The sequence below is a fragment of the Spinacia oleracea genome, chromosome 4, assembly GCF_020520425.1.
Source record: "Spinacia oleracea cultivar Varoflay chromosome 4, BTI_SOV_V1, whole genome shotgun sequence".
Classification (NCBI taxonomy): domain Eukaryota; kingdom Viridiplantae; phylum Streptophyta; class Magnoliopsida; order Caryophyllales; family Amaranthaceae; genus Spinacia; species Spinacia oleracea.
The window spans coordinates 156,374,313-156,446,401 of NC_079490.1; the positions used below are offsets into that span (position 1 = coordinate 156,374,313).

General features: G+C 36.1%; 1 protein-coding gene and 3 long non-coding RNA genes across 4 annotated transcripts; 1 reads left to right on the plus strand and 3 right to left on the minus strand.

Annotated features, from left to right (window-relative positions):
- Window positions 1-25,412: 25,412 nt before the first annotated feature.
- On the minus strand, window positions 25,413-27,478 carry LOC130459247 (uncharacterized). The gene is made up of 3 exons (XM_056826479.1): window positions 26,962-27,478; window positions 26,283-26,515; window positions 25,413-25,949 (listed from the first exon to the last, which is right to left on the minus strand). The coding sequence occupies exons 1-3, from the start codon at window positions 27,080-27,082 to the stop codon at window positions 25,536-25,538; spliced, it is 768 nt and encodes a 255-aa protein (XP_056682457.1). The 5' UTR covers window positions 27,083-27,478; the 3' UTR covers window positions 25,413-25,535.
- Window positions 27,479-31,735: 4,257 nt separating this feature from the next.
- Window positions 31,736-33,936, plus strand: LOC130459529 (uncharacterized). The gene is made up of 3 exons (XR_008918960.1): window positions 31,736-32,354; window positions 32,680-32,747; window positions 33,453-33,936. It is a non-coding gene; the product is annotated as an uncharacterized lncRNA (long non-coding RNA).
- A 3,704-nt stretch (window positions 33,937-37,640) lies between these two features.
- LOC130460109 (uncharacterized) lies at window positions 37,641-40,275 on the minus strand. The gene is made up of 2 exons (XR_008920032.1): window positions 39,576-40,275; window positions 37,641-39,075 (listed from the first exon to the last, which is right to left on the minus strand). It is a non-coding gene; the product is annotated as an uncharacterized lncRNA (long non-coding RNA).
- Window positions 40,276-56,857: 16,582 nt separating this feature from the next.
- Window positions 56,858-59,480, minus strand: LOC110788459 (uncharacterized). The gene is made up of 2 exons (XR_008920031.1): window positions 58,281-59,480; window positions 56,858-57,148 (listed from the first exon to the last, which is right to left on the minus strand). It is a non-coding gene; the product is annotated as an uncharacterized lncRNA (long non-coding RNA).
- Between the last annotated feature and the right edge of the window lie 12,609 nt (window positions 59,481-72,089).

The following is a 72,089-nucleotide window of genomic DNA, read 5'->3' on the forward strand; positions in this document are numbered from 1 at the left end:
GGGTACGATCAGAAAAATAAGAAGGCATGGGACGCATTTTCAACGCCCAAGACCAGGCGCCAGAAATACCGAAGCCCAGCCCTGGGCGCTGAATATCAGCTCCAGGCAGAGGCAAACAAAGGAAAAAATAATTATATGCGCGCAAATAAACGATCAATTACCTGCAGCAATAGGGGGCTCCCTTTGAAATTTTCAGACTTGGCATCCTTCTTTAACTCATCCGCACCCAACAAGGTCTCGGCAACAATCAACAGCATAATAGAATAGCAACTCTCCATCTGACTGATCAGGGGAATCAACCTTATGTCACCAAACTCACCATTGTTATTCGACAGTAAATAGTGGTTCAACAAGCAGAATACAAGAGTGCCCGGATATTCAATTTCTGTTCAGTCATATTTTTACTAGGCCTAAAGTGATGTTTTGCAAGCTTCGCCAAATTAACCTTATCACCCACAATGATCTCAGCAAGCGTGTCATCATCTAGTCCTAGGAAAGCCCCTATAGTTGTTTTACCCTCTTCAACAGTGCCAGGGGTAGCAGGAGTAGCATTTGGTAGGATAACCCAGGATTGCGGCAAATTCATCTGGTAAAGGGCATACCTCATTGCCCCGAAAAACAAAAACATGGTGATCAGGATTCCAAAAGTTTTTTTCAGCGCCCGAGGCTGGGCGCCAAAATATCTAACGCCTGGCCCGGGGCGATGAAAATGCAGCCAAAGGCCCAACTCTTCCAAAACGCGAACCAGGAAAATGCCTAAAACCGTGTTTGTAGACACGGGGCCCTGTTGTAATCAAGATCAAGCCCAAAGCACTTTTAGAGCCCAAATAGTGAAAGCAAATGTCGAAACTTAGACTCGTCTCAAAAAATATGTGTACATTTTTCAAAGAAATAAAAAAAAACATATAATAATCAAGGTCATTCTTCGGAACAAAAAAAAATCTTTACGTCGTTGGTTTCTCAAATTAAAAGCGTTTATTTGTCAAAAAGATCAATCCGGGCCGAAGTAAGCTCGATGTATTAATCACTGAAAAATGAAGCAAACTTTGTTGCCCAGAAAATGAAGTCACACTCCACGATTTCATCAAAGTAGCATACCACTACCAAGGTCGCTCGCACTTACGAGCACGATCCCAAACACGATCAAGGACGTTATAAAATACGCACTTTTCTTGGCAAAGAGCGACCACCAAGTACGAATGCTAGGGGGCTCGAAAGAAAGAAAATACACGATGCAAGTTGAAACAACACTTTCAGGCTGCGTCCCGTGCTTGGACAAATTCAAAAAGACGGACTCGACCTCAAGGCAAAGGTCTCTGTTAATATTCGCATATGGTCCCACCAGTCATTCCGCAAGGACCCAAGTAATGGCAGAACTAGGCCAGTTCTAAATGGTGACATACATCCTATGGGCCGCAAAGACTTGTTCAAAACCATGAAAGGTAGACGGCCACGAAACGATGGTCCGTTTAGACACGTTGCCAACCCACAGTCAGGTTACAATTAAACCCGAGCATGAATTTTGAGGGAAACATCCGGTTTCATGCAACGGAGTTTCTGCTTGATGGGCTTTGAATCTGGAATGAGGGAAATTGTATGATGACCGATGCTTGGATCAACCCCTGGCATATCATGATAGGACCATGCGAAGACGTCTGCATACTCTGAAAGTAGCTTGATAAGATCATCCCGCTCTGCTTGAGAAAGAGTTAAACCAATCTGAACTAGTTTTGGATCACTACTGTTAGAAAGGTTGGTTTTTTCTGTTTCCTCAATTATGGGCGTCCTGTTTTCATGATTTTCAATAGCTTTTAGAATTTCAAAGTCAGTTTCTTGTGAAGAAAAGTTGTTTAGATTAGGATTGTGTTTTGAATTAGAACTCGAAGAGTAAGCAGAAATTGAAGTGTTATTGAAATCAGCAATCATTACATCGACTGTTTTGACTTGAAGCTCGGCCTTTAAAGGCTCTTGATTGATGCAAAACTCTAGTTTTAGACACTTAGACTCATTGTTAGACTCGAAAATTGAAAGACATACTCTGGACTTGGACAAAGACACTAATCGTAAAGATAGTTCTCAGGGTATTCCCAAATATCTGCATCATTGTCATAATCATCGAAAATGGGGCTGCATGCACATATCTTCAAGACTTGATCCCATACCTGGTTCCATGTACTGTAAGGAAATGCGGCGAAGCTTCCCTTGCATGAAGTGTTGAGCCCTAAGAGGAACATTCTCACCATCTTTCCCTCTGGCAGCTCGGGCTGGATTACTCGGGCGGAGATTGCCCACATGTGATAGTATTCTTTAATGCACTCATCCTTTTCCTGGCGTACAGCCGGCTTTTGCTTGATGAGAGTGTCTCGGAAGCTTGAACCTTTGAGGGTGAGGCAGGCAGGGCCATCCAATATTTCCTCGAACCAAGGTTCTCCGAATAGGAGGTCGAAATTGACAGGCACATCAATGACTAGGAACTCGGCACTGTTGCAATAGGTGTCAAAGGAGATAACCAGTTCTAGGACTCCCAAGACTTTGTATGAGGCACCCTGGAGTTTGACAGTCTGTTGGGCACTTATCATGAGATCGTACTCAGAGAACCCTAAAGCCTTCAAGGTGGCGAGGGGGCAGATGTTTTCTTGAATATCGGTGGTTACCCTAGGCTCGGGGATCACCTAATTTTGAGCATTTGGGAGTAGATGGAAAAAGCTTGGAACCATCAGCTCGTAACCTGGCTTGTATATTGTAGAGATCAAATTGCATGGAAATCCATCTTCTTCATCTTCACAGTCATAGGAGATGGCTTGGACCGAGGGAGGTTGCTTGGCCCCGGGTGGTAAGGTTAAGGTCTTATTGTCGACCATGTTCTGGATCAAGTGCTTAAGCTTGTAGCAGTCCTCGATGTCATGACCCTTTCCTTGATGGTACTTGCAATGGGCTGCCGGATCTCAACTCTTGGATCTTTTGTCGACCGGAGGATCTGGTGTTGGACCGATTGGTGCTATGACTTGCTTCTCAACCAGCCGATCGAATGCCTCACTGTAAGACATTCCAAGGTTTGTAAACACCCTCTGTGGTCTGCCTTGGTAGCTGCGCTGGTTAGCGTTGTTCTTGAAGTTGCTTGACTTTGGACCTTGAGGAGCCTCTAGGGCGTTGACCTCATGAACTTTGGACGTTGCTTCAGGTCTCTTTCCCTTCCACTTCTCAGCTTGTGGAGCTGGGCCTGCTGGTGCTTTCATCAGGTCATCCTCTATTTCGACCTCGATGTCGTAGGTTCTTTTGAAGCTCTCTAGACCGAGGTACTTCATATGAGAGTTGTATTTCGGGAGAAGACCGGCAATGAAGATTTTGACTAACTCTCTCTCGGAGAGCCGAGTTACCATTTGGGATGCCATTTCCCTCCACCGTTTGAGGTAAGTAGTGAAGCTTTCCTGCGGTCCCTGCCTGAGAACCTCTAGCTCCCTTAGAGTAGTTTGGAGTTGAAGGTTCGGTTGATATTGCTCCATGAATGCTCGGGCGACTGCTTCCCACGTGCATGTTTGATGCTCCTTGAGTGAATAATACCATTTCTGGCAGACAGGTTCCAGAGACATGAAGAATACAACAGGGTATAGTTCCAGTTCAACCCCCTTGATGGCCATTGTAGCTCTGAAGTTCTTGAGGTGGTATTTGGGATTGTCAGTTGATTTGAACTTTGGAATGTCATTGGCGGAGAACTTGTCCGGCAGATTCGCCTTCCCCTTGAGGTTGTCTTTTATTGAGGTGTCAAAGTAGTTTTCTTGATTGGTAACTTTACTGACCAGGCTTTCATTTTTCTTGGTTAGGTCATCAGTAGGGGCACCCTGTTCCACGGCACCCAATCGGTTGCTTATCTTCTCCACATTGGCACTGAGGCTGGCGAAAGCCGCTAGGAGTTGAGCGAGTTGATCAGAGGCAGACATTTGGACTGTTCCTTGAATGGGACTAGGAGTTTGATTTGCTGGAGACGATCTGGCTGCTTGTTCGATACCGGTTATGCGGGAGGCTAGGGCTGATGGAGTTCTTTTCAACCTCTCCCCTCTTCGGCGAACCCACAGGATCCTTGGACTTCTAGTTAAAACATACCACGCGATTTTAGAACTTGGACTTCCCGACACATGATATGATATGCATGCAATGAATGAGACCTAGACTTGACTCTAAGTGCCACTCCGAAGATACGGGATTTTGGATTTTTGTACTTGTATCCGGGATTTGCAACCCGTTAGAAGTGTTTGAGAGGAGCCTTCAGTCTTTTGTAGAAGCCGACTCTTTGTACTAGAATTTGGGAAATCGAAAAAGAACATTTCGACCTATTGGAATTTGAACTGCTTTGGGCCGGGGAATTTCAACCCGCTCGAGAATTTGGAAATCGGACTCGTACTAGGAAATTGAATTTTGTATTATTTCAAGGGAATTTCAACCTGTCGATATTTTAGGGGAATTTCAACCCGATTGGACTTGGAATATTTGAAGGGAATTTCAACCCGAAGAGAGATTTATTTTGTATTGTTTCAAGGGAATTTCAACCCGAAGATAGAACTTGAACTTCAATTTGTATTATTTTAGGGGATTTTCAACCCGTTGGAAGTAGAATATTTTAGGGGAGTTTCAACCCATTGAAAGTAGAATATTTTAGGGGAGTTTCAACCCGTTGAATTTCGAAATATTTTAGGGGAATTTCAACCCGTCGGAAAATTGAATTTGTATTATTTTAGGGGATTTTCAACCCGTCGGAAAATTGAATTTGTATTATTTTAGAGGATTTTCAACCCGTCGGAAAATTGAATTTGTATTATTTCAGGGGATTTTCAACCCGTTGGAAGTATTTTGACTTTTGTATTTGGAAGACAAGGAATTTTTTTCGTAGCTTGAAGTTTGAATTTGATTTGAAGTTTGAATTTTGAAATGGAAAGAGACAGACTTTTGTATATAGAATATGAGGCCTTGAATTTGGAAAATCCGGCATTATGCCGCCATGGATTTGAGACATTGAATTTGGAACTTGGAAAGTCCGGCATTATGCCGCCGTGGACTTGGAATTTTGAAGTGTTTGAGAATGAGATCGAATGAGGAAGATCATGCCATCATGGATTTGGGATTTGAAAGCTTCGAATATAGGACTTGAGATTTGAAAGATTGGATATAGGAATTTTGAACTTGAGGTTTGGAATATGGAATGGAAAAGTCGACATTACGACGGCGTGAATTTGGGAGTTGAAACTTTGAGTATGGGACTTGAAATTCGAAAGGTTGAACATGGAATTTGAGGCTTGAGTTGAAAAGTTGGCATTACGCCGGTGATGAGTTTGGATATTTGGACTTGAGGTTTTGAGGTTGGAATGGGCAACTTGAGTTTGAGGTTTGAAGACTTGAATGTTTGAAATAGGAAATCCGGCATGATGCCGTTGGATTTGAGTTTTGAACTTGGAAATTGGACTAGAAAATCCGGCATTATGGCGCCGTTGGGTTGGGTTTTGAATTTCAAAATGGAAATTTTGACTAGAAAATCCGGCATTATGACGCCGTTGGATTTGGGTTGTGAATTTTGAACTTGAAATTTTGACAAGAAAATCCGGCATTATGACGCCGTTGGATTTGAGTTTTGAATTATGAATTTGAAATTCGAAATTTGACCTAGAAAATCCGGCATTATGACGCCGTTGGGTTTTGAGTTTTGACTTGAAACTTGAAACTCGAAATTTGAACTAGAAAATCTGGCATTTGACACCGTTGGATTTGGACTTGAAACTTGAAACTCGAAATTTGAACTAGAAAATCCGGCATTATGACGCCGTTGGATTTGGACTTGAAACTTGAAACTCGAAATTTGAACTAGAAAATCCGGCATTATGACGCCGTTGGATTTGGACTTGAAAATTGAGGTTTTGGACTAGAAAATTGGATTTTGAATGGGAAACTTGAAATTTGGATTTGAAGATCCGGCATTATGACGCCGTTGGACTGAATTTTGAACTCGAAATTTGGAATTATGACTTGAAAATCCGGCATTATGACGCCGTTGGATTGAATTTGAAGTTTGGAATTTGGAATTTGGACTCGAAAATCCGGCATTATGACGCCGTTGGATTGAATATTGATTTTGCCATTTGTGCGTGAGGCGTGTTTGAGGGTTTTGAATAAAATGGAGTGACACTCCTAAAGACCCGAAAATCGGCGATTTAGATGCATGAGGTTGAATGATGCTCCTAGGGGTTCGGTTTCCTAGTTGGAGGCTAATGGGTTTTGGCAAGCTAGAACTCGAGGTTAGCCATTCACGCATGCAAAGACGCCCACACAATGCACAAGTAGCACGTTGTCACACTAGTCATGAATATGAATGCGACATGCAAAGTTCTCAACCTAAGGTCGGTCTAAGTTTTGTATGATGCAAGTGGTCGGCTTAGGGTGTCAAAAGGTACTCGGCTAAGAGACGGATCCGGCGACAAGCTTGCACATCCGCCTAAGGGATGTGTGTGTCGGCAGACGGCCTCCATACTTGACATCGGGAATGTCAAGCAAATACCAAGTTTCGGTAGGCGCGGAAATGGTCACACACTTTGGTCAAGAACCGTATGGAAAGTCACCATTTTGTTGCCCCCGGGGCTAGCCCGAATGTAGAACACATCCGTTTGGGCAAAGGTAGAAATTCATTTTGCACAAATATGGTTTTCGAAAAATGCATGAAATGCTTAGAAATTGAAAATTGAAATCGTACTTGAATTTGTATTTGTAAAGCTCGTTTTTCGGCACTCGTTCACGAGGTTTGGGAGCGTCCTTCGAAGTTCAAAAACAGACTAACTCCCAACACGAAAAGTTGAGCAAAAGAGGGCGACAAGCCACTGTGAGCCACTGTCCTGGATGCAGGCAGGGGCGTTGGGCGCAGGGGCTGCGCCTGGCGCCAATGCTAGCACCCAGTACTTAAGCAGATCAGTGGCTTATTGCTCGAAATCTGCTCCCTTTTTTGAAATTGAAGTTAGAGAGTCCCCAGTGGAGTCTCCAGAATTGTAGAGGGGGTTTTTTCCCTTCCACAAAGGGGGCGCGCGGCGGTTCGTTTTAGAGAACCGTTGGATTTTTTGCACCTCGAAGGAGTCGCCACCAAACATTATTTAAAGTCTCGTTTGGATAGACCGCATGTGACTCTATTTTGGATAAGGCTTTGAATCCTCGAAACGGATGGGTGAGATCCGGGCACGGGAACGAAATGGTTATTCGGCGAGCTTAAGAAATATTCAAGTACGTTGGCACAACATTTTCGAAAATATACCCTAGATTAGACTATGTGGGTTTGAATTTAGAGCAAATAGAATCTCTACTTTGTATGGTGGTCACTTTGCTTTAAAGATTAATTTAAGGAACCTAAGGCCGGTTTGTCCAAGAAATTATCTTTGTTAAGCGTGATGTAACCTTGTATTTTGTTGTATTTAGCATGTGTGGTGATGAAAGCAATAAAGCAATTAAAGAAACATCACAATAGAAAATAAAGTGCGGAATTAGTAAAAGCAAGACCCCCTAGAAATGGACTAGGGAGTAGGTCCACGTTGCCTAGAAATGGACTAGGCAAGTAAAGATGCGGAATTGAAAGTGCGGAATTGAAATTTCGGAATTGAAAGTGCGGAATTGAAATTGCGGAATTGAAAGTGCGAATTGAAAGTGCGGAATTGAAAGTGCGATATTGAAATTGCGGTATTGAAAGTGCGATATTGTAATTGCGGTATTGAAATTGCGGAATTGTAAGGTGCATAATTGAAATTTGTACTTGGGCACATGAGATTCGAACGCCAAGCGGCTCTTTAAAAATAAGTGCGCCCGACACGAATTTAAAGCCGAAAATCTCGGCTTGGGAGAGGTTGCTCAACCCAAGTGTCCTAGACTTTGCATATTGAACTTGAAATTGAAAGCTTGAACTTGAAATATTTGAACTTGAACTTGAAATATTGAACTTGTATTTGAAATATTGAACTTGTATTTGAAATATTGAAACTTAAGAGACTTGAATCTACAAGATCGGGCCTTTTAATGTTGAAAAAGTTAGATCTTTCATATGCTCTTACTTGAAAGGATCCTAGTTTAGGGAAGTAGTCATGAACAACCCGAAACATCATGGGATTTTGAAACTTGAAAACTTGAAATTGTATTTTGAAAAGATGGAGGTTTGAATCTCAAAAGATTAAACCTTTAGAAGTTAAAAAGGTGTCATCTTTGATTACTCCATGTTTGAAGGTGATTCTAGTTCAAATAGGTGATTGCACACAACTTGAACATCCTCGAATCTTGAAATTTGTATATTGCATTTTGAAAAGTTTAGGTTTTGAAAAGTTTGGATTTTGGAAAAAGTTGTATGATTGTTGCAAGTGACATTTTTAATAACAAAAATGCCAACTTGCTAATCATTTTGAAATTAAAAAAGCATGATTGAATATGGTAGGATTCGGAATTACCTACTTAGGTTTAGGCTAGAATTCCTTTTAGAGCTCCCAATTGCTTAGAATTTTTGGAGTTTGTATGTGTTTTTGAGGAGTTTTTGATTTGTATTTTGAGGCGTAATGTCAAAATTACGACGTTGTATCTGTTGTTGCCTCCCTTTGATGCTGAAAATGAGGTGGATTTATAGGAAAAATGGGTGCAAGACGCCAGCACACGCCAGCGCAACACGCTGAACCAGCGCAGTGCGCTGCTTATGTGGCCTGAATGCCGCCAAAAAGGACGAAAAGATGCCGTCCTTGATTTTGTCTTGAGGTGTTGTACCTTTGTACGAATAGTACTAGGCTTGGCGTTTTGTGATTGCTTGGAGGTTAAGGCATTATTTTTTCGTCTAAAAACAAGCCTTTCTCGGGTTTTGAAATCTGGTTTTACGGGACGGGGCCCGGCTTGCTCGGTTTTGTGGGTCGGCGCCCGAATTTGACTTGCCTTATATGATTTTGAGTGGAAAAGGCCTAGTAAAACCAATGGGATATTCTACTAGATGAGATTGTACTTGGATTTTGAATTTGATTTTTTGAGAGTTGTATTTTGTACCGAGTTCCGGGAGGGGAACGGTCTCGGGGTTGGACTTTGGACTTTGAATTTTGGAGATGTTCTTAGCAATTGGGATTTCCGCCTGGAGTTATTCTTACCGCCTAGTAAGGATAATGGTATCGTTATCATCTGGATCCCAGAGGGGAGACACAAATTTAGTGTCTACAAGTAGGAACACTTGACAAGAGGGGGGGTGAATTCTTTCTTGGGAACTTGGGTAAGTTTCTTGCGGAATTTAAACAATAAAGAGACTGAGAACAACGAGCGAAGAAAGATATAAAACTGAGGAACCTTCTTGATCTTAATCAAGAAGAACGTCACAACTCTTTTGTATTAATGCAATAACTCTATTACAAATACACTCTTAACTCGAGTTCCTCTCGAACACGAGTTCCCCACAGCAATCCCCGTCGATTATTGTGCTCCTTTTTCTCTCTCAGACTTAACTCTAAGTCGCTCCTTTTCTTTGACTTAACTCTAAGTCGCTCTTTTTATCTTTGAGTTAACTCTAAGTTGCTCTTTTTCTCTTTGACTTAACTCTAAGTCACTCAAGGATCACTCAACCCTTAAACCCAACATACAATATGATAGATAAACTCTAGTACATAATAAAGCTTATACCAATAAGGAACTCAAGGAACACTCAATTTTGCAAACTGATTCTTTTAAAACGTTTAAGCCCTTTAAGATATATTTTGTAGAAATCAGTTGTGTTTTGAAAAGCAAAAAATCTTTTCCTTTTATAGAGGAGTTTTACCTAAGGTTGGATACCCATGTTCTCATCAACTACCCACTAACTGTTACTACTCAGTAACATGGGCATAGTTGGAAAGAAACAGGGGAGACCAAATCAAAACACTAATTGCACGTTTAAACAGAAATACGTGGGAGAGTTTTAAGGATCATGGAAAATCTTTTACTTGAGAAACAAGGAGAATGAAAACAGAATCCTATGTTTACATTTATTAATTAAATTCATTTTATTTATTAAAAAAGATTTTCTAATTTAAAACTCTTTTATAATTACAGTTAATATATTTCAATTAAAACGTACCACAATATTTATGTTCCTTTCTTTCCAAACTACGTATAAACATTATTAAATACTTACATAAATCCTAAACATAATCTCATATGTTATAGTCTTCATGTTACACCTTTAGGAAGCTTCACTCGAAGTCTTCATAGTTTCTTCCTTCTCTGAAACATCGAGGATCCACATAATATATGAGGATCTCACCTTAGGAACTCGCCTAAGGATCTCGCCTTGTAAACTTGCCAAATGATTAATTCTTCAACGTAGTGTCTGACATGGATCAAGTGACTTGCATGTATTCCACTTTGCTTAGTTTATCCAACTTAGGATCTCCCTAACTTAGGATTATCCCTCTAAGGATCTCGGAACCTATTATGCAACATAACTTAAACAATAGTCAGGAGTTTGTTTTGTCATCATCAAAACTTTAGGGTCAACAATATTCCCCCTTTTTGGTGATGACAACAAAAGAAAACTTTCACTAAATATAATTATAATCAATTAGAATAAATATAAAACAAAACAATAAAGTAGATTTATTAAAATTAATTTAATCTACCGAAAGTGAAATTAAGGAAAAGAAAAATTAATTTTAATAAACGAAATAAAAATGAAAGCGAAAAACAAAATTTAACAAAAAAATTAGCTTACATCGAGAAGAGAGTAGTGAGACGGACTCAAGTGATCAATTTAAGTTAAGTTTGCATTCATTTCCCCCTGTTGGCATTAACAAAAAGTAGAAAAACACAATACTAATATATACCGATTAGAGCACCCTCCGATCAACGGTTGGCAAACTAAGTTAGCCTCAAAGTTAAGTTCCAACGTACTAAATTTGAATATAAAACATAATACCTAACGAGCCAAGTTTTTAGAGATACGATCACTTATGAGTTCCACAGAAATAAAAGAATAAAAATCGTTATGTTTCCCAACAGAGGGTTACATACCAAAAATAATATAAAAAAAAATGTTCCAAAAAAAAAATCAAAAGTGTAATGTAACACAAATAGAAAGGATCAAGGAAGATGGCTTGGGTATGTAGCAAGTTTAGGTTGTTTCTTTCTCAACTGCATATCGATTCATATCCTTTCTCAAGTTCCACATTCTCATCATTATCCTCATTCTCACAAGATATATCAACAAACAACAGAGGACTGTTCACTTTAGGAACCACCTTTTTAACCCTTTCATATATATATATATATATATATATATATATATATATATATATATATATATATATATATATATATATATATATATATATATATATATATATATATATATATATATATATTCTTTTCAACGTTTTCCCTTTCATATATAAATCATAACCCATAAGTTCCTCAATATTAATTGCAAACCTCTTCACCAAATTTGCATCCTCAACCGAAAGAACAGGGGATGAGGTAATTTCCCCCTGAGAACGAGCTGCCCTTTTTTTTTTTTTTTTCGAGCTCCTCCTTGGTGGCTTGCGTCGAACCGCACAGAGAGGGTGAGTTTAGGGTGGTTGACGAGTTTGGGTCGTGGGTTACCGCCGCCGTGGTGTGTTCGCCGGCGAGTCTGCGTCGCCATAGGGTCACCAACGACCTTAGATTCAGTGACCGGCAGCCTTAGATTCAGCGACAGCCACCAACGAGGGACGTGGGTCGCCGTCGCTGGTGGCCCGCGTTTCGTCGTGGCATTTGTTTGGGTTGCCGGCGAATGGACAGGTGGAACGACCGGATAGGACTTGGGTGTTTGTATGTGGCGGTGTCGGGGCAGAACGGGACGAGGAGTGGTGGTGGCTGGCCGGCAACGGTCGGCGGGTTGTGGGTCACTGGCGAGGGAGGCCGAAGTAGGGAGGTTAATGTGTTTCGCGGCTGGGCTAGACGCACGCGGCTAGGCTCGACGCACGCCGCTGGGCTCGGACGGTTGGCCGGGTCGAGTCCGGTCGCTGAGCCGAGCTTGCCGTTGGTCGTGGCGTACTATGTCCGGCCGCCGGTGGTGGTGGTTAGGATTTTAATTTGGGGGTCTTTGATTTTTAGGGTTTGTGGTGTTTGAATTTGGGGGTTTTTTTATCTTTAGGCTTTGTGGCGGTGGAATTGGGGAGATGGTGGTCTTGGGTATGAGAGATCCATAGGTGTGATCCATTAGCTTTTAATTTTGGAAAAAACGAAATTTGATGGACATAAAAAAAGTTTATGGATATATTTATAAAAGAAAAAATAAAAATAATTTGTGGAAAAATAAAATAAATAAAAGATGAGAAAAAAAATTGCAATATAAAAGAATATATCCATGATCCTCCTATTTTAGTAGAACTATTTAAATCACGTATCTCATATTATTGACTAATTAAATACATATTTTAATTCTAAATTTTTGGTTGTTCCTTAACAATGGTAAACTTCAGTTATGCTTTACGCACATGTATTTATCATGGTATACAGTAGTTATGCATAAATCTATAAAAGTAATACCTCGAGAGGAACTGTCCAGCTTACTTATCTTAGCTTGATCATCCCGAGTTCCAATCTCATTTTCTCGTGCTTCTCTCTGCTTACTTACTTTGCAAGTTCCTTGCACAAACTTTCATTAGTTGTACCAAACAGTATATTATTATCAACGTAAAATTGTACAACTAGTGAGTCAGATCCTTTTGATTTTAAAAATAGAGTTTTATCAATTCTTCCTCGTTTAAAATCATTTTGTAAAAGAAACTTGGATAATCTCTCGTACCACGATCTAGGAGCCTGCTTTAACCCATAAAGAGCTTTGTCAAGCTTATAGATGTGGTTCGGAAATTCGGGATTCTCAAAACCGGGGGGTTGTTCCACATAGACGTCTTCTTCAAGAAAACCATTTAAGAAAGCACATTTGACATCCATATGATACAACTTAAATCCCATGCATAAAGGGTGCAAAAACAATTAAGATACGAATAGCTTCTAATCTAGCAACAGGAGCAAAAGGTTCTTCGAAATCAATACCTTCCTATTGATTGTAGCCTTTGACTACTAACCTTGCCTTGTTCTTGATGATTGTTTCATGTTCTTCGAGCTTGTTCCTGGACACCCACTTATGACCTTCTGATTCTTTGATTTGGGTTCCAGATGCCACACCTTGTTCCTTTGCAACTCATTTAACTTATCTTGCATGGCAGTGATCCAATCAGCATCTTCCCATGTTTCAGTGTGGTTCCTTGGTTCGATTGTGGAGAGAAACACATGGAAAGCACAGAAGTTCCTTAGTTGAGGCCTTGTCTGAGTTCCTTTCCTAATGTCACTGATGATCAGTTCCATTGGGTGAGAACTTTGATGTTTCCAGGACTTAGGTTGAAATTGTGCCACTAAAACATCTAAGGTCTCCTCAGTTCCTTCTGTTTCCTGAGATCCTTGTTCTTGTACGTGAACTGGAACTTCTATTAGATCCTCTGCATTAGAGGTTTCTTGATCTTCTTCAGGTTCCTCAGGATCAGCAGTTACTGGTTCCTCAGGAGCAGGAACTCTTGGATTTCTTCGTACATGGACTTCTTGGTTAGTAGCAGTTTCTTGTGTTTGTGGATCTGCTATTCTATTTTGATGTCTTCTAGGAGAGATTTCCTCATCATTATCTGTAAAACGAATTAAACTAATTTTGAAATCTTCCTGTTCCGGAATTTCATCAACATTGTTAGCTTCATCAAGCATAATATATACATTTTTAACTCTTTCAAAAGAGTCTTTAAGAGAGGTGTTCCTGTCAGGCAACTGAAAGAACCTACCATGTACGTCAGATTTAGCATTATCGAGGTAGGTTATGTGTTTTTTGCTAAGTTCCATTGCCTTGTCACTTTGAGCCTTTATTGCGATAAGCTTTTTAAAATTGTCTAGAGTTTCTATCAATAATTCCACTAATTTAATTTTAGACAGACATTGAAGAGTTGAGGAACTTACTTCACTTGATGATCTTGGGTTGATTCATCGATCTTTGCCATAAGACAAAGGTTTGATATTTCTCCTTGTTGATCCTCATCTTCTTCCGAGTCAGTGGCTTCTCCCCGAGCTTCGATTATTGCCTTCTTGAAGTTGGGTTTGGAAAAGGTAGATTTGTTGAATCTTTCCTTGTATTGATCATTTCCCTTGCCATTCCCTTTTTCATTTTCCCACTGAGGGCAGTCTTTGATTTGATGGTCAGAATCACCGCACTGGAAACATCCACTTCTACAAAATAGGCTTATAGCAACGGCAATAAACAGTTACCATAGATCAATTAACCGTTGCAATAGGCCTATAGCAACGGTTTGAAAAACGTTACCAATAGGGGGCGTTGCTATAAGTTTATGGCAACAATTTCCCGGATTTAGGCAACAGTTATAATAAACTGTTGTCATAATTAACTATGGCAACGCTTTTTGTAGGCAACACTTTTAACTTAAGGCAACAGTTATTTAACAACTTTAGCCAACATTTACACGTTTAAGGCAACAATTTTTGCCAACTTAAGGCAACACTTATTAGTTGGTGGTTGGTTGAAGTTTAAAACTAATGCAACACTTTCTTACACTTATGGTAACACGTCTAATTGTATAAATAGCAACATTTTCTATTGAGTTATAGCAACACTTTTACTTTTAGTTATAACAACGCTTTGAATCGAGCTTATGGTAACGCTTTCAATGGAACTTATGGCAACACTTTCAATTGAGCTTACGGCAACGGTTTCAATTGAGCTTATGGCAACGGTTTCAATTGAGTTTATGGCAACGCTTTAAATTGAGCTTATATACGGCAATGCTTTAAATTGAGCTTATGACAATGCTTTCAATTGATCTATAGCTACATTCTCAAATGGATTTAGCTATCCATACACCTGTAATACAAAGCTTTCAATTGATCTATAACTACATTCTCAAATGGATATTGTTTTGGGCAAATTCGACTTAGAGGCGAACTTGCCTTGATGAGGGTGCTAACAATCGATCGAGCTAGATAATTGAAAATGGTGAGAGCAAGTTGTAATAGCATAAGATAATCGTAGGTTTATTGCTTGGAAATCATGTATGTAAGATAGACAAGACTAAGCCATTTTATAGGCATTTACAACAAGAATGTAACGTTTATGAAATAATTGCTCATAATTAGATAATAAATACGTAATGAAGGCCGGCTTCATCAAAGGTTTGTAACGTCCGTTTTGAGCCCAGCAGTTGGGAATGCCGTTCGAATAATGCCACCTTGCGCCTTGTTGGCAGCCACGTAAGCAATGCTTGCCACGTATGCCCATGTCATCAAGAGGGTATTTTTACCCCTAACAATTGTCCCCAAACCCATTTTGAATTTATTCCGGGAAGTTCAAAAAAGGAGAAATGGGTTTCACAGAAGGAAAAAACGGAAACCGCCTCTTAACCTCCCCAACACTGACGGCGTCAAGATCATGATGACTTTTGCCTTGGAGACGCCAACCATCCATCTGCGCTAATAAATAGGACTGCGCTTCCAGCCATCTGCAATCACTTCTGCAATCTCTCTCTTCTCTTTCCCAGAAAAAACGATCGGCGCTCTTTCTCTCTCCTTTTTCCAGGTAACTGCTCGGCTTCCATCTTCTTCTTTTCTTCTTTCTTTCTTCGATTCCTTCTATGTCGCAACGAATGGGGACGAAATCCACCCGTGCGAAGAACAAGAGAGTGGTGGTGGAGTGCGATCTGACTGAGGGGCCGATTTTCAGCCCTACCCACATTCTGGACAGAAAGAATGCTCGGCCGGCCACTTGGGGGAAGCAGGATGTGGAGGCGCTCAGGGAGGAGTGTGGTTTTCCTCCGTCGGCGGTAATTTGTTTGCCGCAGCCCGACGAACGGGCCGATTGGGTATCGGACGGCTGGGTGTGCTTCTATGAGTATCCCTTCAAAATTGGGTATACTTATCCCTTCTCGCCACTGGTGCGAGGAGTTCTAAGGGCGCTGGCTGTGCCGCAGGTCTGGAGGGTGATGCACTTGGTCGACCACCTGGCTGGCGAACTGGATATGGAGTTCCGGGTTGAGGACCTTGTGTACACCTACAAGGTCCAAAATTATGGGGTTGGTAGGTACTTGCTGCATGTCAAGGATGACAGGGAGGCTCTTCTTGGTGCGGACAAGTCGAACGACCGCGGGTGGATGGGTCGGTTCTTTTTTGTGGAGTTGGCTAGTTTAGGGCCCGACTCCGACTTCTTGACGGGGGAGTGGATGGCTAGAGGTATTTTGTTTGTTTTTGGTGTTTTTTGGGCTTGTTGATTTGACTTTGTCTCACTTTTGTGTTTTTGTAGGTGCATCTTTCGACACAGTTGGTGTTGGTGCCGAAGCCATAGAAAAGACTGCTGTGCTGTTGGGGGTCCCTCTAAAGGACAGAGCTTTCATCAGCCTCAAGTTCGAACGCGAAGAGCCTTCTCAAGAAGAAGAAGTTTTCTAACCTGTGAACATGTCGACATCAATAGGTAAACATGGATTAGGGTTAGTTTACATTTTGTCTAGGTTTGTCGCCCTTTTCAATACTAAATACAATTTACTGTTAGGTTATGATACATATGACAATTCATAAATCATGCGGAAAAACCATAAAGCCAGGAAAGCATATTATTTACACATAATCATTTAGCATAGAATAGATGCATACATGTTGTAGCGTGCCTTCCCTAGCTGCGCCCGAACCGAACAAGAACAAGTCTTTAGGACTCCAAATGTCGTCCCTCCGTAGATAGTCCACAGTACGTCCGGATCCGTCACAAGTTAGACCAACTAGAATCGCCCTTAAGGTGCTTAGGAATTTCGGCTAGTGTTTGCAAGTGTATGGCTGATTTTATTTCAAAAACTTACCCTTTGAATACTTCAATCGTACCCATAAATTGTGACCCTAGGCACTTATTTATAGGAGTATGGAAAAGGAATTGTAATCCTACTAGGATGTGGATTTGCTAGTTAGAACTTTATTAGGACTCTAAATAACAAAACAAATCTAATAGGATTAGGATTTTAATCTTTGCACAAATCCTAATAGGATTAGGATTTCCCGCACAAGCATTGCACAAGCCGTGCACCCGCGCAGGCCTTGCGGCCCACGTCAGGCGCACAGCGCACGCTGCTGTGCTGTCGCGCGCGCGCGCGCCCTTGGCTGGGCCTGGCCTTGCGCTGGGCCTGGTCGAGGCGTGCGTTGGTGCGTGCGGCTCGCTAGGCGATGGCCCGACTTCGTGCTGGGCCTTCGTCCGGCAGGCCTCGTCCGATGCTATTTCGAACGATACGATTCCGATTAAATTCCCGGTTCCGGAATTCATTTCCGATACGAACAATATTTAATATTTCCGATTCCGGAATCAATTTCCGTTTCGAACAAATATTTAATATTTCCGTTTCCGGAATTATTTTCCGATTCCGATAATATTTCCGATTCTGACAATATTTCCGTTTCCGGCAATATTTCCGATTCTGGTAATATTTCCATTTCCGATAATATTTTCCGATACGTACCATGTTTCCGTTTCCGGCAACATCTACGACTTGGATAATATTTATATTTCCGATACGATCCATATTTCCGTTTCCGGCAATATCATCGTTTCCGGAGTATTCATTTCTTGTCTGTGACGATCTCAGCTCCCACTGAAACCAAGATCCGTCGATTCCGAATATCCATAGATGGAGTATTTAATGCCATTAAATACTTGATCCGTTTACGTACTATTTGTGTGACCCTACGGGTTCAGTCAAGAGTAAGCTGTGGATTAATATCATTAATTCCACTTGAACTGAAGCGGCCCCTAGCTAGGCATTCAGTTCACTTGATCTCACTGAATTATTAACTTGTTAATTAATACTGAACCGCATTTATTAGACTTAACATAGAATGCATACTTGGACCAAGGGCATTATTTCCTTCAGTGATCTGGAGCAGCGTCAAGATCCAAGCTGCGGTTTAACCCGGAGGTATCTCGTCGGTACTGGAACCTGGATCCGGTGGCGATGGAGGCGGTGGACCTCACTTGAGAGTGCAACGCTTCGTTCTCCTTTTGGAGGATGTTGATGCGTTGCTCCATGGCTTCGAAGCGACGAGTGATATCATCGGATGAGCTAGCATTTCCGGCCATGGTGATTGGAATGGTATTATCGAGCTGCTTTTGATTGTCAGCTCCACGGTGGGCGCCAAATTGTTTTGGGCAAATTCGACTTAGAGGCGAACTTGCCTTGATGAGGGTGCTAACAATCGATCGAGCTAGATAATTGAAAATGGTGAGAGCAAGTTGTAATAGCATAAGATAATCGTAGGTTTATTGCTTGGAAATCATGTATGTAAGATAGACAAGACTAAGCCATTTTATAGGCATTTACAACAAGAATGTAACGTTTATGAAATAATTGCTCATAATTAGATAATAAATACGTAATGAAGGTCGGCTTCATCAAAGGTTTGTAACGTCCGTTTTGAGCCCAGCAGTTGGGAATGCTGTTCGAATAATGCCACCTTGCGCCTTGTTGGCGGCCACGTAAGCAATGCTTGCCACGTATGCCCATGTCACCAAGAGGGTAACTTTCCCCCTAACAGATATAGTTATCCATATACATGTAATACAAAGCTTTCAATTATCTATAGCTATATTCTCAAACGGATTTAGTTATCCATATACCTGTAATAAATATGAACTACATATAATAAGATTTTCATAACAAATAAGTTAAAAATTTGTAAATTCATAAGAATAATATATATCTATTATAATTGTCCGAACAGTTCAAAAAAGTATTGCTTCTAAAACTACCTCCATTATTTAAAAATCCTGCAATAATCACTATGCGATAGCTTTATTTCTTAAAACCTGTCTAATATTTATGTGCCCTATAAATATCCACATATTTAAAGTAGTTCGTACTTCTTGACTATATGCACCATCCTGCACAACAAACAAATCAAGCATAACATTTTAATAAGGACTCAATATTAATGAATAAAATCCAAATATTTAAGAAAAAAGAAGCTCAACATGAATGACAAAAGATAAACCTTAAAAAAATAACTTTCCATATCTATTGGTTATATTTGGTTCCAAGTTTTCATTTAAATTGCTTCCCCCTCTTCGAGTTGATGTGACTACTCCAATAAATTTTTTATCAAGGATCCTAACCCCAAAGGGATTTCAAAACAATTATACCGAGGAATATTACAGCAAATAAGAAAAAGAAGAACAAGAACAAGAAGTATGCTAGAAGTTAAACGTCGTGTCCCCTGATTTGTAAACTTCAGAGCTTTTCTTACTGTAGTTCACGTTTTAATTTAACAGTTGCTAACAAAATGTTTCTGAAGTGAAAGTTTTTAGTAGAACTTTTAAGACCACCTTTAGATTTTATACAACCAGTTTTAATTTAAATTTTCTTACTGAAAGTTCATATTTTATTCAACCAGTGATATAGCTAATGTATCTAATATTCCAATACCAGAAATTCCCAACTATAAAACTATGTGTCCACATTTATTAGCTTCGCATAAGATTTCACAGGAATAAATTAAAATCATACACTAATAAATCAATTGAAGTATAAATGTAAGAATAAAGTCAGTGCCTCTGGGCTTAGAGTTATAGCAATGAACATGTATTCTCAACAAATTAAGGCAGGCAACTTGACGAATTCGAACATCCAGACCTTCCAGTTTGGGTTGTATGAATATAGCCAGTGCCTCAGGGCTTAGAATTATAGCAATGGACAACTTTATGGTGACCAGACTGACAACAATTGAGTATCATTTTTATTTCTAGAATCAGGAATGAGGACTTATTAAAAAAACATTTCTTTCTTAAATCAGGAGTTTCAGATGCCATTCGAAAATCTGCCTCTATAAATTTCTTATGCTAAGGCTGCATATACCTAGGACTAGGAAGTCCTGCATCAGAAGTTTGGAGCGAGTTACTATTAGAAAAAAAAATGCAAAAGCTACTACTTAGCAACAACCAGCAGTCATCATTTCACAGCCAACATATAGAAAGTAAACAAAATTGATTCGAAGCTAGACTATGTTGATGTTACTGTCATTTCCTAAGGGATGTTATTTTACTGTTGTGATTTGTGACTACATTTTGTCAAATTCACAATTTTGTGCTGTAGTGTGCAATTGTATTGAGGGTTATGTTTCTTCATGTTTTTGAACCATAGAATCTTAGAAGTTTCGTAAGCATTGATTGGGTTTGAAAGTGTACTTGTTGAACCATAGAATCTCAGATTGCTGTAATGAATATTATGTGGGTTTGTTATTCATGTGTTCCCTATTTCCTTGACATATACGAAGTACGAACACTAGAATTGACTGAGAAACTTGTAAAATATTGACAATTAAGCAAAACAGCAAATCCTGACTACTTGTGTTTCAGTGACTTGAACAGGGGTAATGTAGGCTTGTTAAGTATATTGGTGATGATGGTGCTGATCTAATAAAGATAGCAGTAGCCTAAATAGTTTTACAAGGATATCATAGTTTATGCAAGTAGTATGAATTAGAATGGAGGTATGTGTATAAAGAAAAATAAGGAGAATAGTATGAATTAGAAAACATACCGGTAGGTAAGAAACCTATATGCTATGGACCATTTGAAGCGGCTGACACTATAGCTTTTGCAATCATTTCAGGGGTCAAGCTAGGATCTTTTTGGCGTAGTTGTGCAAGTGACAAAGCTATCACATCAAGAGTAATATTCTCTTGTTGACTTTCAAATTCCCTATGCATCTGTTGTAGTTTTAAGCCTCCAATTCAAGTTCCTTTGCCTTTCTTTGCATTTCAGCAGCTTCTGCAACAACTTGTGCAGCATGGGCTTCCTTTTCTTTGGCTAACTCTTCTTTTTCAGCGCTTATATCCTTCTGCACATCAGCAATTACAGCACCTTTAATGTTCTCCATGATTTCATCCGGTAAAATCAAAGAAGTACTAGTCCCCTTCTCCTTCAGCTTCATACGAGCGACACCACGTCCGACTAATAGTTTTGAACCTCGACGTGTGTTCCCCATTACTTCAAGAAATGAATCCTTACGAGAATCACTACTTTTTCCATCTTGCAAAGCTTCCAACTTCCTCATTGCTTGCTATATCAAAGAAAATTAGTTGGTTAGTTCAAATGTTTATGATACAATAGCTAATTCAGTAGGTATATTAAAATACAAGAATTGTAGAATAATTACTATCTTCAGTTCAGTATCATCATATGGTCGATCATATGTTTTTCCTTCCTTTCGGCGTCGAGTCTCTTCAAACATCTTTCTTTTTTATGGTGCAACACCATCTTTTTGTAACTAAGAAATGAATTGTAAGAAAAACAAAATATATCAGTTTTTCATTACATAACCAATATGGTTAAGCTCAATATGAAATGCATATCGCACCATCTCTTCATGCTTCATGGCGAAAGAAACAGGGCCAACTGTGTGCATGTTGTCTAGTTCTCGACGATTTTCAGAATTCTGCAAACTTGTTTTCTAACAAAAGAAAAAACAAATAATGAGCATGAATGTAGTGCAAATCATAAGTATTAAGTGTGTTCCTCAAATACCTATGCTGCGGACGTCTCCCAATAAGCCAGGAGCGTCTTGTAATGTTCTTCAGGCACTCTTTCTGGAAGATCATTCAATCTATCTTCAAGATTGTCATACTTATAATAATGTTTTTTTTTCAGCGCACATTTGAATCCTCTCCAAGATTGATCAAGAGTCTCCATTACCCAATCTTGAGATTCGGGTGGAAGGATGTACTTGCTCTAAAATAATGGTTTCTCTGGGTTATAAATCAAAATATAACAAGCAACACAAAAAGGAAAGAATTAAAGTGGAAGGATCGAGCTAGTAAAGTAAGACAATAAAGCTTACATTCACGAATTCCCATATTTTATCCTTATTTGGAACTGATTGCCAATTTGTATAAGTCAAGGGAACCCAATTGTAATCATGAGCAATGGTTCCTAGGAATCTAGTTAGCTCTTTCCTCGCCTTTTCCGGTCCCACAGGCTGTCCTTTCTCATTACAATAAAGAGGAATACGGTCTTCCCATTTGCGAGATTGGACATCAAACAAATTTGTCGGGCCTCGGCCTTTCTTTTTGGACCTGCCATTAGTATATAAAACAAAGAAAATTCGCAAGAGACATGAGTAAATGAAGGGGGGAAATTCGCAAGAAACATGAATAAATGAACTGAAATGACAGTATGCCCAACACTAGCTTAATGTTGGAAAACAAAACTGCAATTATAGAAAACAAAACTGAAAACATCATTTTGCCTTGCACTTAATGTTGGGAATTTTTACTGGGAAATTTAGCCAGGTTGAATATTTGAATAAGCAGTATGCCCAACACTAGCTTCCTTGCACTTATTAAATCGAATGACAAGCTTCACAATTCATCTCATTACATGAATAAAACGACAAGGCTAATCGACTTACCAAACTGTGATTGAACCAGCTAGCTCATTGTAACTAAGATCTAATCCTTAAAAGTTAGTTGTTCCTGCTTGTGATGACTATGCCTTGCTGTTAACATCCCGTAATTATCTCAAGTGCCTCATTTTTTGTATGCATACATTCTTCTATGTGGAGGTTCAGATGTTACCCCCCCTCCCTCTCACTGTTTCACATTGTTGATCTCAAGGATTGAGATATTATTTGTACTCTGGATTCTTAGTGTACTTTCCTGTTTATTCGTGAAATCTCAGATAGTTGATCCTTAAAACCAAATGATCTACCATTCTATGCTAGTGTATATGTCTGTATATGTCGATATGTAATGAGCTACCGTACTTGCCTGTATATGTCGATGAAATCTCAGATAGTTGATCCTTAAAACCAAATGAGCTACCATTCTCCACACAAAGAAAATTCCTACTGTCTCTGCTACTGTCAGACTCATTCACAAAAGTGTAGTAGATAGATTGAAATGTATAGGAGCAAAGCAAACTAGTACTACTTTGTGTGACACTGCTTCTCTAATTTGCATGCATGAACCGACAGATGCATTTGATTTGGCTGCAAACATAGACAACTCTTCCTACTCTAAAATTCATGCAAGAAAGTTTTGATTTGTCCAGACATTTTATTTTTCTATTATTGGATGATGACTCGGAATCTAAGTTATTAGCCCCTGTTTGGTTGAAATAATTAAAACCTAACTATATAAAACAACATGAACTCTAATAAAAACCAACTGTAATTCACCCTACAGAACATTCGAATCGAACATTAATGATGACCCACAGGATAATTTCTGAATGATATTCAAGGCATGATACTCCAAAGTAGCAAACACACACTAAAGAATCCCAGTAACCCTTCATTCATTCTGCACCAAGGGAAAATTTGAGTACCCCCTCCCTGGAATGTACTAAGTTGTTTGCTTGACAAACATGGAAGGAACTCCCTAGACTGCCTACTTTGATGTCATCTGTTTTATCAAAAAGTAAAAGATAGAGACTGCTGGACCATTCCATTCATTACCTTCATCTCAACTTCTCCCCTACTTGGTAGCTCTAAACCACAAAGCCAATATCCAGTTTAAGAAAAGGACTGCCACGGCCCTAAGATCATCTATGCCAGGCTGAATCACCCAACAAACTCTATATACACTAAATTAGATAACATATTGAACCAAAATTCTACCAGCAACAACTACATAGGTGAGACTCACATTTAGTTTAAATGCATAAATCAAAAACCATTTAAGGAAATACATATAACAGGTTACTTTTCGTCATCTCATTAGACTGTGGTGATATCACAAATTGTTCTCGAGAACTAATGAAAACAATAATTTTAAAGCTAGGTTAGCCATCTGTTAAAGCTAGAAAAATCTGGTGATATCACAGAAAATGAGTGTGAGTCTGACAACTAATCTATTTTTCTCATTAGTTTACACATTTTCTAACTATTATGTATTCGCAATATAAACTATTATATTACGTTGACTGTTCATTTAAGGAAATACATCCAAATTTGGAGTTCCATCTCATAATTAAGTAATTAACTAATTGAGCAAAAATCAAAAACCATGATTACCCAACATGCCTAAACAAAAATCAGTAGCTTAGTAGCACTACAGCAACCCGTGTTCAGCAGAATTAACCATCAAACAAAGCATATGTTATCATACATCGCAAAAAACGTATAAACTTTTTCAAAAGATAAAAACTCCAGAAGCATGATGGAAAGCTTCATCCAACTGCTAGTTCACAAACATAAGGATTCAATAGACCAAATTGTAACAGAGTAAGAGCTCTTAACATTCAAAAATCAGAACTCTAGCCTAGACCCTAACATTAGCTAGGAGGGATCCTAAGTGTGAGGTCCAGAATAATCTGAAATTAGAAATGAAGGAGAATAAGACCCTCGCATAAACCTTGGATTTGCATTTCTGAAATAATAATAATACTAATAATACAATGATTCTCATATGGTCTGAAATGGAACTTGTAATTCCCTCGAACTAAAAGAAAAGTGTTAAATAGCTAAACTGACAAAGATCATACAAAAACAAGAACAGACCCCAGCAAATTAAAATCTTAAATACTCTTAACAGCAAACTAAAAGATTGCAGTATAAATTTTCACTAACTAATCACGAAAACAAAATGATGAAACAATAATCATAATCAGATAAAACAAAAGCTTAAAACATAAATTAAATCACATCAAAAATTTAGTTTAAACTTTTAGCTATAGAATCTTGAAAAGTAATTTGGTTTATGAACCTGCAGTTAACCCCTGAGGTAGAGCAACAATTGATTCGTTGGATACAAATTGATAAATATAACAATAAAAGTTGAAATCCTACTCTTGTTGGACCAATCACATTTCTGACTCTACTACATAGAATTCCCGAATTAATAAATGGACTCAAAACCACACAAAAAAATTCCAATTTTAACCAGTTAATTAAGCAGCATAATTCTGAAATTTAAGACAAAATTCGATGAAATATATACAAACTTACCTTGTATGTCCTTCTAGCCAATTCAGAAAAGCAATTTGCGGGTTTCTACTTTTCTCCAATGCAAAGGACCCAATTCTTAATTCAGAAACGCCAATATCCAATTCGCCTTACTTCGGGAAACGATGATGGAGAGGTTCGACAAGAACGAATCAGGTGGAAGAGAACAGAGAAGAAGAACAAAGCAATGAAAGAGACGAAGGCTTTGGGTGAAACAAAAGGGTTTGGGACTTTGGGGTGAAACAGAAGGGTTTGGGAAACCAAAAATAATTACCGCTTAACAAAAAATAATTACCAAATAATTACCGCTTAACAAAAAATTCCAATAACTTTTCAGCCTTTTTAATTTTTGATTTTTAATTTTCAATTTTGTTTAGATATTTGACAAAAAAAACCGTTACAATATTTCATCAAAATATTATATAAATAAAATCTGTTGCAATAAATAATTAAATTATACAACTGTTGCAATAGATTTTCTATAGTAACACTTTTCTAAAGTTAAAGTCTACTCAAATTAATAATTATTTAACTGTTGCAATAAGTATGATATAGCAACGCCATTGAAACTGTTGCATAAAAGGGCGTTGCTATAAGCCTATTTTGTAGTAGTGATCCTTGGTCAAACTTGTAACCGCTTGGTTTTCTCACTGAGTTCCTTCCTCTTAGATTTCCAGGTTTAGAGTTCCTGTAAAATCTTTTCATTCTTCTGACCAACGTAGCAACCTCTTCTTCATCGGGTTCTGAGTCCTCCTGTTCCTCAGCCTTGAGAGCAAGGCCTCGGTTCTCAAGAACAGCTGCTCCTAGATGTAATTCATGAGTCATCAAGGATCCCGCCAATTGTTCAATGTTGAATTTGGTGAAGTCCTTTGTTTCAAACAATGCAGTGACCTTGGTCCTCCATCTATCATCCCGTGGCATGCTCCTTAGGATCTTCCTAACCTATTCATCAGAGGGAATAATTCTTCCAAGAGAAACTAGCTCATTCGTAATGCTAGTGAAACGAGTAAACATTTCCTGGATTGTTTCTCTTGGTTGCATTTTGAAACGTTCATATTTAGACATTAGTAAATCAATTTTAGAACGTTTAACCTCATTAGTTCCTTCATGAGTTATTTGAAGGAGATCCCAAATTTGCTTTGCACTCTTGCACCCCATAACTCTGTTATGTTCGTGAGGTCCAAGGCCGCAATGCAAGATTTTTACAGCTATTGCATTGATTTCATATTTTTCAAAATCTTCCTTAGCAAATTCAGACATAGGTTTAGGAACTACCTCATTTTGAGCATTGGTCGTTGTTACCTCGAAATCGCCAGCTTCTATGACTCGCCAGACTTGATAATTCTCTGCCTTGATATAGATCTTCATCTTGTTCTTCCAGTAGGTGTTGAATTTTCCGTTGAACATTGGAGGTCTTTGAGTGGAATAACCTTCCTCGAGTTTCTCGTAAGCGTTCATACTTTCCAGGAACTTTTTCTCAACAAGGTTTCCTGTATTTTTGTGAGATCCTGCTTTGATACCAACTGATAGTTCAGTAGGAGCACTTGATAAGAGGGGGGGGCTGAAATGTTTCTTGGGAACTTGGGTAAGTTTCTTGCGGAATTTAAACAATAAAGAGACTGAGAACAATGAGCGAAGAAAGATATAAAACTGAGGAACCTTCTTGATCCTAATCAAGAAGAACCTCACAACTCTTTACCATCTTTGTACTTCAAAGAAAAATGAAAGGATTGCAAGAACTCAACCCATTTAGCATGCCTTGGTCTCAATTTTTGTTGCCCATTAATATACTTCAAAGATTCATGATCAGAATGCAAAACAAAGTGGCTAGAACGCAAATAATGACTCCAATGATCTAAAGCTCTAACAATAGCATAGAACTCTTTATCATAAGTGCAATAATTCAAACGAGCACTCCCTAACTTTTCCGAAAAATAAGTTATGGGACGCTTACCTTTGATCAAAACAGCACCAATTCCCACACCACTAGCATCACACTCGACCTCGAAAGGTTGAGAAAAATCTGACAGCGCCAAAATAGAAGCAGCACACAAACGCTCTTTAATCAACTGCATGCCTTGGGCTCACGATAATTGAATAGAGGATGAGGGTCCAAAAGATGAACGGCCACCATTAAACGAATGAAATAAATGTCCTTTGATACGTACAGCTAATAGCGTAACAGTACAAATGTAGAATGACATTCAAGATGCACGCACAATAAAGTCTCTGCGACCCTGCCTTGATGAGTTGATGCCTTCTTTTCATCGTTTTGTTAAATTCTACTTTCTGTACTTTTATTACTTCATTTAGTACTCCCTTACCTTATTCTATTCATGTTGTTGTGCTTCTACTTTGAAGTTTCATTTTCTCAAGTCATCACCAATTCATTTCAGGTCAATTCAGCTTTAATATTTGACAATATTTTCTGCTTTACTACTCCAGTAAATTATTACTGTTTGCACACTTTCGTTTTTTGTACTCCCTTCGTCCCGGAATACTCGACCCGGTTTGACCGGCACAGAATTTAAGGGACTTGAATTGACTTATTTAATTTAATAGGTAGTAGTTGATAGTGGGGTATTATTTTAATGTAGTTAGTGGGAGGTGGGTTAAGAGGTGGGGTTGGGGGAGAGTAGGGGTTGAATTTTTAATTATTTTTTGTATGAAGTAGGGGGTAGGTGGGTTAATAGGGGTGGAGTGAGAAATAATATAATATTGTTAGAATATTTCAATTTTTAGAAACAGGTCAAGTATTAAGGGACGGCCCGATAAGGGAAACAGGTCAAGTATTCCGGGACGGAGGGAGTATACAATAAGCACAAGTATCCTAATGAACCGAATTGAATCTCTCATGAATGCATAAATTAATTGTAGTCTAGATTTCGTGAGGACCGATATTCGGAATTATAATGTGTCGTACCGTTAATACTCTGGTCCATGAAAATGGCACGTGTGAGGGGAAGTGTCGAGAAACACGCTCCGACCCCATGAAACATCACACTTGATCGAAGTAAAAAGGGACTTTACATGTGAGGGGAAGTGTTGAAGTGTACATCCCAAACAACACGTGTGAGTGTCTAAACAGACAAATATTAAAGAGTTGATCACTTAATAAGGCTAAGAGATTATCCTGCTTATTGTCCTACTATCTCCGTATTTAAATAGAAGATATACTTGATCGGGCACGAGTATTAAGGAAAAATAATTGAATGAACTAAAATACTAAAGCAAGTAGGGTTGGGGTAAATATTTTAATCAAGTAAAATAAGTCGAGGACGTTAAATTTTGGAAGGATGTGTGGTGGGGGTTTATGAAATTAATTGTTTAATGTGGTAGTGGAGTTAGAGTATTATTTAATTAGATGGTGGGGTTGAAAAGTTACTAAAAATGACAAGTGTGTCTCCTATTTAAATACAGCCGAAAATGGTAAGTGCATTTCCTATTTAAATACGAAGGGAGTATGACTTTAAGGTGGAACCTCCTACAAGCTACAGGCTTATTACATAGACTCTCTCTTGATGATGGGTACGGCCCATGCCCGCATTTAACAACCGATAAGCAATAGAACAACATATTTCCTCAATTTGCAATTCATACTCCGGACTAATAACTTACCAATTACTTCAATTCGTAACCTATATAATCTTGCAATTTTGTTTAAGTAAAATACTAGATCAAAGAAATTCAGTTAAGTTAAGAAAAACTAAAATCACATTACAATTTACAAATAACAAATTGGACCAAAGAAAATTATACTCTTAACCCATACGAGCTAAATGAGACAAATCTAACATTTTTTTTTATTTTTTATGTAGTGTTATTTTTGTTGTACACAGTCCATGAGTTGTTTGTCAATTTCCACACAAATCGACAACAATGAAAAAGGGATTACAAAGAGGAATTCTCAGAGGTGAAGAAGAGAGAATTCTATGTATGCTTAGATTTAGGGTTTCAACCTCACTTGTGTTTCTCTCTCTTAATTCTGAAAATTTTATTACATTTGGTATTTATAGTGTTAGACATCAAACCAATCTAAGGGACAAGAAAAGGCCACGTCGATTGAACCTTGCGGAGAAGAAAACAGTTCACCCGCAGGGTTTGGTCGAACCTTTAAAGGGTTCGGCCGAATCAAGGTCAGGTTCGGCCGAACTTACCCAAATTTTGGGCGAACCTCTAAAATCTCAAAGTTCCTGACTCTCTTCAGGTTCGGCCGAACCATCTAAGAGTTCAGCCGAACTTCCAGCAGGTTCGGCCGAACCTCCAGCAGGTTCGGCCGAAGTTCCCCTGCTTCATGACAGCTTCACAATTAATGGAATTCAAGCGTTTATGTCGTTTGGTGGTTGGTGACAAGTGCATCAACGAGATTTTCGAAAGATAAACATTTTGGAGTACAAGATTTTTCAAGATTAAGGGGGAGTGTTAAAATATTAATCTAGAAAAATCTAGATAATATGTTTGTAAAAATCTAGTAGTGAAATGTATTGGGTAGAAAAATCTACAAATATGATTGTAAATTATAATCTAGAATTATCTTAGGAAATGTCTAGAATTATCCCAAGAAAAATCTAGTAAGAAAAATCTAGATGATGAGGGGAGTAAAAGAATCTAGAAACCATAATACAACTATAAATAGGTTGTATTTGCATAAGTTTAGGAATGAGTCAATCAAGAGGACTCCCACAAAATATGAGGGGTAGAAACAAGTGTTCTACCAAAGTAAATAATATTGTAAAATTCTTATTAATGTAATCCCCCAGTAAGTGATGAGCACTTGACTTCTATGGGAATGGCTATGTTTAGTGACTACTCATAAGCAGCCACTTTTTCCTGTAAATGCATGTGCATTAGTGTGTCAAAAGTTAGAACTTTGAATTGGACCCAAATAGCCAAAATGCATTTACATATAATAAAAGTCAAGTTCTATCACGGTTTAATATGCATTACTTCTTGTCACATATCTATTACTATATACTAAAAGAGACACCAGGAATGACACGTATCAATCCCTAGTGCGATTTTTTCCCGCCAAAAACCACTTTCCCAAATAAATTTATCTGTTTTATTTTATTTTATTCTCTTTTTTTATATATAAACTATTTATGTATGGAAATAAAATTTATTTTATAAATTATGGTTATAATGGATGCGACGTAATAATAATTTTTCTAAATTGTTAATATTTTAGTCGAATCGCCATATTAATAATGAAAATATACCACTCAATATTTTGGTAAATATAACCATATTATCATTTTAAATATGCACATTAGATGATAAATTTAAACGAGTATGTTAAAAATGTTATAACTATGAAGTAGTTTGGGAGATAATCCGTTAAATATTTTGTGAAAAAAATGATCAAAATCCGTGCATGCACGGGATCTAAGCTAGTTGACATTTAAAATGCACATCTATGCTGAGCATCCGTAAATATCAAAAAAGGTAATTTTCATGTGCATGTCATGTTATCTTTTTTTTTGGAGGGAGGAGGGAGGGGGTGGGGGTGTTTCTCTATTTTATTCTATCCCAAATTGTTTTTTGTTCTCTCCTTCCTAACCAAAATATGTGAGTTAAAATCCATTTTTTATGCTAAAACTTCCACAACTTTATACTGTTAAAATGTGGAGATATGATGTACTGAGAAAGATACAAGGGTTGAATGTGTAATAAGAGGAGAAGGAGAAAATTAGAGGAAAAGGAAGCTCAAGAAAGAAGAAAACTAAAGAAAGCTATGTCAGTTTAGATATTGAATAGAAAATGAGTCGGGTGCTCAAAATTACCCCCATATGATATTTTGAGTGAATGTGAGTATGAAAGTGTAATTTGAAATATGAAAATATCAATTGAGGTGTTTGTAAATACTCTCCTGTTGACAGATTAGTTTAGATACCAGACCAGTGTGGATAAGGCATACGTTAATAATATCATGTTACTACGATAAATCATATAAGCCATTGTAAAGTTGTAAACCCTGTTTTATACCATTGTATATTTGTATGTGTAATTGATGGCAATGCTTGTGATATCTAATGCCAGTCTATTGTTCAACTATATTAAAGTCCCATTCGCTTGGATTTCTGTTTTGTTACTGAGTTGGTATGGTATTGTCAATAACCACTGAACGAAACAATATGCTCAGTGTATGTTTTCTTTAGGCAAATTTGTAAAAAACTACCTTATAAATTTGGATTTTTGCGAAAAACTACCTTATAAAAATTTTACGTTGCAGGATACTACCTTTCGTCGGATTATAAGCATCGATTACACATTTCGGGGTCGACTTTACTAGGTGCATCTCATGTGGCATGTCATGGAAAATGAGTAATTAAATAACTCATGAGATACATATGATAAAGTCAATCCCGAAATTATGATTCAACGTTCAAAATTCGGAAAAAGGTAGTATCTTAAAACATAATTATTTTATAAGGTAGTTAATTACAACATTTTTTTTATAAGGTAGTTTTTCACAAATAATCAAATTTATAAGGTAGTTTTTGACAAATTTGCCTCTTTATACAGGCCTTGCTACTTGTGGGATTAAAATTAAAGTGGAAGAGGTTGAAAAGGTATTTGTAATTCTACTATACATGACTACATGGTGTGAGATTTGCAGCTGCTTTCCCCCCTTTCTTTTGATTAGAAACTAAAGAAATAAATTAATAACTTACATAATTCCATACGAATTTGGTATTCCAAGAACCAGCTAAAATTAGGTTGCCAGTTTGCGTTGGGATGCTAACAATATAGTTGCTGAAAACCTAATATTTTTAATTTTATTATTAATATATCAATGAAACAAAGACCATCAGCAATTTAGGGAGAAGGGTTTAACAATTTGGGGAACTTGTAGATTCTATGATTAGAGATGGTCATCGACTTGATCATAAAGTATAAAGTGGTGATATATATGGAGACGACAACTCAAGACAATATGTATAATTTCTAGAATTCAATCAAAACAATGTTAGGCCTCACTATTATCAAGGCTACTAGCAAATAGCAATAGAAGGTAAAAACTAAATGTGGCCGTTATTTAAGTCTATAGCCTTTCTAAATTTTACCTTTACTTGAATAATATGGCATAAATTCTCCTTGTAGGAATTTATTTTTCTCTATTTGAGAGTATTGGCCTAATATGAACTCGTTTCCCCAAAAAAACGAAGACATCCAGTGCCTAAACTCATTGCCTGAGTTGGAATGAGTTTTTTTCTATGTGAGTTTACCAGATACACAAAGGCATTGCAGGTCATCAAGAAGCTCCATAAGGAGCAGGCCCAAGAAATCAGGACATACAAGTTGAAATTAGAGCATCTGCAAACGTTCAAAGATTCTGCTAATAAGGTTTTCCTGTTTGTTCTCTTGGAGTCTTAGAGTCTTTCAGTTTGTTGATACGGGGTTTTCTTCTCGGGTTTTGGGTCTTTTTGGTTTCATTTTTCGGTGTTGGTGGATTTGAGGGTATCGAGTTTGGCCTGAAATGGATGGTTGTGTACGGCAATTCCCGGTCAGTTTTTGTTTACTTAGAAATTGAGTTACTTAAAGTAGCATTTACTTGGTTGTAGATGGTTATGTAAAATCAAATTAATTTTCTGAGTTGAGTACGGCCTGACTTACTTGAGTACTCTTATGTTATATTCATCTCTTATTGGGGCTGTGTTATTTTTTCCAGATGGAAGAAATATTCCAAGGTAGTGTATGGGACTCAAGGGAACACCAATGCACTCTCCCCAATCTGTGGTAACCATTATTATCATTTTGATCTATTAAACATTTTTAATGTGAATGATGTCACTAATTTTAACACTATTCATTTCCCCTTTTTTCCTTCACAAGAAAGTTGGAAACCCCATACAAGTTTATGCTAATGCTACTGAGATAGCAACTTCTAGTAGGATAAACTGAAAGTTGCAGCTTTTGTATCCAAGAAACAATTCATTAGGTTTAATGCTATGAGTTATCATTAAGATGGGTACTAAAAAGTATTCTTGTTGTTGTACCTGTTTATTTAAATTACGAAAATGATAAAGGTCGCAACATGCGACCTTTAAGCCGTGTCACAATTATGACATGGCATGCTTATGTGTCATGATTTAAATTGGAAACTAAAATATTTAACTTTTTTAACCTATTATACATGTTTCAAAAAAAAGTAGGGAAATCTTAATATTCTAATTTGTTTCCTTTTTTATCTCGAATACCTTATTTACATTTTTTCATAGTAAAAATATTGTATTGATAGTAAAAATAATCTGATGACGCATACCCTACGTGGCGTCTATGTGTACCAATTAAATTCCGACACTTAAGATTGCGACAACTAAATGTTGTCGCAACTTGCGACCTTTATCATCACCCTTTAAATTATTACTCATTTTCTGTAAAATTTATTTGAAATTCTATTGTGTATGTCTAATTTTTACTTTGGGACAAATTTGTTTGCAGATAACCCTTACGGTTGCAGAACATCATAGTGTTTTTTTTGTTCCTTGGCACTTTGTAGCTTAGAAGACTGGCGCCGTTTAAAATTTGTGAGTTTGTGTGAAGAAGAAGTTCTGGATTCCATGAAATTGAGTTTTGTCGAGAAAGACAAAGCGGTGTGTTTGTTCATCGTCGGTCTCGAATGTGCTAAGCTGATTTTTGAGTGGCAATAGTGTTGTACATTATAATTTATAAGGAAATTGTAGGTGTCTTGTTATGCTTCTTTTAGATAACAACCAGTGTGTGGCCCGGGCGACGCCCCGATAGCTACATTGAATAGTCAAAATTTAAGATTTTTCTTGAGCATAATATTTGACCAAATTATTCGTATTCCATCGAGTGAAAAACAATCCATTAGGTTTGTCAACAATACAGACACACTACGTCACTTATCATGCCAAGTAATTTTTCAATTGGATTATTTTATAATTTGTATGATTTGTTGTCCCGTGTAACTAAGTGCTTCAAATTAATAAATACCAAATTATAGTTGATGCTTATGAGACTTATGGCATCATGTTTCTTCATGATTGTCCTAAATCCTAATGTTTTATTTTTATTATTATTATTATTATTATTATTATTATTATTATTATTATATTTTCGTTTAATTCATATAAATTAAAAAGTCACATAAATAATTAGTTCTTTTAGATTTCATGGTAACATTTACTTATAAATTAATGTGAAAAGATAAACCATAATTGGTGGTTGGTTAAGATGGTAGAGGGAGTTATCATCCATATCTGAGGTCTAGGGTTCGAACCTCATTGTATTGATTTTTGGTTATCCATCGAACCTCATTGTATTGATTTTTGGTTATCCATGTCATAGAATGACATGCACTTGTTGAGTAGATGATGTGGCGTAATGGAGAGTACTACGTGGCATATAGACGTTTTTCACAACGCCTTTTAATATATTAGTATAGATGACGTAGGCACATCGAAAATATTATTATATTTTAATTTTGTAGTAGTAGATTTTCAAGCATATATTGATTTTGGTAGTTTCAAAACGGCATTTGAACAGATAAAAATGAAAAGTGATTTTCCGGCATGCTTATGTGGACTTCACTAAAATTGCCTAAAGAGGTGGAACTATTAAAAATGCTACTCCGTATTATTCTTTTGTTGCCAAATGTGTCTGGTACAGCTCTCACATGTTATACCTGAAATCAATAAAATGGATATGGTGCTAATTCTTGTTAAAGAAGGTATTTTTGCATGTTGTCAACGAAGCTTTTTTTTGGTGAAATACTTTCTAAGTAGTCCTGCTCTGAAATAGCTCATTAAAAATGTCGTAGTAGGAAAATCGTCTGCTACAGCTGGACTGCTATCTGATGAAATGCATGTTAATAACTACAAGAGGGAATTGTTTTGAATCTAAGACTCCAAGGGACTCATCACATTGTCAAGTCGAATGCAACGTTTACTTATATGTTAAAGTTTTAAGCTTTGGTCGAGAAGAAACAGTTCAAGGAGTCAATCCCCAGGTAGATCATTTAGTTTCTTAACAAGTATCGAGTATTCCTATATGTTTTGGTAATCTCGTAGGAGCGAAGAAATTACCAGTTTAAATAATTTATTACTATGATCTCTTTTTCTTCAGAGTATAAGTACCACGATTTTTATATTTAAAAGTATTATGTACTCTTATGTATTGATATTTCAATTGTTTCTTTATACATTTTTTATGCATCATGCCTTTAACATATTGCTACAAGCAAGGGAATGATATGACATGGTTACCCTTGATTGAGTTTACTTATTAACCATGGTCTATATATCAATCTCTGTGCAGCTAAGAGATGAACATTTTATGCCCTATTACGTAAGAGCACAATCTGGTGCATTTATATTTAACCTATCATAAACTCCGGATTTCATGCTTGGATAATTTATTGAATACATATTTGGTTGTTGTAAATACATTTTTATTTAGTTTTTTTTAATTACAATCTCATCTTCAAAAGGTAATACATTTTCACTTTTACATAATCCCCTACATTATGTACTATAAGGACGAGCTTACTCCGTCTGTTAGTCATATATCTTGTTGGCACTCTGTTCTCCATAAAAAATATTCATTATTTTTTTCGGAGGACATCCGCGCGCGATAGCGCGCGGTTCGATTCCTAGTTATACTCAAAGAGAAAAAATCAATATGGTGATGACAAATGTCACTCATTGATTGGCCTCTCTTTTATATATATTTTTTTAAAATCATCTCTGTTATATTCGTATAATATTGCCAAAATCTTAATTATAGAAAATAGTTCATACTACGTATTATAGTAAATTTCTCAATACATGAGTGTTTATATCTTAAATCTTGCCCCTGGAAATTTTCTACTTTATTCGTTTTGTTTTTTCGGCTATTTTTTATGGATCACCAAATCATATACATTACATTGGTTCCCGAAGTGCAATTAGGGGTGTGCAAAAATTGGTCCGGGCCGAAAAATGGCCCGACCGGATCAACCCAGACCGGACCGGACCGAAGGCTATCTGTCCGGTCTTCGGGTCGAGAAATTTCAACTTCCGGTCTTCGGGTCGAGAAATTTCAACTTCCGGTCTTCGGTCCGGTCCGGTCCGGTCCGGTCCAAAATCCGATTTTGGACCGGACCGATTTTTCCTTAATAATATATAATCGAACCTATTTAAAAATTTATTCTCGCCTTTAATATAGTGTAAATATTACTATATTGTGATATATTTTATTTTATCTTCCAAAAAAGGCCTTAAAAAATTTATTTATTTTTTATATATTTTTTCTTTTTTACCGTAATTTTTATACAAAATAAAAAATATATAGAAATAGGTCTACAACTGGTCCAAATCGGTCCGGCCCGGTTTTTGACCGATTTTTCCGGTCCAGTCCTGGTTCGGTCCAAGCAAAATCGGTATGGTCTTCGGGTCTTGAACTATCAAAATTTCGGTATTCGGTCCGGCTCGGGTCGATCCGGTCCGATCCGGGTTTGGAACGATGAACACCCTTAAGTGCAATATGTCTATTGACTTATCGTAATACTCAATTGATATTTAGTGCGTTCTTGACAATTGACATCAAATATGGTTACAAGTTTCTTTGACTTAAAATTACCCAAAAATTCAAATAATGCTTGATCCGGAACAAAATTACACCCATCTTAATTTACTAATGAAACCTAACATCAATCAACAATTTATCAGAATTCAAGAGCACAAAAGAACAGTTGTAGTGCCTAATTAACAAAAACCAAACAAAAAAATTAGTAAATCAAAGCTACTATTTGGAAAGTTGGTTTCTTTACGATTTACGAAATGAACAATAAGAAAAGCATGATTTTGCATATTGAATTAGTTGGCAGCTAACAGATTGATAGGAAAGAGCATAGAGTCGGAAAATTGAGAAAAATGCAAATGAAATGGTGGGCGACCATCATTACTTGCAACAATCATTTCTAGATAAAATATTATGGAATGCAATACAGAATATTGCAACAATCATTTCTGTATAAAATATTATGGAATGCAATACATAATATTTTTTACGAATATAATATAAGGATTTTATTTTTTAAAAAAAACATATTTTATAGACTTACATAAAAAATTGAAATATTACTGATAGGGGGTACATACAAAGGAATATCTATATGAATTGCAACAAACTTTCAGAAAATAAATATCAACAACCTTTGACATAAAATATTATTTGTTCAAAAAACAATTCTCTTATACAATATTATAGAAAACATGTATATTATCTTATATAAAAAAATTGAACCATATGTGTACTTTGACGTATATTAATACTGAAATATTATAGTGACTATTATTGCAAGGATAGCGAAATATGTTTTTATATATTTTTTATTACACCACATAGAAATAGATTAGATGAACAATATAACTCAATATGACAAGATCCAATTCAAATATATAATACTCCGTATCTATCAACCAAACAAAGCCCTAATTTAAAAAGGAAATAATATGTAAGAGACACTACAAGATATTGTACCATTAACGACGAGAAATCCCGTCGCTAAAGGCCAATAATCGGTTATTAACGACGGAATTTCCTGTCGCGAACCCGTCATAAAAGGGGCCGTCGTAAATGGAAAATGTAACACCCCCAACTCTAAACCTATTTTAAAGACACTAATTAACTATTAACTTATCAAATTATTAAAAATTTCGGCAGCATTTCCCCTAAATATGGACAATCTAAAATATTATTTAGGGAATTACGTCATAATTTCTTCAACCTGCTTCAATTACATCATTCCAACAAATAAAATTTCCCAACACACCATCAGGGTGTTACTGCTACACCTACTTATAAAGTAGATGCAAAGCTAAGTACTATTAATACTACATTACTAAAATAATTTAAATAACTTAAATAACTTATACACAATTATTAAACTCTTCCACAAAAGTACACTATAACTAAGTTCCCAACTTTACTTCACGTGAACCCAAAATCATTCATCTTTACCTGTATTTCCTGCATTTTTTTCTCACCATAATTAAATGGGTCGTTGCAGGTTCAATCCCAAAGGGGAGAACAATAAAACAAACACCAAACAAAGAAAAACAATCAGCAAAGCTGGTAACCACCACTCCACTCCGTAAAATGATTATTAAAGAAATCATATAAGCATAAACAAATTAAGAAGTTCACATGAAATTCAAAAGAACGTTCTGAAATACCTTTGAATAACAAAAAGTAAAACAAACCGACTATTTGAGGATTTTTAATGGTTTTCTATTTGACCTCTTCTCTAAACGTATAAACATATTCTCATATATATATATACCTAATTCCCAAAATTCTCAATTCTAAGTAGATCCGGGAGCCGCTGACAATCTACTGAACAATAGATAGACCCGGGAGCCCCTGACAGTACATTCATTCTTCGTTGGCCAACTATTTAAATAACCTCTAATGTGCACACCCCCCAACTCTATCTTTTACGTGACCCGGGAGCCCCTGAACAGTCACACCAGAGATGAGGACGGTTTACCATCTTGCCACATACGGCGATAATTAATTCCGAATTGCCACATACGGCGAAAATCATTAAATCCCACAATCACCTTAAACTCAAGTCTCCAACACTCAAAAAGTTTCTTCTATTGTAATTGAAACTAATTAGCTCACATTCAATCTTCCAATTTCCATAACTTGATCACTAATACAAAACATGATATTCGCCATTAATCCAACCCATAAAGTATCATCATTCTCTAATTCATTTACTCATATCAAACATCCACACTATAGTAAATAAAACAAACAAGGCAATAGTCACATTTTCACATCACAAATACGATGGTTCTATTATAGAAATCTTTTAAGAGTAATTCGTAAAACATCTTTGATAATTCAATATGTATATTGAAAAAATTAGAAAAATCAAAGTTTAAAGCTTTTATAAGAGAGGTTGTTTAATATCGAAAATGAATATTCATAGATTTGCATTTAATTTGTTAGCACATAGATTCAAAAGATATAAATGAAGGAGGTGTCCTTGGGGTTACCTTGAGTGAATTCTTAGCGAAAATTTGGATGTTCTATTCTCCAATAAATTCACCTCAACAAATAAAAATATCAGTCAATAGAATATTCACTTAAATCGAATCAGAACTAAACTCAATTCTCTTAGAAATATTTCCAACAAAGCATTCTTGTTTCACTCTAAGCTAACCATAAACTTAATTGAATTCCTTCTAGAAATCTCTTTACTTAGTTTTAGAAATTCATTTTCAAATCAACATGGAACACATTGTTTTAGAAAAGCTAAATAGGATTTGCTAAGCAAGAATTCATATTGTATAATACGATAACAATTTATTTATAAGCTTTATAAATATCATCGAATCAATTTATATCAAACTATGATCTTAAAGTATACTCTTATTTAGGAAATCTTTTAAAAATGAGAAAAAATAACATTGAATTGCTTAATCACAAAGTTAAAATTTCTAAAATAATTTCTACGTTATAAAAGTAATATTCAAAGTTTTATAAACTATTACAATTAAATGATTATATTAAAAAATAGATAAACCATAATTTGGGATAAAATAATACCCTCATGTTAAATAGGAAAGTGAGAAGGGAATCAACAACATCAACAATAACAAGATCGACCCCAACAACATGACCAACTCCATTAGTCACAAAGGGCGGTGCTCCGGCGAGGAGGAGAGGAGGCAGAGCAGAGGAACGAAAAGAGGAGAGAGAAAAACACAATCAGCCCGACAACCAATGACAACAACAACCGCAACGAGCAGGACAAACGGCGGCGACGATGGAACATCGTCACGCCGGCAACCAGAAGGGGTGGCGCACCCACGAGGAGAAAGAAAATGAATAAGTTAGGGTTTCAGGTTCTTAAATCAAGAACTAATCAATCGATTAACAAAAGAACTCAAGTAATTACCAATTGATGAGGGAGCATTACTGATTGAAATTCAACGGCCGCCATCGGCGGCGGTAGCATGGAGCAAGACCGAGAGGAGAGGGGAAGAGTAGCACGATTATCAACAACAATCACAACACCCGCAGCAACCAACGAAGAAGGGAGGTGAGGGAGCAGCAGCGCGATGCTAGGCGGCGCGACGGGGCGTGGCGGTGGAGTGAGGAAGGGAGGGAGGTTGAGGTGAAGAGATGGAGTCGGGTGAGAGAAAGAGAGTGAGAAGCGTGAGTGAGTGGAAAAGAAGGAGATTTCTCCAGAACTTATTTCTTTCCATAATATATATACTTTTTGATAACTTGTTTTACTTTATAATTCATAAATTATTTAGTAAAGTAAAACAAGTTATCAAAAAGTATATATATATATATATATATATATATATATATATATATATATATATATATATACATATATTATTACTATCTTGACTTAAAATAGAACTTCAATTTCATATTAAATATTTGGGTTTTAAATAATTTATTTTAACATTAAAAAATAAAATTTCTAAGATCTGTAAATGAATTAACATCTTAAATTTATCTCTAGAATGAATTCAAATACTAGCTTAGAAATAATAATAATATTTTATAAAGTAATTTACTATGTTTAAAGCACCAAGCCTTAATTATGAATTGATTTAAGAAGAAAAGGTATTCCTAACACGAGATTAAGAACTTGCTTAATTTTTCTAGGTATCACATTATACCACCCTTAAAAATAAGTTTCGTCCTCAAAACTTCAAAGCTTTAAATTTTTACATCATTTGGGGAAAATTAGCGTTTTGAATTTATATCTCGAAATCATAGTACAGTAATCAAAGAAAAAGTAACTCAATTTCAAAATAACAAAATTTACAAATGCAATAAATCAAATTTCAAACGTAGAGTTACGTGAAAGGGGAATTCAATTTCCTGAGATAGGTTTGAGCCGAACATGAGTATTTAGTTGGTATAAAATAGATGGAATCGAAGATAACAATAATCAACCCATTTAAGAACGATAAAAGATATTCCGCAATCACTAAGTTGATAAACAAGGGAAAAGTTCAATAAACATGTATCTCTCAAGGTCATTTTGGAAAGAGTACGAGCACACCATCAATCTTAAGGTCATCTTTTTCTATAAGTAAAATAAAATAAACTCACTGAAAAGTATGAACATAAAACTAGTGCAACTCAATCTAAATTTCAACTTACACTATCCAATCATAACAATATTATTTTCTTCTTCCTCAAACCTTATAATCAGTCAAACTGAAAAAGAATCCTTCAAGACCAAAACATAGTTCATTACCCTCCGTTTCATAATAAATTACCTTTAAATAAAATGGAAACATAATCCCTTTATATTTTGTATACTCCTAAACAACAATAACCTAAATCATCATCAATACACAATCATGAACATCATTGCTACATCTTTATGCCTTTCTATTCCCATTACCCCAAATTTCATTCTATATTCTACCACTTATATTTCACATGTATTATGCCATTTGTATCGAATCACCAAAGTAAACTTTTAACTTACTTTAACCAAATATAGAAGCTTTAAAGTCTCCAATACTCTCACAATTCTCATTCCCAAAATCGATTTCCTAAAATATCAATTTAAATTCTTAAACATTACACCACAATGATAACAAACCACTGTAGATCATTCATATGTACTCTTGCACCAATAATTTTATTCACTAAAAACTAATTCTTATCTCTATACCTCATTCACAAATCAAATATACTCTTGGCTTTCCAACAAAATTCTCCACATTAACCCATTGATAATACTCTCAAACAATTCTCATTTGCTCAAACAAAAACAAAAGACTTTAGGCTTATCATTTCCAATGAATTTATATAATCCTTAACCCGTACTCAATCCAACAACATATTCCAAACTAATATGCCGTGATATGGAGATCACAGCGAACCCAAAATCAACCTCGGCTCTAATACCATTCTGTAACACCCCCAACTCTAAACCTATTTTAAAGACACTAATTAAATATTAACTTATCTAATTATTAAAAATTTCGGCAGCACTTCCCCTAAATATGGACAACCTAAAATATTATTTAGGGAATTACGTCATAATTTCTTCAACCTGCTTCAATTACATCATTCCAACAAATAAAATTTCCTTATACACCATCAGGGTGTTACTGCTACCCCTACTTATAAAGTAGATGCAAAGCTAAGTACTATTCATACTACATAACTAAAAAAAATTAAATAACTTATACTCAATTATTAAACTCTTCCACAAAAGTACACTATAACTAAGTTCCCAACTTTACTTCACGTGAACCCGAAATCATTCGTCATTACCTGTATTTCCGGCATTTCCTGCTCAACATAATTAAATGGGTCGTTGCAGGTTCAATCCCAAAGGGGAGAACAATAAAACAAACACCAAACAAAGAAAAACAATCAGCAAAGCTGGTAACCACCACTCCACTCCGTAAAATGATTAATAAAGAAATCATATAAGCATAAACAAATTAAGGAGTTCACATGAAATTCAAAAGTGAAGGAAATAATGCCCTTGGTCCAAGTATGCATTCTATGTTAAGTCTAATAAATGCGGTTCAGTATTAATTAACAAGTTAATAATTCAGTGAGATCAAGTGAGCTGAATGCCTAGCTAGAGGCCGCTTTAGTTCAAGTGGAATTAATGATATTAATCCACAGCTTACTCTTGACTGAACCCGTAGGGTCACACAAATAGTACGTAAACGGATCAAGTATTTAATAGCATTAAATACTCCATCTATGAATATTCGGAACCGACGGATCTTGGTTTCAGTGGGAGCTAAGATCGTCACAGGCAAGGAATGAATACTCCGGAAACGATGATATTGCCGGAAACGGAAATATGGATCATATCGGAAATATAAATATTATCCAAGTCGTAGATGTTGCCGGAAACGGAAACATGGTACGTGTCGGAAAATATTATCGGAAATGGAAATATTGCCAGAATCGGAAATATTGCCGGAAACGGAAATATTGTCAGAATCGGAAATATTACCGGAATCGGAAAATAATTCCGGAAACGGAAATATTAAATATTTGTTCGAAACGGAAATTAATTCCGGAATCGGAAATATTAAATATTGTTCGTATCGGAAATGAATTCCGGAATCGGAAAATTTAATCGGAAGCGCATCGTACGAATAAGCATCGGACGAGGCCTGCCGGACGAGGCCCAGCACGAAGCCAGGCCATCGCCCAGCAAGCCAAGCGCGCCGCACAAACAGCCACGCCAGGCCCAGCGCAAGGCCAGGCCCAGCAGGCTGCGCGCAGCGCGCAGCGCGCACAGCGCGCACAGCACGCGCAGCGCACAGCGCGCACAGCACGCGCAGCGCGTAGCGCGCGCGGGCGCTGAGTGGGCTGCTGCTCGCGCGCACGCATGGGGCCCATCGTGGCTGCCGTGCGTGTGTGTGCAAGTGTTTGTGTTCGTGCACGTTTCCTAAAACATGCAGAGTTCGGTTAATGATTAAATTCCTAATTCTATTTGATAAATTAATTAAATTAGAGTTCTTGTAGGATTCTAGGTTTAATTAATTTGTATCTGAATAGGATTTCGATTCCCTTTCCATACCGCTATAAATATGAGGCTAGGGCTCACAATTTATAACACAAGTTTCAAAGTATTCAAAGTGAGTTTTTGAGAGAAAAATTCAGTCACACATTTGCCTAAAAAGTGCCGAAAATAATAGTACCTTAAGGGCGATTCTAGTTGGTCAATCTTAAGGCGGATCCGGACGTGCTGTGGACTATCTACGGAGGGACGACACTTGGAGTCCTAAAGACTTGTTCTTGTTCGGTTCGGGCGCAGCTAGGGAAGGCACGCAACAAAGAGTATGCATCTAATCTATGCTAAATGATTATGTGTAAATAATATGTTTTCCTGGGTTTATGGTTTTTCCGCATGATTTATGAATTGTCATATGTATCATAACCTAACAGTGGTATCACGAGCCCCTTATTATTTTCATAATCTAAATTGCATGAACATGGTTAAATATTACAAATTTGCAAGAATTAAAAGGGGTGATTAATTTTCGTAATTGTTAATTAATTGCAAATTGCGTTTATTTAATTATACGTACGCAGTTTTTCGGCAGTTTCTTCGTTACTCATCCGAATTGAGTGATTTTTGTGTCAATTCCGCATGTAAAAGGCATTCTAAAATTTTGACAAAAATAGTATTTTTCTGCCGAACCCAGAATTCTCAAATTCGAAGCCTAACTATGACTTTTCGAAGATTTTAGTTTTTCGAATGCAAAATTTCGTAAATTTAAGATGTTAAATTAAATATTTGCGATTCTTGTTGATAAATCTTGAATTTTTGATTGACCTACTGCATATGTTTAACAAGTTTGAATGCCTAGTCTTGTTAATTATGCAATCTAATTATTAATTATGATTAATTTGTTGAAAATTAGAATAATTTAGAATTAATTTGATTTTCATAATTAATTGTAATTTAATTAGAAACCTATGATTAAAAACCACCATAAAAATTGTAAATTTACGATAAATTTTAAATTTTTATGACCTAGACTTGAATCCATAACAATCGGAAATCAATTGGATAATAAATTTTAGATTTTTCGCCCTAAAATTATGAAATTAATATTATTTATTAATTTGTCATTAATTTTAAATATAAATTTTAAATTTTTATGCGATTCGTTCATATAACTTGCACGCACGAAGCAATGGACGCTTCGTGTTACCCTTAAGGGGTGTTGTATAATGCGGGCATGCGACGACGAGCAAGGGAGCTCGTCGCCCGTGCGGCACGAATGCAATGAGCAAGGGCGTAGTGCACGAGCACAAGGCAGCAGCCCTGCCTTGTGTCGTGTGCCACGACCAATGGACGAATGGGCATGGGCGTAGGGCGAGCCAAGGCAGTCGCGTGTGGGCAGCAAGCGAGCTGCGCCACAACGCGCGCTGCCTCGCACAAGAGCGCGCAGCCTCGCGCGCAGCGAGCGCAAGCTCGCGTGCCACGAGCGCTGCGCCTAGCATTGCTCGCGCGCACAGCGAGCGATGTCGCCCGCCCAGCGAGCGATGTCGCGCGCCCAGCGAGCGATGGCTCGCGCGCCCAGCGAGCGATGTCGCGCGCCCAGCGAGCGATGGCTCGCGCGCCCAGCGAGCGATGTCGCGCGCCCAGCGAGCGATGTCGCGCGCCCAGCGAGCGATGTCGCGCGCGCACTGCGAGCGATAGCCCGCGTGCGATGAGCGCTGGCGCGCGCAGCGAGCACCAATGCGTGCGGAGGCTTGCGATAGGGATGCAGCAGCTATGCGACGAGCGCATGGGCTGCGCGCGCATGGCCAGTGATGGCTGTGTGCGTGCGGCCCATGGGCGTGCTACGCGTAGGGTGTTTGCGTTACGATTAGATCGTTTTGAATGTTTAATTTGAAAATTTCAGTTCACGTAATTTTAATTAATTTTAAAATTAATAATTTAAATTATTTTCTTGGATTTTAATTTTGAATATTATAATTATAATAAATGTTATTTATTCTAATTATTTTACTAAAATTAAAATCATGAATTAATTTAAATGCGACTGAAATTAAATTAAACTTTTTGGATTCAACTATAAATTTATATGAGCTTTAAATTTTAATTAAATTTGTATGTTTCCGGTTAGACTAGAAATACATTTTTATGTTTAAAATTGGTAAAGCATATGAATTTATTGGTTTAAGTGGGAGCGCTTTTTAGTCATAAACTCTTGATTAGGTCTACAAATCCTTAAGGTTAAAACAACTTGATTAGAATTAATAAGGACTGAATAATTGGTAGATTATTGGTGCCCTTGATTAATTGCTGCAAATGTTTACGTGATGCATAATGTGTTTTACTAACCAGCTATGTGGGCCATTCATGATAATGAATGGGTGAATGGTATATATTGTATATGTACTGTTTTGCAGGTTATGAAGTGACTAGTATGGCCCAAATAGGATAGAAAATATGGTCTGCGTACCATTAATTTGAATGTAATTGGTCTAAAGTACCAAAGTTATTTTTCAATTCAAATATGGTCTGCGAACCATCAAATAGTTGTAATTAGTTATAGCTTATCCTATTTGAAGAAAATGGTGCCTCCCACGGAGATTTTCAAGACGGACTTTGAAGTCAAAGCTTCAAGATGAAGTCGGGCCATACTAGATCACAAATATCTTATGCATGTTTTAAGTTATTTATTGTTTTAAATATGTCTTAAAATGCATGAGATCAAAAGCTTGATTATGTTGCATGATTAAGGATTTTAGTTCACTTAAAATCTAACCAACATAGTAAGAGCATTAAGTTCCAAACTTAAAAATTGAGTTAAAAGGTGCCATGCCAAAATATACACTTGCTTAGATATCCTTTACATCAATCTAGTAATAGTTTTCGCTCAGCGAGGTGTTACTTATTGGTCCTAAAGGGGCAAGGTACACAAATAATTGTGAGTACATGTTAGTTTTGGTGAAACTCAACGATATAAGTAAGGAGTCCTTTTATGTCGTGGCAAATTCGATAGGTTTACCTAATAAGTTCTTAGACGTACCTATCAACCAAGAATAGTTTCTAGACTATTAGCAAAAGGCTTTTGCTTACCTAAGATGTTCTAGGATTAAGTCGACAAACTGTGCTTAGTTCTTCAATGATTTTAGGATCTTGGAATCATTTTATTCACACCTGCCGGAACACATAACTTGAATAAAATGCTTAATAAACATTGAATTATGCATGTATGCTAGAATTTAAGTTTATTAAGAGAAACTGTGAATGGTTATTTATTTGTTTATTCTTTTCAATTGTAGTTTTTAATATGGCAAACAACAATTCATTCAACATTCGATCAATTCTCGAAAAGGAGAAGTTGAACGGGAAAAACTTTCTTGACTGGCAAAGGAACTTGCAAATAGTTCTTATGCAGGAAGAAAAGGAGTATGTCCTAGATGAGGCGATGCCCGAAGCTGCAGGCGACGGGGTCACTCAGGCAGCCCTCAATCGTTGGATTGATGCCAACAAGGATGTGAAATGTCTAATGCTCGCCACCATGAGTGCGGATCTGCAGAAAACGTTCATCAACTCAGATGCTTTCACAATCATCAGTGAGTTGAAGAACATGTTCCAAGATCTGGCTCGAGTCGAAAGATTCGAGACTCATAGGCAAATTCTTGAGACCAAGCTTAAGAAAGGCGAGCCCGTAAGTCCACATGTTCTCAAAATGATTGGACTCATTGAGAATATGAGTCGGCTGGATCAGCAATTTTCTCAGGAAATGGCTATAGACACCATCCTCCATTCTCTTCATAGCGGGTATGATCAGTTCAAACTGAACTACAGTATGAATAGTCTGGACAAAACGCTCACTGAGCTTCACGGTATGCTGAAGACCGCTGAAAAGACGCTCAAAAGTGATAAGCAGGATGTGCTTATGGTGCGTGGGGGCAAGTTCAAGAAATCTGGAAAGAAGAGGAATGCTAAGAAAGGTGGCAACAAAGCCAGCCCAACTAAGCAAACTGGCGCCAAATCTGCAAAGAGAAAGGTCAGTCAACCCACTTCTGAATCCGAATGCTTCTACTGCAAGAAGAAGGGGCATTGGAAGAGAGATTGCTTGAAGCTAAAGGAAGATCAGAAGAACGGAACAGTCGTTCCATCTTCAGGTATTTTCGTTATAGACTGTATACTTGCTAATTCAACTTCTTGGGTATTAGATACAGGTTGTGGCTCACACTTATGTTCCAATCCACAGGGACTAAGAAGAAGTAGAAAGTTAAGCAAGGGTGAAGTCGACCTACGAGTGGGAAATGGAGCACGGATTGCTGCATTAGCTGTAGGAACTTACTATTTGTCGTTGCCCTCCGGGCTAGTTTTGGAACTGGAAGAATGTTTCCATGTTCCAAGTCTTACTAAAAACATCATTTCAGTTTCTTGCTTAGATGCTAAGGGATTTTCCTTTATAATAAAAGACAATAGTTGTTCGTTTTATTTTAAAGAGATGTTTTATGGATCTGCTAGATTAGTCAATGGACTTTATTTATTAGATCACGACAAACAAGTATATAACATAAATACCAAAAAGGCCAAAAAGGATGATTCAGATCTCACCTATCTGTGGCATTGTCGATTAGGCCATATAAACTTGAAACGCTTAGAAAGACTTCAAAGAGAAGGAATTCTAGAACCATTTGACTTAGAGGATTATGGTAAATGCGAATCATGTTTACTTGGCAAAATGACAAAGCAACCTTTCTCTAAAGTTGGAGAAAGAGCAAATGAACTATTGGGTTTAATCCATACAGATGTATGTGGACCAATGAGTACAAATGCTAGAGGTGGTTTCAGCTACTTTATCACTTTCACTGATGACTTCAGTAGGTATGGTTATGTCTACCTAATGAAGCATAAGTCTGAATCCTTTGACAAATTCAAGGAATTTCAGAGTGAAGTAGAGAATCAATTAGGCAAGAAGATTAAGGCACTGCGGTCTGATAGAGGCGGTGAATATCTGAGCTATGAATTTGATGACCATCTGAAAGAATGTGGAATTCTATCAGAATTGACTCCTCCTGGAACACCACAATGGAACGGTGTGTCAGAACGGAGGAACAGAACCTTGCTAGACATGGTCAGGTCAATGATGGGTCAGGCCGAACTTCCATTAGAATTTTGGGGACATGCACTAAATACAGCTGCACTCACTATAAATAGAGCTCCGTCTAAAGCTGTCGAAAAGACTCCATACGAATTATGGTTTGGAAAGCCTCCAAATGTGTCTTTTCTTAAGATTTGGGGATGTGAAGTATACGTCAAACGATTAATTTCAGACAAACTTCATCCAAAATCTGACAAATGTATCCTTGTGGGCTATCCAAAGGAAACAAAGGGGTATTACTTCTACAATACATCTGAGAACAAAGTGTTTGTTGCTCGAGATGGTGTCTTTTTGGAGAAGGATCACATTTCCAAAATGACAAGTGGGAGAAAAGTAGACCTCGAAGAAATTCGAGTCGAACAACAAACTCTAGAGAATGCTCAAGATGACATTCAGGATGAAACTCAGAGATCTTTAGAAGAATCTGGTGAGAATCATGGTCAATCTAGAAATGTTACCCCGCGTAGATCGCAAAGATATAGATCTCAACCGGAAAGGTACTTAGGTATTTTGACGAACGAGAGCTATGACGTTCTATTACTTGAAAGTGATGAACCTGCGACTTACAAGCAAGCTATGACGAGCCCTAGCTCCAAGCAATGGCAAGAAGCCATGCAATCTGAATTAGACTCCATGTCTGAAAACCAAGTATGGGATTTGGTCGATTTGCCAGATGGCTACCAAGCCATTGGAAGCAAATGGGTTTTCAAACTGAAAAAGGACAAGGATGGGAAACTTGAAGTTTTCAAAGCTAGATTGGTTGCAAAAGGTTACAGGCAAGTCCACGGTGTGGATTACGATGAAACCTTTTCACCAGTTGCAATGCTAAAGTCTATTCGAATAATGTTAGCAATCGCTGCATATTACGATTACGAAATATGGCAGATGGATGTCAAAACTGCTTTCTTAAACGGCGTTTTAACAGAAACTGTGTTTATGACACAGCCTGAAGGTTTTGAGGATCCAAAGAATGCTAAAAAGGTATGCAAGCTAAAGAAGTCAATCTACGGATTGAAGCAGGCATCCAGGAGCTGGAATATACGTTTTGATGAAGCAGTCAGTGACTTTGGTTTCATCAAGAACGCGGACGAATCTTGTGTATACAAGAAGGTCAGTGGGAGCAAAATTGCTTTCCTAGTATTATATGTCGACGACATATTGCTTATCGGAAATGACATTCCTATGTTGAACTCTGTCAAGATTTGGCTTGGGAAATGTTTTTCGATGAAGGATCTAGGAGAAGCACAGTACATATTGGGCATCAAGATTTACAGAGATAGATCTAAAAAGATGATTGGACTTAGTCAAAGCACTTATATCAATAAGGTGCTTGATAGGTTCAAGATGGCGGACTCCAAGCGAGGCTACCTACCCATGTCTCATGGAATGACTCTAAGCAAGACTCAGTTCCCAAAAACACTTGATGAGTGTAGACGAATGAATGGGATTCCATATGCATCATTGATTGGTTCAATAATGTATGCTATGATATGTACACGCCCGGATGTTGCGTACGCACTCAGTGCTACGAGCAGATACCAGTCAGACCCAGGAGAGGCGCATTGGACTGCTGCCAAGAATATTCTGAAGTACCTGAAAAGGCGCAAAGATGACTTCCTGGTCTATGGTGGAGATGATGAATTAATTGTTAAAGGCTATACGGACGCAAGTTTCCAAACCGACAAAGATGATTTCAGATCACAGTCTGGGTTTGTCTTCTGCCTCAACGGAGGAGCAGTAAGCTGGAAAAGTGCTAAGCAAAGCACCATTGCGGATTCTACAACTGAAGCGGAGTACATTGCTGCACATGAAGCAGCAAAGGAAGCTATATGGCTAAGGAAGTTCATAGGAGAACTTGGTGTAGTCCCCTCCATTAAAGGACCAATAGCCCTGTATTGTGATAATAACGGAGCTATTGCACAGGCAAAAGAGCCTAGACACCACCAGAGAGTCAAGCATGTACTTCGTAGATTTCACCTTCTACGAGAGTTCGTTGAAAGAAAAGAAGTCGAGATAAGCAAAATTGGAACTGATGACAACATATCAGATCCATTAACTAAACCTCTGCCGCAGGCGAAGCACAACTCGCACACTGCAGCTATGGGAATCAAGCATATTGGAGAATGGCTTTGATGTCTCTGTTTAATGTTTTAAAGTTTTAGAGTTTAAATCTTTGTAAAACATTATCGGTTAATCATTCACAATAAATGAAAAGAATTCATTTTTCCATTTAATTTGTGGTTTATTAAATGATGAGTCCCTTCAATTTGACGATATATTCAAGATAGACTGTCAGGACCAGTCCTGTGACTAAGAAATGTCTATCAAGTGAACTTGAATGTCAAAGGTTGAAAATGGTCCCTAATCGGAGTTTTCTATAAAATTGGACGCATAGAAAACGTTAGACGATTAGAATGCAAGATGACTAGTAGTTCTGTTTCTTGAACTATGTGGACATGGCAATGTCATAATCATTTGCATAGATACTTACTTTGGGAAGACTAGTATCGGACGAGACCTATGAAACTTTACTGTAAGAGATGAAAGTCTGTCATAAGTAAATTTCATTAAATTATTAGACACTAAATCCTCAATACCTGAGTGATTTGAAGATTACTTGTTTGAGAACTGGTTGCTTTGACGTTGACCAACCGTCGCACCGTAAAAGGAGGCTATAAAGGCAACGCTCAGGTAATCACCTATCAAACGAAGTCTAATCTCAAGATCGCAAGATTGGGATTGTCCTCCCATAAATCGGGATGAGATGCTTAAAAGTTGTACAAGGCCACTCGGAGAGCTAGAAACTGTGAAATGCATGGCCGTGCTCGGATGAATCATAGGCTATGATTATCTGTTTATTTGATCAGTTGAACTCTGAAACCGAGGAACACCTCTGGACATAATAAGGATGACAACTCTTACCTTATGTTCAAGAGCAAGCATCGAGCGACAAAGGAATTAGGAAATGCACACTTGTCCCTAAGGACAAGTGGGAGACTGAAGGAAATAATGCCCTTGGTCCAAGTATGCATTCTATGTTAAGTCTAATAAATGCGGTTCAGTATTAATTAACAAGTTAATAATTCAGTGAGATCAAGTGAGCTGAATGCCTAGCTAGAGGCCGCTTTAGTTCAAGTGGAATTAATGATATTAATCCACAGCTTACTCTTGACTGAACCCGTAGGGTCACACAAATAGTACGTAAACGGATCAAGTATTTAATAGCATTAAATACTCCATCTATGAATATACGGAACCGACGGATCTTGGTTTCAGTGGGAGCTAAGATCGTCACAGGCAAGGAATGAATACTCCGGAAACGATGATATTGCCGGAAACGGAAATATGGATCGTATCGGAAATATAAATATTATCCAAGTCGTAGATGTTGCCGGAAACGGAAACATGGTACGTGTCGGAAAATATTATCGGAAATGGAAATATTGCCAGAATCGGAAATATTGCCGGAAACGGAAATATTGTCAGAATCGGAAATATTACCGGAATCGGAAAATAATTCCGGAAACGGAAATATTAAATATTTGTTCGAAACGGAAATTAATTCCGGAATCGGAAATATTAAATATTGTTCGTATCGGAAATGAATTCCGGAATCGGAAAATTTAATCGGAAGCGCATCGTACGAATAAGCATCGGACGAGGCCTGCCGGACGAGGCCCAGCACGAAGCCAGGCCATCGCCCAGCAAGCCAAGCGCGCCGCACAAACAGCCACGCCAGGCCCAGCGCAAGGCCAGGCCCAGCAGGCTGCGCGCAGCGCGCAGCGCGCACAGCGCGCACAGCACGCGCAGCGCACAGCGCGCGCGGGCGCTGAGTGGGCTGCTGCTCGCGCGCACGCATGGGGCCCATCGTGGCTGCCGTGCGTGTGTGTGCAAGTGTTTGTGTTCGTGCACGTTTCCTAAAACATGCAGAGTTCGGTTAATGATTAAATTCCTAATTCTATTTGATAAATTAATTAAATTAGAGTTCTTGTAGGATTCTAGGTTTAATTAATTTGTATCTGAATAGGATTTCGATTCCCTTTCCATACCGCTATAAATATGAGGCTAGGGCTCACAATTTATAACACAAGTTTCAAAGTATTCAAAGTGAGTTTTTGAGAGAAAAATTCAGTCACACATTTGCCTAAAAAGTGCCGAAAATAATAGTACCTTAAGGGCGATTCTAGTTGGTCAATCTTAAGGCGGATCCGGACGTGCTGTGGACTATCTACGGAGGGACGACACTTGGAGTCCTAAAGACTTGTTCTTGTTCGGTTCGGGCGCAGCTAGGGAAGGCACGCAACAAAGAGTATGCATCTAATCTATGCTAAATGATTATGTGTAAATAATATGTTTTCCTGGGTTTATGGTTTTTCCGCATGATTTATGAATTGTCATATGTATCATAACCTAACAAAAAGAACGTTCTGAAATACCTTTGAATAACAAAAAGTAAAACAAACCGACTATTTGAGGATTTTTAATGGTTTTTTATTTGAGCTCTTCTCTAATCGTATAAACATATTCTCATATATATATATATTCCTAATTCCCAAAATTCTCAATTCTAAGTAGATCCGGGAGCCCCTGACAATCTGCTGAACAATAGATAGACCCGGGAGCCCCTGACAGTCTATCGAGATGTACCCGGGAACCCCTGACAGTACATATATTCTTCGTTGGCCAACTATTTAAATAACCTCTAATGTGCACACCCCCCAACTCTAGCTTTTACGTGACCCGGGAGCCCTTGAACAGTCACTCCAGAGATGAGGACGGTTTACATCTTGCCACATACGGCGATAATTAATTCCGAATTGCCACATACGGCGAAAATCATTAAATCCCACAATCACCTTAAACTCAAAACTCCAACACTCAAAAAGTTTCTTCTATTGTAATTGAAACTAATTAGCTCACTTTCACTCTTCCAATTTCCATAACTTGATCACTAATACAAAACATGATATTCGCCATTAATCCAACCCATAAAGTATCATCATTCTCTAATTCATTTACTCATATCAAACATCCACACTATAGTAAATAAAACAAACAAGGCAATAGTCACATTTTTATATCACAAATACGATGGTTCTATTATAGAAATTTTTTAAGAGTAATTCGTAAAACATCTTTGATAATTCAATATGTATATTGAAAACATTAGAAAAATAAAAGTTTAAAGCTTTTATAAGAGAGGTTGTTTAATATCGAAAATGAATATTCATAGATTTGCATTTAAGTCGTTAGCACATAGATTCAAAAGTTATAAATGAAGGAGGTGTCCATGGGGTTACCTTGAGTGAATTCTTAGCGAAAATTTGGATGTTCTATTCTCCAACAAATTCACCTCAACAAATAAAAATATCAGTCAATAGAATATTCACTTAAATCGAATCAGAACTAAACTCAATTCTCTTAGAAATATTTCCAACAAAGCATTCTTGTTTCAATCTAAGCTAACCATAAACTTAATTGAATTCCTTCTAGAAATTTCTTTAATTAGTTTTAGAAATTCATTTTCAAATCAACATGGAACACATTGTTTTAGAAAAGCCAAATAGGATTTGCTAAGAAAGAATTCATATTGTATAATACGATAACAATTTATTTATAAGCTTTATAAATATCATCGAATCAATTTATATCAAACTATGATCTTAAAGTATACTCTTATTTAGGAAATCTTTTAAAAATGAGAAATAATAACTTTGAATTGCTTAATCACAAAGTTAAAATTTCTAAAATCATTTCTACGTTATAAAAGTAATATTCAAAGTTTTATAAACTATTACAATTAAATGATTATATTAAAAAATAGATAAACCATAATTTGGGATAAAATCATACCCTCATGTGAAATAGGAAAGCGAGAAGGGAATCAACAACATCAACAATAACAAGATCGACCCCAACAACATGACCAACTTCAGTAGTCACGGAGGGCGGTGCTCCGGCGAGGAGGAGAGGAGGCAGAGCAGAGGAACGAAAAGAGGAGAGAGCAAAACACAATCAGCCCGACAACCAATGACAACAGCAACCGCAACGAGCAAAACAAACGGCGGCGACGATGGAACATCGTCACGCCGGCAACCAGAAGGGGTGGCGCACCCACGAGGAGAAAGAAAATGAATAAGTTAGGGTTTCAGGTTCTTAAATCAAGAACTAATCAATCAATAACAAAAGAACTCAAGTAATTACCAATTGATGAGGGAGTATTACTGATTGAAATTCAACAGCCACCATCGGCGGCGGTAGCAGGGAGCAAGACTGAGAGGAGAGAGGAAGAGTAGCACGATTATCAACAACAACCACAACACCCGCAGCAACCAACGGAGAAGGGAGGTGAGGAGCAGCAGTGCGGTGCTAGGCGGCGCGACGGGGCGTGGCGATGGAGTGAGGAAGAGAGGGAGGTTGAGGTGAAGAGATGGAGTCGGGTGAGAGAAAGAGAGTGAGAAGCATGAGTGAGTGAAAAGAAGGAGATTTCTCCAGAACTTATTTCTTTCCATAATATATATATATATATATATATATATATATATATATATATATATATATATTATTATTATTATTATTATTATTACTATCTTGACTTAAAATAGAACTTCAATTTCATATTAAATATTTGGGTTTTAAATAATTTATTTTAACATAAAAAAATAAAATTTCTAAAATCTGTAAATGAATTAACATCTTAAATTTATCTCTAGAATGAATTCAAACACTAGCGTAGAAATAATAATAATATTTTAAAGTAATTTACTATGTTTAAAGCACCAAGCCTTAACTATGAATTGATTTAAGAAGAAAAGGTATTCCTAACACGAGATTAAGAACTTGCTTAATTTTTCTAGGTATCACATTATACCACCCTTAAAAATAAGTTTCGTCCTCGAAACTTCAAAGCTTTAAATTTTTACATCATTTGGAGAAAATTAGCGTTTTGAATTTATATCTCGAAATCATAGTACAGTAATCAAAGAAAAAGTAACTCAATTTAGAAATAACAAAATTTACAAATGCAATAAATCAAATTTCAAACGTAGAGTTACGTGAAAGGGGAATTCAATTTCCTGAGATAGGTTTGAGCCGAACATGAGTATTTAGTTGGTATAAAATAGATGGAATAGAAGATAACAATAATCAACCCATTTAAGAACGATAGAAGATATTCCTCAATCACTAAGTTGATAAACAAGGGAAAAAGTTCAATAAACATGTATTTCTCAAGGTCATTTTGGAAAGATTACGAGCACACCATCAATCTTAAGGTCATCTTTTTCTATAAGTAAAATAAAATAAACTCACTGAAAAGTATGAACATAAAACTAGTGCAACTCAATCTAAATTTCAACTTACACTATCCAATCATAACAATATTATTTGCTTCTTCCTCAAACCTTATAATCAGTCAAACTGAAAAAGAACCCTTCAAGACCAAAGCATAGTTCATTACCCTCCTAACATTCATAATAAATTACCTTTAAATCAAATGGAAACATAATCCCTTTATAATTTGTATACTCCTAAACAACAATAACCTAAATCATCATCAATACACAATCATGAACATCATTGCTACATCTTTATGCCTTTCTATTCCCATTACCCCAAATTTCATTCTATATTCTACCACTTATATTTCACATGTATTATGCCATTTGTATCGAATCACCAAAGTAAACTTTTAACTTACTTTAACCAAATATAGAAGCTTTAAAGTCTCCAATACTCTCACAATTCTCATTCCCAAAATCGATTTCCTAAAAGATCAATTAAAATTCTTAAACATTACTCCACAATGATAACAAACCACTGTAGATCATTCATATGTACTCTTGCACCAATAATTTTATTCACTAAAAACTAATTCTTATCTCTATACCTCATTCACAAATCAAATATACTCTTGGCTTTCCAACAAAATTCTCCACATTAACCCATTGATAATACTCTCAAACAATTCTCATTTGCTCAAACAAAAACAAAAGACTTTAGTCTTATCATTTCCAATGAATTTATATAATCCTTAACCCGTACTCAATCCAACAACATATTCCAAACTAATATGCCGTGATATGGAGATCACAGCGAACCCAAAATCAACCTCGGCTCTGATACCATTCTGTAACACCCCCAACTCTAAACCTATTTTAAAGACACTAATTAAATATTAACTTATCTAATTATTAAAAATTTCGGCAGCACTTCCCCTAAATATGGACAACCTAAAATATTATTTAGGGAATTACGTCATAATTTCTTCAACCTGCTTCAATTACATCATTCCAACAAATAAAATTTCCCTATACACCATCAGGGTGTTACTGCTACCCCTACTAATAAAGTAGATGTAAAGCTAAGTACTATTCATACTACATAACTAAAATAATTTAAATAACTTATACACAATTATTAAACTCTTCCACAAAAGTACACTATAACTAAGTTCCCAACTTTACTTCACGTGAACCCAAAATCAGTCGTCATTACCTGTATTTCCTGCATTTCCTGCTCAACATAATTAAATGGGTCGTTCCAGGTTCAATCCCAAAGGGGAGAACAATAAAACAAACACCAAACAAAGAAAAACAATCAGCAAAGCTGGTAACCACCACTCCACTCCGTAAAATGATTATTAAAGAAATCATATAAGCATAAACAAATTAAGGAGTTCACATGAAATTCAAAAGAACGTTCTGAAATACCTTTGAATAACAAAAAGTAAAACAAACCGACTATTTGAGGATTTTTAATTGTTTTTTATTTGAGCTCTTCTCTAATCGTATAAACATATTCTCATATATATATATATATATATATATATATATATATATATATATATATATATATATATATATATATATATATATATATATATATATATTCCTAATTCCTAAAATTCTCAATTCTAAGTAGATCCGGGAGCCCCTGAAAATCTACTGAACAATAGATAGACCCGGGAGCCCTTGACAGTCTATCGAGATGTACCCGGGAGCCCCTGAAAGTACATATATTCTTCGTTGGCCAACTATTTAAATAACCTCTAATGTGCACACCCCCCAACTCTAGCTTTTACGTGACCCGGGAGCCCCTGAACAGTGACACCAGAGATGAGGATGGTTTACATCTTGCCACATACGACGATAATTAATTCCGAATTGCCACATACATCGAAAATCATTAAATCCCACAATCACCTTAAACTCAAGTCTCCAACACTCAAAAGGTTTCTTCTATTGTAATTGAAACTAATTAGCTCACATTCACTTTTCCAATTTCCATAACTTGATCACTAATACAAAACATGATATTCGCCATTAATCCAACCCATAAAGTATCATCATTCTCTAATCATTTACTCATATCAAACATCCACAATATAGTAAATAAAACAAACAAGGCAATAGTCACATTTTTACATCACAAACACGATGGTTCTATTATAGAAATTTTTTAAGAGTAATTCGTAAAACATCTTTGATAATTCAATATGTATATTGAAAACATTAGAAAAATCAAAGTTTAAAGCTTTTATAAGAGAGGTTGTTTAATATCGAAAATGAATATTCATAGATTTGCATTTAAGTCGTTAGCACATAGATTCAAAAGTTATAAATGAAGGAGGTGTCCATGGGGTTACCTTGAGTGAATTCTTAGCGAAAATTTGGATGTTCTATTCTCCAACAAATTCACCTCAACAAATAAAAATATCAGTCAATAGAATATTCACTTAAATCGAATCAGAACTAAACTCAATTCTCTTAGAAATATTTCCAACAAAGCATTCTTGTTTCACTCTAAGCTTTCCATAAACTTAATTGAATTCCTTCTAGAAATCTCTTTAATTAGTTTTAGAAATTCATTTTCAAATCAACGTGGAACACATTGTTTTAGAAAAGCCAAATAGGATTTGCTAAGCAAGAATTCATATTGTATAATACGATAACAATTTATTTATAAGCTTTATAAATATCATCGAATCAATTTATATCAAACTATGATCTTAAAGTATACTCTTATTTAGGAAATCTTTTAAAAATGAGAAATAATAACTTTGAATTGCTTAATCACAAAGTTAAAATTTCTAAAATAATTTCTACGTTATAAAAGTAATATTCAAAGTTTTATAAACTATTACAATTAAATGATTATATTAAAAAATAGATAAACCATAATTTGGGATAAAATCATACCCTCATGTGAAATAGGAAAGCGAGAAGGGAATCAACAACATCAACAATAACAAGATCGACCCCAATAACATGACCAACTCCAGTAGTCACGGAGGGCGGTGCTCCGGCGAGGAGGAGAGGAGGCAGAGCAGAGGAACGAAAAGAGGAGAGAGCAAAAAACAATCAGCCCGACAACCAATGATAACAACAACCGCAACGAGCAGGACAAACGTCGGCGACGATGGAACATCGTCACGCCGGCAACCAGAAGGGGTGGCGCACCCACGAGGAGAAAGAAAATGAATAAGTTAGGGTTTCAGGTTCTTAAATCAAGAACTAATCAATCAACAACAAAAGAACTCAAGTAATTACCAATTGATGAGGGAGTATTACTGATTGAAATTCAACGACCACCATCGGCGGCGGTAGCATGGAGCAAGACCGAGAGGAGAGGGGAAGAGTAGCACGATTATCAACAACAACCACAACACCCGCAGCAACCAACGGAGAAGGGAGGTGAGGGAGCAGCAGCGCGGTGCTAGGCGGCGCGACGAGGCGTGGCGATAGAGTGAGGAAGAGAGGGAGGTTGAGGTGAAGAGATGGAGTCGGGTGAGAGAAAGAGAGTGAGAAGCGTGAGTGAGTGGAAAAGAAGGAGATTTCTCCAGAACTTATTTCTTTCCATAGTGTATATATATATATATATATATATATATATATATATATATATATATATATATATATATATATTATTACTATCTTGACTTAAAATAGAACTTCAATTTCATATTAAATATTTGGGTTTTAAATAATTTATTTTAACATAAAAAAATAAAATTTCTAAAATCTGTAAATGAATTAACATCTTAAATTTATCTCTAGAATGAATTCAAACACTAGCGTAGAAATAATAATAAAATTTTAAAGTAATTTACTATGTTTAAAGCACCAAGCCTTAATTATGAATTGATTTAAGAAGAAAAGGTATTCCTAACACGAGATTAAGAACTTACTTAATTTTTCTAGGTATCACATTATACCACCCTTAAAAATAAGTTTCGTCCTCGAAACTTCAAAGCTTTAAATTTTTACATCATTTGGAGAAAATTAGCGTTTTGAATTTATATCTCGAAATCATAGTACAGTAATCAAAGAAAAAGTAACTCAATTTCAAAATAACAAAATTTACAAATGCAATAAATTAAATTTCAAACGTAGAGTTACGTGAAAGGGGAATTCAATTTCCTGAAATAGGTTTGAGCCGAACATGAGTATTTAGTTGGTATAAAATAGATGGAATAGAAGATAACAATAATCAACCCATTTAAGAACGATAGAAGATATTCCGCAATCACTAAGTTGATAAACAAGGGAAATGTTGAATAAACATGTATCTCTCAAGGTCATTTTGGAAAGATTACGAGCACGCCATCAATCTTAGGGTCATCTTTTTCTATAAGTAAAATAAAATAAACTCACTGAAAAGCATGAACATAAAACTAGTGCAACTCAATCTAAATTTCAACTTACACTATCCAATCATAACAATATTATTTGCTTCTTCCTCAAACCTTATAATCAGTCAAACTGAAAAAGAATCCTTCAAGACCAAAGCATAGTTCATTACCCTCCTAACATTCATAATAAATTACCTTTAAATCAAATGGAAACATAATCCCTTTATATTTTGTATACTCCTAAACAACAATAACCTAAATCATCATCAATACACAATCATGAACATCATTGCTACATCTTTATGCCTTTCTATTCCCATTACCCCAAATTTCATTCTATATTCTACCACTTATATTTCACATGTATTATGCCATTTGTATCGAATCACCAAAGTAAACTTTTAACTTACTTTAACCAAATATAGAAGCTTTAAAGTCTCCAATACTCTCACAATTCTCATTCCCAAAATCGATTTCCTAAAAGATCAATTTAAATTCTTAAACATTACTCCACAATGATAACAAACCATTGTAGATCATTCATATGTACTCTTGCACCAATAATTTTATTCACTAAAAACTAATTTGTTGAGTAATATAGTGTTTTGATGATTATGAACAAATGATGATTATCTAACTAATGTGTGTATTGTTTAGATGTGCATGAACAAGTAATGAAGGTCAATAAAGATCATTTAGTTGGAAATTTCTGAAGATATATACAAGAAGAAGTGAAGTTCCTGAAAGGAACTCAAGAAGTGAAGGGAACTTCAGAAGAGAAGTCTAATTATATAAGTATACACATATTTAGATAAGGCAATTATGTATGCTTAAAGTAAATGTGTCACACTTATATTTTGTGCTCTAAAAGGCATACTCACTTGCCCAAAGAGTATTAGATGTCTCATAATAGAACTATATGGATGCTATCAAACAAGAAAATCCTAAGTTGCCAAAGAAACAATGGAAGAAACATTGATGGAACTAGACAAGTAGATTCCCATAAAAATATTTCTTTATCTTGCTTAATATTGTCAGAGGGAACAAACCTATATTTTAACCAACTTCCACTTATCCACACCATATGTATTTGAAGAACAACATCTTTCCACAAGACTGGTTTGTGTGTTCGTGATTGGGTTGAGCATTATACTACATTCGCAAAGAGTGTTCTATTGTGCCGAGCCATTAGCATTATTCTACAACCTTTGGGTTGTGTGTCCGTGCTAAGTACAATCATACTCTACAATCCAGTATTGTATCTCTACGTTGTATTCTTTATTCCTATCATTAACATTTCATAACTTCGAAGATCCTTATTTCCAAAATTATCATTCCACTCATATCCCGACACTTCAAATATACTACTTCCCACGAGCTCTAAGTTAATATTCATCGATTTGTATGGTTTGATGATACATAAAGAGTTATAAATGGATGGATACATTTTGAGGGGGAAGTATGTGGAAGAAGTGAGAAGCAAGTTTATTATACTTTATCAATTGATATTTCGAGGGAAATCATTAGATGGAGCTACACTTACAAGCTCCAAAATGAAGAGAGGAATGGTAAGGAACTCTGGGGGAATAAGGGAGGAACAAATGTAAATGATTCATATTTGGTGGTGGAACTCAAGTATGTATGAATATATTTTCTCTTTACTGTTGTACTTAAAAACTCTAGGAAAGTGCCACAACGTGTAATGACACCCTTGTTTTAAAAAAAAAAAAAAAAATGTATGATGAAAAAAAAAAAAAAATTGAAAAAAAAAAAAAAAAAAAAAAAAAAAACAAGGGTGATCAAATCTTTATTATTTCCTAGATGACATATGATTCTGAAGACGTTTACTCATGGAATCAGTTGAAAGGGGAACATAAACAAAAATTGAAAGAACTTGATGAAATACGTTCAAGTTCCTTTTATCAGTGTGTTTCTCAAGGAAAGTTGGTGGTTGAAGAGAAGTGAACTTGATTGGTACATATCATGGTGAACGTGTGTTATGTTTAGAAGAAATTTCAAGATTGTGAGGTAAAGTGATAAACTCTAATGATTGTTAAGAACCTCACTTTGAAAACCTAACTATAGAGCACACTATCTATCTCAAAGTTCCCTCTATTCAAATTGTTCCATAAATTTCTCTCATACTTCTTTGAGCCCGATATTACAATATCATACTCTCTGAATCCATTTTTGACTTTCAAATTTGATCTATGCTTGACTTTAATTTATTATTTGTCAAGTTCCTTCAGTAATTTTAAAGTTGGATCTTTGGATTGTGAATTGGAAATTCGTGTAGCATATGCATCCTAAGTTTGAAAATTGAGCATCTTGAGACTTTTAGGACTAACAAGTGTTTAACCTTTATGGTGGTAATTGTGGCATATAGCAATATGTATATATGATTTACCTAAAGCAAATATGTGTAAGAATGTCCTTTTCGATAATGACAAAAGGGGGAAGATTATGTATAATGCTTATTGTCTAATATAGTCAAGTCTAAATCCTCTTATGCATGACTTGTTCAATAGTTTCCAGTCTGTATTATTAAGGGGGAATTAATGTACATCTTTAATGTCTAATTTGCGATAAGCATCATTTGTTTGTCATCATCAAAAAGGGGGAATATTGTTGAGTAATATAGTGTTTTGATGATTATGAACAAATGATGATTATCTAACTAATGTGTGTATTGTTTAGATGTGCATGAACAAGTAATGAAGGTCAATAAAGATCATTTAGTTGGAAATTTCTGAAGATATATACAAGAAGAAGTGAAGTTCCTGAAAGGAACTCAAGAAGTGAAGGGAACTTCAGAAGAGAAGTCTAATTATATAAGTATACCATTAGACTTAGAGTTTGTGTCCTTAACTACTGCATACTTGTTTATTAGTTTAGTTTTCTTCATCTTGCTTATATTGGTTGTCATCACTGACTTTATGGTTTTGATGACAACTAGCAAACGACTAACCTATGTTTGAGTTCCAATATGTATACGAAACAAATATAGGTTTGATGAAGAAACAAACATGAAGAGTTCAAGTCAATAAATCAAGTATCCAAGCTGCAACAAAGTTCTTCAAAGGAACACAAACAGATCAGTTCCTCAGCAGATCCTACGAGGAACAACGAGTATAAAGTTCCTGAGTAGGAACAAGCATGGAGAAGTTCCAGAGGCGGAACTATCAACATGAGGCTCTTGAGTTGGAGCATCATGAAGCATGAAGAAGAAAATAAGAGTTTATTTTCTAGGATTCATGTAAGTATGTAGAAACTTGAATAATTGAGGAACACGGTGCCAAAAGGAACTTGTCGGAACTTATGAGAAATAACGTCAGTTTATCTTCCTAGAATACTCCTAGTTTTAAGGTAATTTTAAATGTCAATAACGTGGCTTTTAACACTCCTAGTTGTTAGGGATTTACCTTTGACTTTGAGTATTTATCTCCTAGTAAAACTCTATTTATTTATGTTTTTAAAATAAAAGATAATTTTTATAAAATCTTATTTTAGTTAGGATTCTGATTTTTATATCATATATTTATTTATTTATTATTTAAAATTCATTTTTAATAATGTCCTATTCATTCTAGGATTTGTTTTGAATATCTTTTGTAGTTTAATGTGTTTAAAATTTTATTTTTAATAAATAAAAAATAATTAATCTTTTTGTAAAATAAAATCTGATTGTTAGTTATTTATTTTTCTATTTTATTAAAATCAGATTTAAAAGGTTTTGTTTTAGAAAATTAAAATCATTGTTTTACGTTGTTTTGGAAAAACTACATTAGTGGAGAAATAATAGGAGATCATGGAAAACCTGATTATGCTTAGCCCTAACTCCATGATTTTCTCTACTGACTAAAGTCATGGGATCATGCCTAAATTGAAGGGCTTAGTGGTTGTTAGTGGAGAAGATTATGGAGAAAGTGGTTGAGGTTTCTTCCTCTATAAAAGGAGAGCTTTCTCATTCATTCAAGAGAGTCTGACTTGCGTTGTCATTCCAAAAAGGGTCTGGTTTATGTGGAATAATTTTACAGAAATTATATTTTGTTTTCCACGTTTTTAGAGTCAGTTCCTGCAGTTCCAAGTTCCTGTCAGTTCCGAATTCCTTTACAATTATTCATTTTCTACATATTAAAGTTTAATCAATTATCAAATGTCTATATTTTAAGAGTTGTTCAAGGGTTGAGTGAGCTCTTGTAATGGGTAATTTGTCAAGGGTTTGAGTGAATTCTTGTATAAGTTTTGGGCAGGAACTTGAGTGAGTTCCTGATGTGTATGGGGTAGGAACTTGAGTGAGTTCCTGTTGTATTTGGGGAGGCTTTGAGTGAAGTCTATGAGAGAGAAGCAGAGAGGCTTTGAGTGAAGCAAAAGAGTCAAGAGAGACTTCTAGGGAAGTCAGTGAGAGAGTAGTTGTGTGAGGAACAACTATTGGGAACTTGAGTTCGTAGAGGAACTCAAGTAATGCCCGAGTTCCTTATAGGTTTGTAACTGAGTTGTTGCCCTATAGTGAAAAGAGTTTAAGTTGAAATCCCTAGTGGGTCGAGGTTTTCTTTCTAGTTGGGCCTAGAAAGTTTCCTCGTAAAATCTCTCTTGCATTGTTTCTCTACTTGCTTAAAGTTTCTTTATAATTTCGCAAAATTGGCTAGAAAGTTCCATACTACAATTCACCCCCCCCTCTTGTAGTGTTCCATCCGAATAACAATTGGTATCAGAGCCGGAACTCGCTGATAAGCAGGCAACCCTGCTGAGTTAAGTTCCTGGAAGGAGGAACAATTACAAGAAACTTGACGAAAGGAACTCGATCCTACCCATTCAAAGGAACAAGGCAGATCTGACTTTTATTGTTGAATAGAAGTCAGTCAAGGTGTAACAGGCGATCTTCTAAGGTAAATATCTATTCCTTTAGACCTTCTTTGTGTGCATACATTAATTTATTGCGTGTTCCTTGCATTGTTTCTAATGGAACTTCTGTTTTGTTTTGATTTAAAATTGAATTTGAAAAATCTAAAATCTATATTTAATAAATGATTTTTCAATTTATTTTCTAAAATTCAGTACATTAAAATTATTTCAAGGAAACGTATTTTGAAAAATGCATATCTGTGGAACTCGGAGTTTTTAATTTTTAGGCAACAAAATATCCTACTTATTTTTCTCTGCCTAAGAAATATTATTTTATATGCTTCATGAATATATTGAATCTCATTTATATGAAGGCATATTGTATCTTGGTAGTAGTTGTTGTGTTGATTATTTTCTTAACAGTTACTACTAACAAGAAGGGACCCAAATCTGTTGGGTTCCCTCGACAAAGAAATTGGTACAGGAACAAACAAAGGTGCACATTAATATGTCAGAGTTCTTGTGAATCTAAGTTCTATATTGAGGAACTCGCTGGATCATTGTTGACCCACGAGTTATACTTAGGAACTCACGAAAGGTGCGACATTATAAAAATACATTACATCAGCTCCACACATCGGAACAAGGATCAAAATCCGAAGAGGAACTTTCGAATAAAGGAACTCATTTCAGCACCATTCCAAGGAACAGACAAAGGCTGCAATGAAAAGATCCTTAATGATACAGTTAAGGTAAACATCTAATTTTTGAGATCTTTATATGCATACGCTATTTATTTAAACTCAAGTTCCTGACAACGTTTTATGAAAATTATTCAAATGTATTTTGAATTTGTTTAATCGATTTTGGATTTTCTCAAATATGTTTTTGTGAGACAAATTTCAGATTCTAAAACTGATTTTACATTCATGCATTATTCGCTTAATAAGAATGGTTCAAGGAACAAGACAAAGGAACAATGTATATATCCACCCTTGGAAGTTGGAACTTGGTTTCCCTGCGAAGGGAACTTTATTCTTTGGGCTGCATAATTTAATGTTATATCATTTATTGTCCAAAGAACGATTTTTCCATGTATTATGAGTATATTGAATATTTATTTTATGTATGCATGTTAAATCTTAGATCTAGCAGTTTAAAATAATCATTTTCTAAGATGCTACTACTAAAAAGAAAGGAACTGAAATTAAGTCAGGTTCCCAAGACCATGAATTGTTTACAGGTCTGTTAGTATACAATTTTTGTATACTTTAATCTTCTAAATTATGCTACCTAAATATATTTATTACTAATGCATGATTTTGGAAAGTAGTAGAAGAGAAATGATTTTTACAGGTTTATAACTCATGATTGAGTGTGTGTATGAAGTAAAGGAACAACATCAGAATTACACCAAGGAAAAATGAGTTGGAAATCCATTAGATTCGTTGGAATAGTGAAGAGGAACTCAGGCTCGGAACTTGGAACTTCAGATGTAAACTAGTTCCAGTTCCACCAGCATGTAAGTTCCTTCCAAATATGATGGGTCATATCAACGAATCAACTCACATGCACTATATAATTGGAAGTCACTTTGAACATCTCAAAGGAACTCAATCATGTGAAATGCTAGTAAGGTTGTTCCCTCATTTTACTTGTGTTAATTAATGTTGAATTTTTTTTATAAACCTGTTTCTCTTAAATTATTGTGCAAAATAACCTTATTTGTGTTATAGGTTTTGTTTTGGAATTTAATATGTATAAAATGCATAATAATAAGTTTCATTGATCAAAGGAACTCTTCCTAAGTTCAGGTGAAACAATCAGCGAACTCAAGGTTACAGTAACTTGATAAATGGTGCATAAACTATTTGATAGCAAATTTTTGGTGTCAAAGTTTTTCATGTACAAGTTCTTGGTTCTTGTTAACCTAAGTTCCATGGAACAAAATATATGTTTCATGTTTCTTTCGTGAAGTAACTTTTTCAGGAACATCATATTTTGTTATTATGTCTGAGTATATATATATTTACTTTAGACTAACCCGCTAATCATAACTTTGCACAAAAGTACTACACTTGAGTGTTATTTTTTCCCAGATTACTCATATTAAAATAACTCAAGATGGAGAATGGTCATGAAGACCATTGGAACATGTTCTAGCTTACTTGTAACATGAAAAATGAGGTGGCTACAACTAAGGGGAAACAACTCGTTATATCTCGACAATGATTGTTCTATGAAAGAAAATTCACTATTATCGTTTGGTTGCTACCTACATTGGAAACTTATAACTTTTGACAGTTAAGGTAAGATTGGTTCCAAATGAAAAGTTGGTAAGTCAAGTTCCTGTTCCATTGTGAATTTTTATTGTCGAGTAATTAATGCACATTTGTTTAGAGTTTCCAAAATTATGTTTTCTCTGGTAAGTTTACAAATAAATTACATCATCAGTAATAAATGTCATAGTTGAAGGGAATCAAAGAGAGAACACATACTTTGTGGATCACAATTTGGTTCCTAACAATAATTTGATATTTCTAGGGGTTATTGAAGATGATCCAGAGTTTACAACAAATATAAAAATGTGCGTTGAAATAAGTGAATATATTACTTGTGATTGAAACTAACATGACTATTCCCAGCAACAGGTTAAAGTTTATTTCAATATTGAACTCGCAAGTTCCTGTAGAACTAATCGAGTTTCTAATGATAAAATATGTCACTATTAAAAGCAACAGTAGCCAGCTACATAAGTTCATGTCGAGGAACTTCAAACTAAGGTTCAAGTTCCAGTTCATGAAGCTGAAGATCAACTCGATCAATCAATATCATGCAACAAGTTCCACGACTGCTCTAGTAGTAGAGAAATTTCCAGATTCATTTATCGAGTTCCTGTGTGCACTACAACATTCATTCAATCAATTTTTCAATGACATCGACAAAGGAACTCAGAGAAGGTTGGTTATTGAAAGGAACAACCAGTCAGAAAGATGTGAGGGCATCAAGATGATGGAACTAGCACTCAAGGAACTCGAACATAAATTCATCAAAATTAGTCCAGCACCTCAAAGTAATCATACACATGGTGAAAAATTATATAAGGTACATTTTTAGTTATTATATTGTTTACTTATTAATTTAATTGTACAAGTCTTGAAATGCATTATGTGATTATGCTTTCCTTATGATTTCATCTATTCATGGACTGTTTAAAGGATCAATACTTAATGAAGCAATGGCATGAGCATAACATAGTCTTTTCCATGAGATTTGTTGATTTGGAACTCCTACACATATTTAGATAAGGCAATTATGTATGCTTAAAGTAAATGTGTCACACTTATATTTTGTGCTGTAAAAGGCATACTCACTTGCCCAAAGAGTATTAGATGTCTCATAATAGAACTATATGGATGCTATCAAACAAGAAAATCCTAAGTTGCCAAAGAAACAATGGAAGAAATATTGATGGAACTAGACAAGTAGATTCCCATAAAAATATTTCTTTATCTTGCTTAATATTGTCAGAGGGAACAAACCTATATTTTAACCAACTTCCACTTATCCACACCATATGTATTTGAAGAACAACATCTTTCCACAAGACTGGTTTGTGTGTTCGTGATTGGGTTGAGCATTATACTACATTCGCAAAGAGTGTTCTATTGTGCCGAGCCATTAGCATTATTCTACAACCTTTGGGTTGTGTGTCCGTGCTAAGTACAATCATACTCTACAATCCAGTATTGTATCTCTATGTTGTATTCTTTATTCCTATCATTAACATTTCATAACTTCGAAGATCCTTATTTCCAAAATTATCATTCCACTCATATCCCGACACTTCAAATATACTACTTCCCACGAGCTCTAAGTTAATATTCATCGATTTGTATGGTTTGATGATACATAAAGAGTTATAAATGGATGGATACATTTTGAGGGGGAAGTATGTGGAAGAAGTGAGAAGCAAGTTTATTATACTTTATCAATTGATATTTCGAGGGAAATCATTAGATGGAGCTACACTTACAAGCTCCAAAATGAAGAGAGGAATGGTAAGGAACTCTGGGGGAATAAGGGAGGAACAAATGTAAATGATTCATATTTGGTGGTGGAACTCAAGTATGTATGAATATATTTTCTCTTTACTGTTGTACTTAAAAACTCTAGGAAAGTGCCACAACGTGTAATGACACCCTTGTTTTAAAAAAAAAAAAAAAATGTATGATGAAAAAAAAAAAAAAAATTGAAAAAAAATTGAAAAAAAAAAAAAAAAAAACAAGGGTGATCAAATCTTTATTATTTCCTAGATGACATATGATTCTGAAGACGTTTACTCATGGAATCAGTTGAAAGGGGAACATAAACAAAAATTGAAAGAACTTGATGAAATACGTTCAAGTTCCTTTTATCAGTGTGTTTCTCAAGGAAAGTTGGTGGTTGAAGAGAAGTGAACTTGATTGGTACATATCATGGTGAACGTGTGTTATGTTTAGAAGAAATTTCAAGATTGTGAGGTAAAGTGATAAACTCTAATGATTGTTAAGAACCTCACTTTGAAAACCTAACTATAGAGCACACTATCTATCTCAAAGTTCCCTCTATTCAAATTGTTCCATAAATTTCTCTCATACTTCTTTGAGCCCGATATTACAATATCATACTCTCTGAATCCATTTTTGACTTTCAAATTTGATCTATGCTTGACTTTAATTTATTATTTGTCAAGTTCCTTCAGTAATTTTAAAGTTGGATCTTTGGATTGTGAATTGGAAATTCGTGTAGCATATGCATCCTAAGTTTGAAAATTGAGCATCTTGAGACTTTTAGGACTAACAAGTGTTTAACCTTTATGGTGGTAATTGTGGCATATAGCAATATGTATATATGATTTACCTAAAGCAAATATGTGTAAGAATGTCCTTTTCGATAATGACAAAAGGGGGAAGATTATGTATAATGCTTATTGTCTAATATAGTCAAGTCTAAATCCTCTTATACATGACTTGTTCAATAGTTTCTAGTCTGTATTATTAAGGGGGAATTAATGTACATCTTTAATGTCTAATTTGCGATAAGCATCATTTGTTTGTCATCATCAAAAAGGGGGAATATTGTTGAGTAATATAGTGTTTTGATGATTATGAACAAATGATGATTATCTAACTAATGTGTGTATTGTTTAGATGTGCATGAACAAGTAATGAAGGTCAATAAAGATCATTTAGTTGGAAATTTCTGAAGATATATACAAGAAGAAGTGAAGTTCCTGAAAGGAACTCAAGAAGTGAAGGGAACTTCAGAAGAGAAGTCTAATTATATAAGTATACCATTAGACTTAGAGTTTGTGTCCTTAACTACTGCATACTTGTTTATTAGTTTAGTTTTCTTCATCTTGCTTATATTGGTTGTCATCACTGACTTTATGGTTTTGATGACAACTAGCAAACGACTAACCTATGTTTGAGTTCCAATATGTATACGAAACAAATATAGGTTTGATGAAGAAACAAACATGAAGAGTTCAAGTTAATAAATCAAGTATCCAAGCTGCAACAAAGTTCTTCAAAGGAACACAAACAGATCAGTTCCTCAGCAGATCCTACGAGGAACAACGAGTATAAAGTTCCTGAGTAGGAACAAGCATGGAGAAGTTCCAGAGGCGGAACTATCAACATGAGGCTCTTGAGTTGGAGCATCATGAAGCATGAAGAAGAAAATAAGAGTTTATTTTCTAGGATTCATGTAAGTATGTAGAAACTTGAATAATTGAGGAACACGGTGCCAAAAGGAACTTGTCGGAACTTATGAGAAATAACGTCAGTTTATCTTCCTAGAATACTCCTAGTTTTAAGGTAATTTTAAGTGTCAATAACGTGGCTTTTAACACTCCTAGTTGTTAGGGATTTACCTTTGACTTTGAGTATTTATCTCCTAGTAAAACTCTATTTATTTATGTTTTTAAAATAAAAGATAATTTTTATAAAATCTTATTTTAGTTAGGATTCTGATTTTTATATCATATATTTATTTATTTATTATTTAAAATTCGTTTTTAATAATGTCCTATTCATTCTAGGATTTGTTTTGAATATCTTTTGTAGTTTAATGTGTTTAAAATTTTATTTTTAATAAATAAAAAATAAATAATCTTTTTGTAAAATAAAATCTGATTGTTAGTTATTTATTTTTCTATTTTATTAAAATCAGATTTAAAAGGTTTTGTTTTAGAAAATTAAAATCATTGTTTTACGTTGTTTTGGAAAAACTACATTAGTGGAGAAATAATAGGAGATCATGGAAAACCTGATTATGCTTAGCCCTAACTCCATGATTTTCTCTACTGACTAAAGTCATGGGATCATGCCTAAATTGAAGGGCTTAGTGGTTGTTAGTGGAGAAGATTATGGAGAAAGTGGTTGAGGTTTCTTCCTCTATAAAAGGAGAGCTTTCTCATTCATTCAAGAGAGTCTGACTTGCGTTGTCATTCCAAAAAGGGTCTGGTTTATGTGGAATAATTTTACAGAAATTATATTTTGTTTTCCACGTTTTTAGAGTCAGTTCCTGCAGTTCCAAGTTCCTGTCAGTTCCGAATTCCTTTACAATTATTCATTTTCTACATATTAAAGTTTAATCAATTATCAAATGTCTATATTTTAAGAGTTGTTCAAGGGTTGAGTGAGCTCTTGTAATGGGTAATTTGTCAAGGGTTTGAGTGAATTCTTGTATAAGTTTTGGGCAGGAACTTGAGTGAGTTCCTGATGTGTATGGGGTAGGAACTTGAGTGAGTTCCTGTTGTATTTGGGGAGGCTTTGAGTGAAGTCTATGAGAGAGAAGCAGAGAGGCTTTGAGTGAAGCAAAAGAGTCAAGAGAGACTTCTAGGGAAGTCAGTGAGAGAGTAGTTGTGTGAGGAACAACTATTGGGAACTTGAGTTCGTAGAGGAACTCAAGTAATGCCCGAGTTCCTTATAG

What these genes read in the sequence shown, in the direction of transcription:
- LOC130459247 (XM_056826479.1), bottom strand. Translation starts at nt 27,082, where the DNA reads ATGCAGTTGATTAAAGAGCGTTTGTGTGCTGCTTCTATTTTGGCGCTG. An exon ending in TGGTGCTGTTTTGATCAAAG is followed by an intron (nt 26,516 to 26,961) that starts GTAAGCGTCCCA and finishes GTATCAAAGCAG; the next exon opens with GATCTCACAAAAATACAGGA. An exon ending in CGACCAATGCTCAAAATGAG is followed by an intron (nt 25,950 to 26,282) that starts GTAGTTCCTAAA and finishes TCTGATGAATAG; the next exon opens with GTTAGGAAGATCCTAAGGAG.